Raw genomic sequence first — 66,558 nt, 5'->3', positions numbered from 1 at the left:
GTTACAGGCTGCTGTATGAAAAACTGGAAATATGACTCCTATAACGCTGAAGTCACATGACCCTCAAATCATCCCTGTTTGACACTAAAACATGTTGTTGTTGCTCTTAGTTGATTTCCTGTTCTGATTTGGAAAAGTCCCTAAGGCTTTGTGAATTTCTCAATTGCTCTGTAAATGTTAGCCTGTGGTCCTTTGAATGAAGGTCAATGTCAGCCGAACTAACCCCGAAACCTGAAAGGTAATAACAGAGGCTGGCCAGCAGGGAGCAGTCTGCTGCTGTTAGCTGCCACCTCAGACTGAAGCATCACACAGACTGAATATCTGGAGGTAATTTTATATGAGTACTGCAGGATTACGGGCCCTATCTTCCCAGTGGCCTTAGGCGCAAAAAATGACATTAAACGCAAAAAACGTGCCTTGCGCCTGCCTCGGGAAGATATACACATGGTTTTAGGCCCCGAAATGCGCTTTACGCCAAAGAGGCGTGGCGTAGTGCCAGAATAGGCCAGAATGGGCGTTTCAGCTTTAAATACGGCCTAACGATATCTTTCCCCCTGGCGTTAATTTAGCACTTTGCGCTTTTGAAAACCAGGCCTTATTCAGTGCGCCGCGGATATTCCAAGCACAGCTCTCCTCTGCCGATCTCACACTTTCTCCCCCTCTCTCTCTCCCTCTCTCTCGCGCTCAGACAGGCACAAAGACAGATGAACGTAGTATAACAACATGACAGTTTTTTATACCATGACAGTTTTGAGCCCCTGTCAGTCAGAGGCTGTTGCATCATCCTACCTGTGCAGTGGGGGAGAGCAGTGGGGGAGAAGAAACGGCGAGAGAAAACTATATGATTCTGTCCAAACAAATGTTCACTGCGCCGGCTCCCCTACCAAAGGCACACATGTACAATCTCCCAGCATGCATTGAGGCTAATACATTTCGACAATAAATAGCAACCAAATGAGCCTAAATAGATAGAAAGGTAGATAGAAATAATGTTTAATGTTAACACAACATGCAATTGTAGAACATTTCAATATTGGACCAAATAAAACATCGAAATCAAAACACAACCCTATGTGAAACTGTAGAAACTGCTAAGTGTGGTTAACTTTTAGCCTCAACAAGTGGGACATCGGTCAGAATGAAGAGGACCAGAGGAACAGCTTCAAGGGTGTTTATTAAAGGTTCGAATCCCTTGATGATGGTGACTCATGTAGGCAGATGTACTCAACAGATGGTAGATGCAGATGTACACAGATGATTTTTCCTAAACACAAAAGGTATTAACAAAAGATTCTATTAAGCAAGAAAACAACAGCTTTAAGTAGGTAATTAAATCAATCTAAGCCAAATAAGCATGAAATCATTACACAAAGGAAATAACTAACAAAACAGACTTACTTCAGATAATGCATCTGATTCTGGACATGATCGAACAAACACCAAGGGAATGAGAAATGCAGCCTCCTTTACTGCAGTCCAGGGCACACACTGAGTGTGGAGGCTCATTAGAGCCTCTTAAGTGCAGGTGTGGTGATCAGTCCAGAATTAGGGGCAGGTGTGTGCTTAGGAGAGGGAAAATGGCTGGAGGTGAGGGAGTGATGGGTTATGGGAATTTGAGTCAGTCACTTTTGTACAGAAACATATATGTCATCCTGGGGCTATATATATCCCTTGCAGATTTAGCATGATTTAGATGAGTGACAGCCGTAACGCGGTTCTACTGTCATGTCCTACTGTGATGTCGCTCCAATAAATTGGCCCTACTTCACATTTACTTTTACAATAAAAACACATTTATGCAATGACTTTGGCTATATTTATGTGCATCATCCTACCTGTGCAGCAGGGGAGAAGAAAAGGTAGCAAAACGATATCATTCTGGACAAACTTTCACCAATCTAATCTCATCATGACATAGGGATAGGCTATATTTTTCTAGCCGATGCGTTTAGAACATTCTTTTCACTTTGATCTTGCTATAGTCTAGCGTATTTACATGCTTGCAGTATTTAAACTGCAGTGAGATTGGTTTTTGAGAAGCATAATAATATGGAATAATATAGCCTACTGTATATGGAGACAGCCGGGGATGAAATAGGGAGGGGGGAGCTCAGAGCCCTTGGCTTTTCTGAAGCCGGACTGGATCGTTCCGTGGAATTGGAGCTTAAAAGGGAAGCTTATGATTAATTTACTGCACTTCTCCAATGAGCAGGTTGTGCATAATTTTATGTTTAAAAGGCGTGGTTATAATGCTTAAGGGCGCGTGTAGTGCCGATACCAAAATATCGAGTGCGCTGGACCACGCCCACTAATCTGCGCTGTGCCTGGCGTTGGGCGCAGTTCATAGGCCGATGCAACGATAGAGACCCATATGTTTTTGTAGGCATGACTTTTGAAGTATTTTCTGATAATTGTGATAAAAAATGCATTTACGCTTAAAAAATCATAAAAGTGGTCCTCATTTGTTAAGATTATCTTGATGAATACAAAGGTCGCTGTTTCATAAACTTTGATATTAACCACCGACCTTATTTCAAGCACCAGGGCAGGGCACGGTGGCGCAGAGTTAGTGCTGTTGCCTCACAGCTAGAAGGTCCTGGGTTCGATTCCTGCCTGGGACGCTGTGGGCGCTGAGGGTGTCTCCCCCCCCCCATGTTCTCAGTGCATACTGCCCAGGTGGGCTATCTTGTCGAAAGGGCCTTTCTGTGTGGCTTTTCAACCCATTCAATGTGCGTCGCACATTGATGCTTTGTCATGCCCCTTTGTGACAAATGAAACGACTTGTCTGACTGACTGACCGACCGACCGACACCACCAGCTACCCGCTGCCATCCACCTAGGCAATTTGATTATAGGATAATACATTCTTCTGCAAATTAATTCTAAGATGTTTCAAGACTTATAACATGTTAAAGGATGGCTTTACCGGTAATCAACCCACTTTGTATCATTAATAATCTTGGTAATATAAGCACATGTGCAGTGTTTACCTTCTCTCTCTGTTTTCCTCACAGAGATCTCCCATTTCCTCCTCTGGCAAATCTGTCCGTTGTGATGCCTTTTACATCACAACGCGTCACAACAGAGCTGCAGAAGTTGTGCTGGGGCCTGTACTACGAATGTTGTATAAGAAGATCCAGGATCTGTCCCTTGATCTGGTTTGTCTAAACCAGATCAGCTCGATTGTAGTTAACTTGTACTACGAACATCGATTGGCACTCGTTAACTCAAACCAGGTTTTTCTAATCAAGCTCACAGCTCGTGCACATGAAAATGCCCGTGCACTGGAGCTCATGCCCACAAAAGAGGCATGGTTTTTAACAACTGCCAATCACAATGCAATATGGACTGCTCCAACTCTGACAGCGCCAGACACGCCTATTTCCTCATTGAATGAAACCGCAAATACAAATCTGCGTTGGATATTATTACTGTTCCCGAATGACTGTCTAAAGTGACCACTTTTATCCACACCAGTAATTTCTTTGAAGAGCGGTTTCGTAGGCTATCTACAGCTCTCTATCTACAGTCTTTTGTGGAAGCAATGTGTAATCTATCTCAGTCCAAAATCCATATGTATAGACCATTTAGGCTCAATGAATAATAATGATCTCATGATGTGTTTAGTCGCACTGATTGAATAATTCCTATAGGCTAATCAATAAAAAAAGAATGATAATACAATTAAAAAATGCTTCTGAACTGAATTGACACGGTACGTGCGGGCATAGATTTCATTTATAAAAAATAGCCTATTTTGTGGCCAATCACATTATGAACAGCTGAGTTGACACGGCAGGCACACCCATTTCCTCATTCAATGAAAGCGCAGTGATCAGAGTTTTAGCGGATATTTAATGTAGCCTGTCAGAATGAAAATCTGCGTTGGATATAGTCTGCTGAAAGACTGTCTAAAGCTGACGCTTGTATTCACATCAGTCATTTGATTTACTTTGATCAGCGATTTCTGTCTCCTGCAGCAGCTTTTTGCGAGTGTAAAGATGTAGCTAAATGTGTAATCTCAGTCTATAAATTTCCACAATCTGTAAGCCTATTTAGACCATAGATTTAGAAACGCATGCTCAATGAATAATGATCTCTATCACTCATTATGTGTGTGGTTGCACTGATCGAATAATTCATATATAAAATAATGATATCCTAATAGCCTATAAAAGAGAAAACTGCTGAACTGAATTGAGACGATGCGGTCATAGTTTTAATTGATAAAAACTAGCCTATTTTGTGGTCACATGGCTATTGTAATGTTAGCAGAGTCGCATATCTCCATATTTCATATAATGATGCTGGAAATATGAAGTTCAATCACATCATACAGGCCAAAAGCAACACAGTTGCAGCTGCAAAATGCAGGAGTAGCCTAGATATGAATCATCTTAATATGGGATCGCCTGTGTGCAGGTGATCCCATATTAAATTGCTTAGATGTAGTAGGCTGTATGACCATTTCAATTCCAACCCAACGTCAGTCTCAGCTCCGTTGCGCACACGGCACCGTGCGCTTTGGAGACGTTTATGTAACCTTTTTATGCCAGTTTAGTGATATTTCTCCACTCACTATTCAGCTGCAATCGATCAGCGGGGTCAAACAACGTATCTAGGCTACTTGAGAGCACAAAAATGAATATATAAAAACATATTCCAAAGTGGTAAGTAGGGCTTAATTAAAATGTAGCCTGCAACAAGTGCAAGGCTTTAGTCCTTGGTTAATTCAACATTACAATTCGTGCTCCTTCCTCGTCCAGAAAGGGGTTGGCCATTTTTCCAAACTGCTGATTCGATTGGTTCGTGGGTGGTGTATTTAAGGTCTAATCTTATCCTTGCAACTTAACCTGCTGCGGACCAGGTTAAGTGTGAAGCATAAGTTGTTATGGAAATATATGTCGGTAAGAAGTTAACTTGCTTTGTAGTACGGCTAAACCAGGGTTAAACCAAAGTTACCTCGCTAAACCACTAATCTTGCTTTGTAGTACAGGCCTCTGGAGAGGCAGAATCTGCTCCGAGGGTGGGTGTTATTGTTTATTTTTTATTTTTCAAGTACCGTAAATTCCGGACTATAAGGCGCACCGGTGTATAAGCCGCACCTGCAAAGTTGACTGTTTTTTTTACATATATAAGCCGCACCGGACTATAAGCCGCGGGTGTTTTAATGGGGTTTTTTTTTTTTTTTTTTTGTGTTTTAATGTTTAATTACCATATGTAAGGGTTCATGCACAGAGGGGATTGTCGGGAAAGAGATGGCTGTTTGAGGAAGCTCCCATTTATTAACATTTCAACAAAACAACATAACACAACACCACCTGTGTTGTTTTTTACAGTGCACACAGTGTCCGCGGTGTGGTGAAAAGAGGGCAAGAGAGGAAATTAAAACAGAAGTGGATTTATAGTTAGAAAGAGTGCTAAAAAAGAGAGATTTTTTTTTTTTTTTTTTGAAAAAATCCATAGATAAGCCGCACCGTTATATAAGCCGCAGGGGCCAAAAAAGGCCAAAAAACGGGGAAAAAGCCGCGGCTTATAGTCCGGAATTTACGGTATGTGCACATCCATGGAGAATTGCATTGAGAGCCTTAACGAGCCTTAATGACTTGCAGCTGGTGGGGGCGGAGTTTCTGCAGGCATTTTTCTCGATGAGGTAAACAGAGAGAGGAGGTAAACACTGCCCATGATGTGCTTATATTACCGAGATTATATATGATACAAAGTACAGAGAGGCAGCAGGTCTGTGAGAGGCAGCAGGTCTGTGAGAAGACAACAGGTCTGTGAGAGGACAGCAGGTCTGTGAGAAGACAACAGGTCTGTGAGAGGCAGCAGGTCTGTGAGAAGACAACAGGTCTGTGAGAGGACAGCGGGTCTGTGAGAAGACAACAGGTCTGTGAGAGACAACAGGTCTGTGAGAGGACAGTAGGTCTGTGAGAGACAACAGGTCTGTGAAAAGACAACAGGTGTGTGAGAGACAACAGGTCTGTGAAAAGACAACAGGTTTGTGAGAGGACAGTAGGTCTGTGAGAGACAACAGGTCTGTGAGAAGACAACAGGTCTGTGAGAGACAACAGGTTTGTGAGAGGACAACAGGTTTGTGAGAGGACAGTAGGTCTGTGAGAGACAACAGGTCTGTGAGAAGACAACAGGTCTGTGAGAGACAACAGGTCTGTGAGAAGACAACAGGTCTGTGAGAAGACAACAGGTCTGTGAGAGGACAACAGGTCTGTGAGAGACAACAGGTCTGTGAGAAGACAACAGGTCTGTGAGAGGACAACAGGTTTGTGAGAAGACAACAGGTCTGTGAGAAGACAACAGGTCTGTGAGAGGACAGCAGGTCTGTGAGAAGACAACAGGTTTGTGAGAGGACAGTAGGTCTGTGAGAGACAACAGGTCTGCGAGAGGACAGTAGGTCTGTGGGCTGGGTATCGTTCAAAAAATTTCGATATCGATACCGTTTCGATACTTGGATTTCGATACCGGTTCCAGAACGATACTTTTTTCGATACCAATTTTTAGAAAAATCCATTTTAACAAAAATAAAACTGCATTACACATTGAAATTATTTTACAAATCTTTAGTTTTCCCCCCATCTTAAGTTTTACAGCAGAAAAAAATAAAACCTACTGTATTTAACATAACTTTAAGTTCTCTAAACGTATTGCCGTCCCTACAAAAAATATTGGAGTACTAACAAAGGAAAGAAATGGAAAACAAATAAATCAGTGGAATAGTTTTCAGTGCAAAACAGAGAGTTGCAAATAGGTGTTTAATGCTCACTGATGCAACAGAACTCTATTCTTGTCCAAACTGATGAGATGGCTCCACTTCATCCATGGAAGACAATAGTTGAGCATTGACTAGCCTATCAATAATGGCACAAAGTAAATTCCATTTATATTCAACAAACTATCATGACATCAGCGTTTATTAACGAGTTGCTAAAAATACATAATGGGCGATAACTGCCTGCTTGCACATAACGTTAACGCTAATTAATGAAACATCTAACGCTAGCGTTGCAGATCAGTGTTTCATGCTCACTGCTGCAACAGAACGTCATTCTTGTCAAATCTGACGAGACAGCTCCACTTCATGCATTCACTGACTAGCCTATGAATATAAATGAATCGCATTTACATTCAACAAACTATCATCAGCGTTTGTTAACGAGTTGCTAAAAATACACAATGCCCGCTTGCGCATAACGTTATGGCGGCAATTAATTAAACAATCTATTGATAGCTACAACTCACAGCCAGATGCATGGATTTGTCAGACTGAGGGATCTGATCTGATAACCGCTAACATCAACAACAACTTGCGGTAAGCGGACCCACCTCTCGATTATTTCTCTTGTCTGTGGAAACCAGTCCTTGTTGTTTCTGTTTCTTTTCCTGCTTTTCATCATCTTCGCCATATGGTACTCCAGGATAGGACTATAGCTTGAGTGGCTTCTTGTAATCCGCACCGCACGCCTGGCTCATAACAAACACGCACCGGCTAGAGTCGGCGTAATGTTTCCTGCATGCCTCTACATGACAGCCAATCACCAGCCGTATTAGAGCGTGGTGTGCAAGCATGTCGCATGCTTATAGGCTCAATGACGCTGTTTTGTTTTGGTATCGAAAATTGGTATCGTTTGACAAGGGAGGTTTAGATACCCCTTAGTATCGATGCTTTCATTTCGGTGCCAAGTAAGTATCGAAACTCGATACCAAGCCCTGAAACAACAGGTCTGTGAGAAGACAACAGGTCTGTGAGAGTACAGCAGGTCTGTGAGAAGAAAACAGGTCTGTGAGAGTACAGCAGGTCTGTGAGAAGACAACAGGTCTGTGAGAAGAAAACAGGTCTGTGAGAGTACAGCAGGTCTGTGAGAGGACAACAGGTCTGTGAGAAGACAACAGGTCTGTGAGAAGACAACAGGTCTGTGAGAAGACAACAGGTCTGTGAGAGGACAACAGGTCTGTGAGAGTACAGCAGGTCTGTGAGAAGACAACAGGTCTGTGAGAAGAAAACAAGTCTGTGAGAGTACAGCAGGTCTGTGAGAGGACAACAGGTCTGAGAAGACAACATGTCTGTGATAAGACAACAGGTCTGTGAGAGTACAACAGGTCTGTGAGAAGAAAACAGGTCTGTGAGAAGACAACCGGTCTGTGAGAAGAAAACAGGTCTGTGAGAGTACAACAGGTCTGTGAGAAAAAACAGGTCTGTGAGAAGACAACAGGTCTGTGAGAAGACAACAGGTCTGTGAGAGTACAGCAGGTCTGTGAGAAGACAACAGGTCTGTGAGAAGACAACAGGTCTGTGAGAAGAAAACAGGTCTGTGAGAGTACAACAGGTCTGTGAGAAGAAAACAGGTCTGTGAGAAGACAACAGGTCTGTGAGAAGAAAACAGGTCTGTGAGAGTACAACAGGTCTGTGAGAAGACAACAGGTCTGTGAGAAGACAACAGGTCTGTGAGAAGAAAACAGGTCTGTGAGAAGACAACAGGTCTGTGAGAAGAAAACAGGTCTGTGAGAAGACAACAGGTCTGTGAGAAGACAACAGGTCTGTGAGAGTACAGCAGGTCTGTGAGAAGACAACAGGTCTGTGAGAAGACAACAGGTCTGTGAGAAGAAAACAGGTCTGTGAGAGTACAACAGGTCTGTGAGAAGAAAACAGGTCTGTGAGAAGACAACAGGTCTGTGAGAAGACAACAGGTCTGTGAGAAGACAACAGGTCTGTGAGAGTACAGCAGGTCTGTGAGAAGACAACAGGTCTGTGAGAGTACAGCAGGTCTGTGAGAAGAAAACAGGTCTGTGAGAGTACAGCAGGTCTGTGAGAAGACAACAGGTCTGTGAGAAGACAACAGGTCTGTGAGAGGACAACAGGTCTGTGAGAGTACAGCAGGTCTGTGAGAAGACAACAGGTCTGTGAGAAGAAAACAGGTCTGTGAGAGTACAGCAGGTCTGTGAGAGGACAACAGGTCTGTGAGAAGACAACATGTCTGTGAGAAGACAACAGGTCTGTGAGAAGACAACAGGTCTGTGAGAGTACAACAGGTCTGTGAGAAGAAAACAGGTCTGTGAGAAGACAACAGGTCTGTGAGAAGAAAACAGGTCTGTGAGAGTACAACAGGTCTGTGAGAAGAAAACAGGTCTGTGAGAAGACAACAGGTCTGTGAGAGGACAACAGGTATGTGAGAAGACAACAGGTCTGTGAGAGGACAACAGGTATGTGAGAAGACAACAGGTCTGTGAGAGGACAACAGGTATGTGAGAAGACAACAGGTCTGTGAGAGGACAACAGGTATGTGAGAAGACAACAGGTCTGTGAGAGGACAACAGGTATGTGAGAAGACAACAGGTCTGTGAGAGGCAGCAGGTTTGTCAGAGGCAGGTCTGTGAGAGGCAGCAGGTCTGTGAGAGTACAGCTGGTCTGTGAGAAGACAACAGGTCTGTGAGAGGACAACAGGTATGTGAGAGGACAGTAGGTCTGTGAGAGGACAACAGGTATGTGAGAAGACAACAGGTCTGTGAGAGGCAGCAGGTTTGTCAGAGGCAGGTCTGTGCGAGGCAGCCATGAGGAGGCTGTAGGCTGAAGGTATGCAGGAACTCGAACAAGATGTCATTAAAGATTCATGAACATGTCAGGATGGACGTTTTTAATTTATATACAGTAAGCACGTAAGATATGTGAGATTTGTGATGGATATTTTTGTCTTCTGAAGGTTTTATACTTCAGTTGTGAAATTGTGGATGCCTGACATTTGGCAGAATAAAACTGAAAATTAAGACGCCAACACTTTTCTTGATTTTATTTGACTTGAAATGTAATGTAACAACTTACTAATCTTCTTTCAGTATGCTGGTCAAAGTGGCATTGGACTGTAAACAATTGAAGCAGCAAATAAATACGTCATCTCATAAGAATCATTCACATGTAAACACTGTGTGGTCGTGTAATGCACAGCGTCTTGCTGCACCATCAAGTTGATATTCTGTCCTGGATGGTTTACAGACAGCTGAGCAAACCTCACAGCGCCACCTTCAGACCTGAAACTCCCAGCTCAGACAGAGACAAGTCGGCCTAAAGCCCAATTTATTCTTGGTCTGGCAACACCTTTGAAACTGTCGCCGACAGAAATGAGGACTTGAGTCGAATGACTTCCTTGTTTTGGTTTTCGCTCGATTGAAATGAATGAACGTGTCCCCGCTATTTTTATCAGCCTGTCCTTGATGTATGACTTCGCGAAAATCACAAAGAACATCGTGACCAACTTGTCGTTATATGCGGCTGCAGCCAAGTAGCTACGTTACATCTGGCCTCCGACGTGGTTTCACTGTGCATTCCCTCTCTTCTCTTGGATGTCTGCACTTCGAGTGTTACGTGACCATTGAACCGAGGCAAACTCCTCCTCCTTCCCACTTACAAATCCCTTCACGCACTTGCCCCCCAATACCTGTCTGAGCTCCTTCACCAACACACTCTATCCCGGAACCTGCGGTCTTCAGACGCGGGTCTGCTATCCATCCCCCGTACCAGACTCAAAACCTTTGGGGACAGAGCCTTCAGCGTGGCTGCCCCCACCCTCTGGAACGCTCTCCCTGCCCCGACCCTGAACAGTTTCAAAACACACCTCAAGAGTCAAGACACACCTCTTTTCCATGGCCTTTCCACATTAGTTAGTTCAGTTTAGTTCAACCATCCCTGTTGTTTGTTTTGTTTGTTTTCCTCCCCCTCTCTCCCCTATCTGTATCCCACTCTTGTGAAGCGACCTTGGGTTTTATGAAAGGCGCTATATAAATTAAAGTTATTATTATTATTATTATTAACGTTCACTGAAGTATAAATACAACACCATGAGCGACACTTTCTTTTTCGTCTGCGACCATGTGCTGAGCGACACTTTCTAATAAGTATAAATTAAGCTTAAGAGCTGCTTAGGCCTGCACGAGGCAAATATAATTAGCTATTTACTGATTCTTAGGGATGCACCGATTGCAAAATTCTGGGCTGATACCGATGTTTAAAATATAAATTGAGCTGCTACTGATATATATATATATATATACACACACACACACGCACACACACACACACACATATATATACACACACACACATATACAATATATGAGCCCTTCATTGAGCCCTTCATCGCATTATCTTTGAATGAGCACAAATACAATCATACAAATTTAATTATGAAACAAACAACCTTCTTTCACATGACAAAAAGATTATTTTGTGAAAAATAACTGTTTCAAAAGCCTTTTTGGCCTGCTCGCTGTCTACTCAAGAATTGGAAGTGGCCGGGGCTAGGTGTGTGAGTATGGTAGCCAGGCAGAGATCATGTGACCCACTAAATGAGGTTGCAGTTGGTGAACGGCATCCTTTTTGCCGATAGGCCAATGTTGATGTGTAACCGTGTGACAATAAAGATGGGCTTGTCCGTCTGAAATCGTGAAGTCAACAAGGTCAATATCAGCTGATATTCTTCTCATTCTCCATGTGTTCATGCATTTCATCTGCAGATTGGAGTTTCAGTTCTACAAACATTTCTCAGAGGCAGAGCTCGAGTCAGAAATGATCAGATTGGTAGGGGGCACGGTGGCGCAGTGGTAAGCGCTGTCGCCTCACAGCTAGAAGGTCCTGGGTTCGAGTCCCACCTGGGACGCTGTGAGCGCTGAAGGAGTGCGTGCCCGCCCGCATGTCCTTGAGTGCCCACCGCCCGTGTGGGGTCGTCAAAAAGGGCCTTTCTGTGTGGAGTTTGCATGTTCTCCCCATGCCCCCTGGGGGTTTCCTTCATATAGGAACCCCACACCAAAACATGCAATATCCTGGTCGCTGAAGTGGTGCCTCCTCTGGTCGTTAGGGGTGCCTGTTCGGAGGGAGGCGAACTCGTTGGAATAGCGTGATCCTCCACGTGCTATGTCCTATCGGTGAAGCAGCTGGCTAACTGCCGATGTCTCGGAGGAAGCATGGAGCCAGTTTCGGCTCTCCCCAGATCAGCAGAGGGTGGAGCAGCAACCAGGATAAATAAATAAAAAAAATGGGATGGGGGTGGTTTTGGGGAATATATATATGTATATGTATATATATATGTATATATTGGGTCAGTTCAACTGCGGGGGGGGGGGGGGGGGGGGGGGGGTGCAAATTAACCACAAGTTTCCTAGCTAATTACGTTAAACTGAAGCCCAGTGAAAAAGAGGTAAGACAGGAGGAAGCTATGATATTATAAAGCACTAGCTGAGGTTAGCTAGCTGACCTTCGAAGTGCAAACTAGCTACACTAGCCTATAGCTAACCTGCCTTCCAACTTTTGAAAATCATGAATGAATGAAAAAAGAAGTAATTGATTTTTTTATATTTTTTATTAATACTAGGCCCGCAGCTCGGCTGTTGCGTGGCCTCGCCTGCCCTATTGGCGCGAACATGTGTGTGTGTGTGTGTGTGTCTGTGTGTGTGTGTGTGTGTGTGTGTGTGTGTGTGTGTGTGTCAGCCACAGGGAGGCACTAGTCAGACTGCTCTGCTGGGATCCTCTCTATGGACTCTGTGGAGGAGTTTTGGGAGCGCTGGGCCTGACAGGAGAGGTGCTGGGATGCTGGAGAACTGTCCATCGCAGAGTGCATCAGGGGTAGATAGATGTCATCCATGTTGGGCAGTACCAACACTTTCTGTAGGGGGGGGAAGCATTTTTGTGCTGCAACCTAGTCTATATATCCACCAATATTATTGTTAATTAATAATTAATTAATAATTATAATTAATATAATTGTTATTTAATGTTGGGCAGTACACACACTTTCTGTAGGGGGGGAAGCATTTTTGTGCTGCAACCTAGTCTATATAATTATCCACCAATATTATTGCAGCCACTAATGCCTGCTGCTGTATAAATAAGTACCAACAAGTCTCTTGCATAAATAAGGTCATGATGTGGGTCAGTGGGAGAGATACAGTAGAGATGGGTTTCCCTGAATGGGGTCACAGCTTATGAAAACCAGTGGAGAGGAGATCAGCAATGTCTGTGTGCAAGGATGCAGAAGAGAGATGAAAGAGGAAGGGACCGAGGAGGAGGAGAAGAGCAGGGAACAAGGACACCCAAGGGTGGGGGTCGGTTAGAGGGTTGGGGGAGGGGTAAGAGGGTGGGGGGAGGGGTAAGAGGTGACGGTTACCTGGAACTCGTCCTGTAGTTTCTTTTGGATCCACTCGGTCACATGACAGAAAGTCACCTCCCTCTCCCCTAGCTTGGGTCTGACACGCAGATCCAGCTTAGGGGGCACACAGAAGCTGTACCTGCACACACACACACACACACACACACGCACACGCACACGCACACGCACACGCACACGCACACACGCACGTGTGCACACACACACGCACACACACACACAGTCTTACTTAGGTCACTTTTGGGCTATTTACATAGACTGCATGCATTAGTATAACACTTTATAATAACAGTCAGTTATAAGTAATTAATAAGCCTTTAGTTAAAGGATGGCTTTACTGATAATCAACCCACTTTGTATCATATATAATCTGTGTAATATAAGCACATGTGCAGTGTTTAGCTTCTCTCTCTGTTTTCCTCACAGAGATCTCCCATGTCCTCCTCTGGCAAGTCGCTCCGTTCTGACACGTTTTACATCACAATGCGTCACAACGGGGCTGCGGAAGTTCTGCTGGAGAGGCAGAATCTGCTCAGAGGGCGGTGCTGTTATTGTTTATTTTCATTCTTTAAGTATGCGCACATCCAATCACATGGAGAGCCTTAACAAGGCTTAATGACTTGCAGCTGGTGGGGGCTGAGTTTCTGCAGGAGGATTTTTCTCCATGAGGTAAACAGAGAGAGAAGGTAAACACTGCCCATGTGCTTATATGACCAAGATTATATATGATACAAAGTGGTTTGATTATCGGTAAAGCCATCCTTTAATGATGAACTAATCATTTATAAAACTGTGGCGGCTGTGGCTCAGGAGGTAGAGCGCGTCGTTCGATCCCCGGCTCCTCCAGTCCGCATGTCGAAAGTGTCCTTGGGCAAGACACTGAACCCCAAATTTCTCCCGATGGCTGTGCCAGCACCCTGCGTGGAAGCTGGCTGCCTTCGGTGTGTGAATGAGTGAACGTAGGCACATTGTAAAGCGCTTTGGATAAAAGCGCTCTATAAATGCAGGCAGGGCCGGCTCGCCCTACAGGCGAAACAGTTTCCTGCCTGGGGCGCCAGTTCGGCTAGGGCGCTCTGTAGCCCTCACAAAACAACAAACAAACAAAAACTAAAATCGCTGGTGTGCGCCCAGGCGCCCCCTCCTTTTCTGCACAATCAGTGCTTGAAATTGGGCGCAGGATTGCGGGAATCCCGACAAGCCGCTTGTCACAGACAGCGTCAGTGCAGCAGCTGAGTAGCCTACTCACCTGGTGGTGAGTGTCACTTCACCTGCCTTAGGCCCAATTCCAATTCGCCCCCTTACTGACTCAAGCCCTTAGAGGCACGTTCATGTGAAGGGAGTGAGGGTTTAGGGATGTCCCACAGTGAAATCGCAAAGTGAATGAGGGCTCAGAGTGAGCCCTTTCTGCCCCCTTACCGTAAGGGAGCAGCTGTGGCCACTTACGGAAAGGGAATTGCCCACAATGCATAGCGTTGTGACGTATAAAACGGGGAAGGCTGCAAATATCTGTCAAAAAAATAAAACAACACGCGCGAAACGAACGCGGTGTTTGCGAGTGCGCTGGAATGCCTTAATTGACAATGAAACATTACATTAATAGGGATTTCAGATTAGACAAAAATATTATATCAGAGGAATGCAAGTAGTTATTTTACCCAATCCTAGAATAATCATCGATCATTTCTATTAGGTCTACAATTGCAATCCACAACTTTTTTGATGAATGAGAAATAGTTTTACCGAATCTGTATTGTACAGTATTGACATTGTGTATAATGTTGGGTGACATGTCATTATTATGCTTATTTTCATTATAATTACACATGTTGCAGATTGCAGATTTTGCAGTAGGCTACATTTATTTTTAAATAACCTGTTGTCCACTCGGAGCCAGAGCCTGGATGAGAACAGACTCATCTGGGAGTCTATTCCTCAAAGTGTCTTGACAATAAACAATATATAGCGAACCCCAAATGTGCCAGAGTCAACATCATCTTGTCAAGTGCAAAGGGCTCTGCTGTCCCAATCCTCTTATTTAGCCAATGTGGATCCCTTCCACACTTGATGACTCAACCATTTTCAGATGGCGGCCATTAGAGGGACTGGGGGTTCAGGGCTTGAGTGTTTAGGGGGCGGATTGGAATTGGGCCTTAAGGCCTAAACATGGTCGTCCGTCAGAGCCTCGCCCCGCCCTCCCCGTGTGACGGCGGGTGGAGCGCCGTCCTACGGGGAGGGGCCGCCGTCGGCTGACGGGGGCTGCTCGAAAATGTGACTTCACGGCGACAATACGTGCGTGACGACAGCTGCAGGAGAGTTGTGATTGGCCGTTGCCCTGGCTCTTCGTCGTAAAGTCACCTTTCAAAGCATGATGTTAGATTATAACAACTAGTTGTGTGGCTTAGCCTTCCCAAATGTTGAGGGTCGTTTTTTAGAATTTAATACATAGAATTGGGAACGTTACATTCAATTTCATTCAGACTGCCTGGCACACAATCTCCGCCATTTTCACACGGAGCTTCCGCGGGGGGGGGGGGGGGGGGGGGGGGGGGGGGGGGGGGCGGCGTAGTGGCGTCCGAGCATGTGGGGCTCGCTGGCGCCGCCAGACGGCGAGACGGCTCCAATTCGAGGGGGACGGACGACCATGTTTAGGCCTTTAGTGCCTTCTCCTCCCCATCAAAAGTGAACCAGGAAAATACATTTTAAAAGGCTGTAGGCTGCTTTAGTTTAGTTTCCCTCTTTTTTTGTTTTGTTTCTGTTTGACATCTACTAGACTATCGTTTAATCGTGGTTGCTTTCAGTAGTCTGGAGCCGTTTTGAAACATTTCTGCTGATTCAGTCGAACTCATTGACAAAGCACCCGGACGATTTTTATTGTGAAGAACCTACAGATACTCTGACTATTGACAGAGAAGGGGAGCGAGAGAGAGAGAGAGAGAGAGAGAGAGAGGGGGGGGGGGGTGGAAGAGAAAAGACGTGAGTGAAACAGCAGAGCAGATTGTGGGAGAAACCAACGTGCAAGTAAGTAACAAGCTGCTGCTGCTGCTCTCCAGAGATGTACACAGACAGTTTAGGGGCCTGGTGCGTGCATAAGTGAAAAAGGGGCACCCCCTCATAATTATTTATAAAAAAAATGAAGTATACAAGTCAGGCCTGGAGAAACAGAGTAACCAGTGACTCCTGCTACCGATTTACATGTAAAAAATAAATAAATGGATAAAAGAATCTCTTCATTTTGACACAATTTGAAATCACACAATTTATCAGTGAAATACTGTAATGTATAGATTCATTATGCTATAACATATTTTCTACTGATACTTATATTAACCCAGTGGCACTCATATTCTGGTTTATTTCAAGAAAAACATTTTGGCTAGTGGAAATTCTAATTGGCTAGTAACTTTAAAATCTAGCAGCTATATTGACTGGTGATCAAAAGTTAATTTCAAGCCCTGCAGGGAGAGCAGGTGGTGACATGGGAGTGAGAAAAGGAGTCAATCTAATCCTAATGTTAATTTAAAATGAGATTTTCCTATAAATCTGGCTTCAAACGACCAAAATCTTTATATGATAATAATAATAATAATAAATGCTGGTGATTCACAGATGTACGTGTGTGTGTGTGTGTGTGTGTGTGTGTGTGTGTGTGTGTGTGTGTGTGTGTGTGTGTGTGTGTGTGTGTGTGTGTGTGTGTGTGTGAAGGGGGAGGGGGAGGGGAGGAGGGGGGGCGCCAAATCAAGTCTCGCCTAGGGCTCCAATATGACTAGAGCCGGCCCTGAATTTAATTCGAATTTCGAAAATAAAATAAAAAATGTAAAAAAAAAAAAAAAAAAAAAAAAAAAAAAAAAAAAAATTGTGAGTGAAATGTTGCATTGTCTCCCCTGATTTTCCATAAACCTTGCTTAAAATGCTTATAAAAATTGTTTTACTTGCTCAAACCAAGCGATTTGACTATACTTAGAATCAGGGGAGACAATGCAACATTTCACTCAAAAAAAAAAATTGGGGGGATATTTTATTGTCCCTCCATTTCAAATCTCATTCCGGTGAGCCTGCAGAAGGCTTTGCTAGATGAGGGACAAGCACTGTTAAATGAGGAAATGGCATTTCCTCATTCCTCACAACAAGTATGTCAGCGGATATGTGCGCGGCACAAGGGAATGGTCAATCACAGCTCTCGTGCTGAAATGTTGCATTGTCTCCCCTGATTCTAAGTCTACGGCTTTATTAATTAATATAAAAAGCTTCTGCTGTGGATTTTTAGCTCAAACAAGCATTGCACCACTGAAGTAAAGAACATGTTACATGACATTGACATTTTCGAAAATAAAAAACAGTTTTGACAATCATGAGTGGTTCATTAAATATTTAGTAGGCTCAGGTCTGAGTGCCAAAGGGGTGCCAAAGTCACCCCCTCTCCCTCTTCATGGGATTTCATCTGCCATTAATTTTTCCATAAACCTTGCTTAAAATGCTTATAAAAATTGTTTTACTTGCTCAAACCAAGCGATTTGACTATACTTAGAATCAGGGGAGACAATGCAACATTTCACTCAAAAAAAAAAATTTTTTTTTTTTTTTTTTTTTTTTTCGAATTTCGAATTTCAATAATAAAAGTCGACCTTGATAATAACAACGATTATTCGAAAATTCGAAATTCGATGCCCATCCCTAGTATATACTGTATGTATGTATGTGTATATAGAGCATATTGAAGCATGTACATAACTAATATATAATATATATGGTGATGGTAATAGTTATATGTATAATTATATATATAAGATATGGTAATGGTATATATACATAATATGTGATGTAGTTTATGTATATTCTACACATCTGTAATGATATGTAGGTATTTCTGATGTATGCAATACCTTGAAAGGTACAGTATGTATGTATGTAATATCCAAAACTGTACCGTTTGTACAGAATGTATTTTTTACACAGAATGTAAATTTTGTATGTGATTGAAACTATGCAAATTGTTTGATGTCTTGAAACTATGCAAGTTGTTTGACCCCAGGAAGAATAGCTGCAGCTCTGCTGTAGCTAATGGGGATCTTAAATAAAGACAAAGACAAAGAAGCAGTCAGCTCTTACAACACTGCAGTTCAAACTACAAAGTGTTCCTCACCTCTTATAAATCATGTGTAAATCATTTACAGTTCATTCACAAGACTTTCTGCATCCGGTCATCTAAAGTGTCAACAATTCATCACATATAAATGGGTTACATACAAGGGAGTAGCTCCATTTGTGAAAATTGAAGCCAATGCGCAAGTGTCTTAAACCTGCATTCTTTCGAATGGCCTGCAGGGGGTGACTCCACTGGCTGCAAAAATAAGTCTGATTTAGGGTTGCCAACCGTCCCTTAAAATACGGAATTGTCCCGTATTTGTAAACAAAAAGACGTGTTCCGTATTGAACTGATACGGGACGCGCTTTGTCCCGTATTGGAGAAACAATGCAGTGCAAAGAGTGACGGGCTATTTGTATTGAGTGAGAAACTCCATAGCCGCTGCAGCTGCTCTGCCCCTCAGCCTGTGTGGTGTCATGTTACGTTCAACTACCCTGGAATGGCTTCTCATTGATTGTTGTGAGTCACGACCAATGAAGCGCTGTCAGCGTTGCTAGATTCAACTAAACTCTGACGACAGCACATTGAGTAAGCTTTTTTCTTAATACAGCTGTTTTAGCCTATTAAGAATAAGAAACTTCTGTTTTGTGACGCCCAAATACAATTCTTAAATGATAATCTAGGAAGAGGCTACGTGCAAAAATGCAAAAACTGATCAAATTCAGGTTTGCTTGTCTTAATAATAATGGGTAGGCTAAATGGTTGAAGTTGAAGCAATTGCAGTTATGTGATTGTTAATAATTCCACTACTGACTGCCCCCCCCCGGACCGCCCCCCGACCGTTCCTTATTTCCATTTCAAGAAGTTGGCAACCCTAGTCTGATTGTATGGAAGTGAATGGGAAAATGAACCTACTTCTCACTTGATTTATGGCCTCAGTAACCACTCAATCGCAAGAGATCATAGAACGGCGATCCTCAAAGTCTGGACTCCGGTCCGCATCCGGACCGAGACGCCGTCCTATCCGGACCGAGCCCTATAACCTACAAATCATTGATAACTTACATTTTCACGGACCGTTTCTATTTTAACCGGCACATGCTTTTATAGTCTTTACGGTACTACTGGTTTATCTGCCAGGAAGCTCACAGACCAATGCATGCGCAGTAAATCATCACACGTGATGCTACTCAGCCAATCAAATAATTTCTCTCTGTTGCTTCTCAGTGGTGCTGCAAGAGTGTGATACACGGACGGAGGGGAGGCGAGAGATAGTCATTTCACATCGTGTGCTCAAAAGAAACCACTCTTACATGTCCATTCATTGTTCTTACGGGCAATTCAAAACCAGTATGTCTTGTGTGAAGTGCGGTGCGATCCTGACCTGTCTATGGAAGCGCCACACATGAGCAAACACACACCAGGGCACACTCACTGCCCAACTCAAGGGCATGCGAGGTTTGCATTGCAATTGCATTGATCGACAGACAGACAGACAGACAGACAGACAGACAGAGAGACAGACAGGCAGACAGACAGACAGACAGACAGACAGGCAGACAGAGAGACAGACAGACAGACAGACAGACAGACAGGCAGACAGACAGACAGACAGAGAGACAGACAGACAGACAGTCAGTCAGACAGACAGACAGACAGACAGACAGACAGACAGAGAGACAGACAGACAGATAGACAGACAGACAGACAGACAGACAGACAGGCAGAGAGACAAACAGACAGGCAGACAGACAGACAGACAGACAGACAGACAGACAGGCAGGCAGACAGACAGACAGACAGACAGACAGACAGAGAGACAGACAGACAGACAGACAGACAGACAGACAGACAGATAGAGAGATGGATAGGGAGCTCACTTCTCTCAAGAGAAAAGGTTGTTTGTTGGCTGAGAGTGTTAAATGTGAAATGGAGTGAAGAAAGGGGGAAACTTATTTCTCTTAAATTAAAGCACTTCATTTTAAGATGCACATTTTTCCAAAGCACTCTGTTGTATGTTATTTTTAAATGCATTATTTTACTTGAAATGAGAAAAGAACATGTATTTATTATAGTAGGCTAGTTATGTATAATTAATCCAGTTAAATATGAAAACTGTAAATAAGCATTGTTGATGTTTATTTTGATTTAACAGTCAGTTGTTGACTACATACAGACGTTGTACCATTAGGCTACTGCAATCATGGAGTTCAATAGCCTGGGTAAACCCATCCCCCACGTGACCTGCTCTCAGACCTGTTCTCAGTCACTCACTAGTGACTGGGAACTGAGAGAGCAGGTCACGTGGGGGCTGGGTTTACCTAGGCTAGGAGTTCAATGGCACTAAATCATAGCGCAAGCTACGTTACAATGTTCCGGACCTTTGCTTGAGGAGATTTTCTCTAACTGGACCTCTTTGAATTTAGAACATGTCACTCAAACCAAAACTTAAAAAAGAAATTGCGGATTAAAAAAGTAGACATTTTGTTTTTAAGTTTTCGTCTGAATGAAATGTTCTATGCTCTCTCCTGATTAAAAATATAGCTGTATCACTTGGTTTGACCAAGTAAAAGTATTCTTTATAAGCATTTTTACGAAATGTCTATGGAAAAAAATATGGTGGATTAAATCCCTTGCATGGTTTGTATGCCAAAACCAGAAGTGGGTGTGACTTTGGCTCTCTATGGGGACAATGCGTTATTATGGAACCCACCGCGGTTTTGGGCAGACCACGCCCTGCGCCTAACCTTGCTTGCAAGATGGATAACCTCACGAGATCAAAGATTCTCTCGACGTAATCCATCTTGTCATGCACAGGCAGTTAAGATGATTGTGTCTTGGTACAGTGGCCTGTCCCGGCAGCTCAAAAGCAGAATGCAGGTGATGCAAAACAACATGGTCAGGTTCCTGTTAACACGTTCACTGCCATTGACGAGATATCTCGGCTTACAGAATCCAACGGTTGACTGCCAATGACGAGATATCTCGGCTTAAATTTTTTTTTTTTTTTTTTGACGGTGGGACGTGGATCAACGCTCTCCACGTCTCCTATAAAAAATATTGGAGCCACCGAACGTGTACAACCCATTCCACCGACCCACTAAGTGGCGACAGTGTTCTCCAGACTAGAGGAAGGCAAGCAAAAAGCAGTGTGAGGAAGCCATTCTCATGAAAATGGATTGGCGAAAACGCTTTCACTTTCGCGCTTGGGAGCTGGCGGTGGGGTTTTGCAAATTTGCATAATAGATTACGGGTGGAACACACTTTGAAACACGCAGCATAAATAAGACCAGAATCGCAAAAGCTTCATCAAAGCTCTCAACACAAACCCCAAGAAACGAGCGAGCCCATATCCAGACTTGCACAGCGGCCGCCAGCAGACAGGCACAGCAGCAGCAAAGCAGTGAGCCTGGTGACGCGAGGTTACAGCAGCAACAGAAACGAGCTTGTGACACGCCCGCTGCAGCCAAGAAGAACACACACGGAGGGAGGAGTTTGAAGGAGAGGGGTGTTTCCTGCTGTTATGGAGGAAATTACTGTTCAAAACTATTGTTTAGATGTCTGACGTCTTACTGATGCCAAAAATGAATGGTTAAAGTGACTGTTCTATCGAATTTCACAAAAAGCCGTTTATCTCAGAATAAATTTTCAGACGCTGAAACCATGCTGTATTCAACTGCTAATGCTTACATAACTACTAACTCTACAAACTAACTCTTTTAGACAGAGAAAGCACACATTCTATTAGTTCTTTTGAGATATTGTGTGTTCACAAAATCCTAACAGAAACGAATCCTCGGCTCTTGAAAGATGAGCCAGAATCCTCAAAAAAAAACCTTGGCAGAAGCTAACTACAGTATTGAAAAACGGCTGGCAGTGAATGTGTTAAATGCCCCGCCGAGGACTCATGTTGGCTCACATGAATTCCGGCGAGTTGGCCTGTTACCAGTAGAGGGCAGAGTCGAGCAGCTGAAACGAATGAAAATGTATGACATTATAAATGGACATGCACCAAGGTACCTGGATACTCATATAGAAATGGTACACAATCAGCACAGCCACAATACACGGGCAAGCGTAATGTCTTGCAAAATTCCCCGTGTGAATAATACTGGCAGAGTGACCTTTTTGTACACTGGCATTACCCTATGGAATAGCCTTCCCCTACAGATTAAACAGTGCCAGAGCAGAGGTGTGTATAGAAAGCATGTGAAGCAGCTCTTGTGGAGGTCAATTAATGATTAGAGCTATTATTAGAGTATATTCTCGTCTATGTTTTATGTTTTTTTGTGATTTTTGTAGATTTTACTGGCTGCATGTACTGTATGTCATTCAATGTACTGTCTTGACACCAAGGACCACATTACATTACATTACATTACGTCATTTGGCAGACGCTTTTATCCAAAGCGACTTACAATAACACACTTTTTGTCAGCAATAGAGCAATCAACTATGGAGCACAGTTTATGACAACTACAAATCCTGAAGGAACAGTGGTACGAGTTTAGTTTAGGATTTTTTTTTATTTTATTTTTAAGAAAGAGAGAGAAAGAAGTTAGATCAAGAAGGGCCCAGGTGGAGCCTGAAAAGGTGAGTCTTTAGTCTTTTCCGAAAGATCGGCAGTGATTCAGCAGTCCTGACCGAAGGTGGCAGCTCGTTCCACCATTGGGGTGCCAGGGACGAGAAGAGTCGAGATCGGGATGAGCGACTTTTGAGCGCCCGTAGCCCGTACATTGGAAACAAGTGTGTAAATACTTCGATGTGCTATCCTTTGGGCAATACCTGCATCCTGTGATGTTTGTATTTGTTTTTTTACCCAGAAATAAATCAAATCAAAAATCAAATTGGTCGAACCATGGCCGGCTCGACGAATCAGCGGCAGCCTTAGGCGGGCTTAGGCTCGTCTGGGCAAGTAGTGGGTACATGGTCTTTGTAGTTCTTTTCACTCGTCAACATGGCTGCCGCCGCGGAAGTGACAAACAACCCTCAACATTTGGGAAGGCTAAGCCACACAACTAGTTCGTTATAATCGAACGTCATGCTTCGAAGGCGACTTTACGACGATGAGGACGGTGAGGACTCAATCAATGATAGACTACCACGGAGATCAGGCACAGGCACCTTCCTCCGGTCGCAAACGTGACGTCAGAGGCATGGCGATCTGATTGGTTGAAGTTAACACGCACCAGCGGTGATAGACAGATGGGTCATCCAATCACCTGCCAAGTAGCTTGGAAAAAGTGCCCGCCTCCGTCAGCGGGTCGGGTTACTGCACTCCCAGATCGACTGGTTTAGTGAAACGTAATGTGGAGCTAAACCGTCCATCTGGCAGCGTCAGGTTACCCTGCGCCCGCCTACGCAGCAGTCAAGCACCAGGATTGGCCAGGAGCGAGGCTTCCCTTTTGACAGCTCGAATCTCCCACACCACACCAGATTTCATTAACCAACTGAATTGCTCTTGATAGCGGACATTGAAATAAATGATGGTCACGTACGTTCCTTAATGTATATGAACGCTAATGTGGCGTCATTGAATCAATACCGCTCAACCATGCAACCAATGTTAGTCTTTTATTTATTTTAGTAATTATGCTGCCCAACTTGTACCCAGCAATGGTATTTGTGCAGTGATCCCCACACCCCTGTATTCAAACATGAGTGGGATTATATCCATGCATATTGCATGGATATATTCAATGCAAACTTTTTTTCAGACTTCTAAGGGCTAATGTACACCGCCTCCGGAACAGATGCGGGATCCGACAAAAATAGAACAGGTGCGTAATTTTTCCGTACCGCATGTATCGCCCATCTATTAACATGGGCGAGAGTCGATCCGTCAGTTTTGCCGGATCTGCAACGCAGCCGTAACGTATCTGGTGTACATTGCCTGTAAGAGTCCATACAGAAAATTTAAATTATAGACTACTACGATACTATTGTAATAAAAGGAAACTCAGAGATAGGATATTACTCTTGGGCTTGATGCAGGTAAACGGCACATTTTTCTCATGGGGCTTTTGGCTTTTCATCCAGGCTGAGGCCTTGTCTGTCAACTTGTCACGGAATTGCAGCCAGAGCTTGTAAAAATAAATAGCCTACATGTCCAATCCCGTCGCTTGACTGCTGCGGTCGCAGGGTGTGGTCTGCCCAAAACTGTGGGGGTGGGTCCATTATAACGCAGGGACAACAGAATGTAAAGGTTGTACCATATCCTGTCTGTAGGGGGCGGTGGGACGTTGACGACCAGAGTCCCTGACAGCTCCTGGACCTCCACAGCGAGCAGGAGAGGAGTGTTGGACATCTCCTCCATCTTCTTCTTGATGTATTCGTTCTCCGTCGCCTTCTGGAAGTACTTAGATTTAGCGATTTTGTCCACAAATCTCCAAATCTTCCTTCCAGTCCTGCTACACCCTGTCCTGTAGAGGAGAGGGGAGAGGAGACATGAGGTGGGGGGAGAGGTGAGGAGAGGGGAGAGGAGAAAGGGTAGGATATTGGAGAGGGGAGGGGAGGGGAGGAAAATAGTATGATATGAATATGCATTTGTGAGTAGATTTAATGCACACAGATAAATGTCAAAATGTTTGCACAAATGACAGCTGCCATGTATTCTGAAATGTAATTGAAATGAAAGCTATATGATGTCAGCCGTCTATTTTATGTTGCTAAGGATGCAAACGTGGAAAGCTGAAAACCCCTGTGGATGAATATAGTAATATGGTGAAGGGTGAAGTAACAAATTACAATTACTACCGTTACTGTAATTCAGTAGGTTTTTAGGTACTTTTTTGTATTTCTGAAAGTATGTTTTGACTAACATATCGTACTTTGTTACATGATCAATTGCATCCATTAAAGAGGACACATTTCATACAGTGAAATTCAGTTAATTCTGGTTGAAGAGTACCTTAATTGGGAAAACCACATTCATCTTGTCTGTAATAAAATAATTAAATCAATTGGTATCATCAGAAATACATCCAGTTTGGTTCATCATTCACCATGTATCATGGAAAACCCATATTGATTATGTGTGTAACAAAATTATGAAGTCTTATGGCATTATCAGAAGGATTTCATCACTGGTAAATCGTTCCTGTCTTCTGTCACTATATTATAGTCTGATATATCCTTATTTATCATATTGCATATATTGTTTGGGCCAGTACATATCCTTATTCTCTTCAGAAAATCCTGCTAATTCAAAAGAAATTTATTAGACTGGCTACGTCATCAAATCGTTTTGAGCCATCGGCCCCTCTGTTCAGGCAACTAAACATATTGTCAATCTTCGATATAAACGTATATCAGACTACTGTTTTTATGTATAAATGTATGCACCAAGAATTATTTTTACCTACTGTCTTTTATAATTTCTTTGTACTGAACTCTAATGTTCACTCATATCCAACCAGACAATCACATAACATTCACCTTCCATTTTCCCGCACAAATTTAGGTCAATTTAACATTAGGTATAGAGGTCCATCCAATTCCACCCCCCCCTCAATCAGAACCTGTCAATCATTGCCTATGCTTAAATCGAGAATGAAAAAAACCCTGTTAAATCAATAACATCTCTTATCTGCATACATGTTTTTATCTCTTCTTCTTTACTTTCTTTTCTTTCTTTTTGTTCGTTAAATTTTAATTTTATTTCATACTTACTGATTTTATTTCTACTTATGATGTTATACAAGTAGAGGCCTCGTATAGGCCCTTGCGGGTCTCCTGCCTCTACTTTGCACATTTATTGTCGTGTTGTTAACTATCAGTATTTTTGTATGTTTGAATATGTGCTAAATAAAAAAAAAAAAAAAAAAAAATCATGTCGATTAACCCTCTATTACAGTTTGATTTACCCATATCTAGTGTACGACAATATCGTATGGGCAAGCACATACATTTCCAGTCTTCACAGAATTCACATCATACCAAAAAAATCAAAAATCAGTTGGCTACATTCCTTAACAGATTTGAACGATCAGCTGCTCTTAAAAAAATCAAAATACTCCCCATACATCATATCAACACACTTTTGTCTATAAATGTATATACTCACCTGCCTCTTATACTTCCAACAAAATGCTAATAAACATACTGGTAATACAAGACATTCACATCACCTTCACCTTCACCCCTATAGTGTCACACTACCAATAACCAATGTTCAATATAGGCTACAGAGGGGCCATACTATGGAACACTTATATCAATATTGCCAAACATGCACAATCTCTTAACTCATTGAAATTCAAGCTTAAATGATCTGTGATGAGTAACACATAGGGGTCTATCGTTGCATCGGCCTATAAACTGCGCTTAGTGCCAGGCGCAGCCCAGATTAGTGGGTGTGGACCAGCGCACTCGATATCTTGGTGTCGGCGCTACACGCGGCCTTAAGCATTATAACCACTCCTTTTAAGCGTAAAATTATGCACTATCTGCTCATTGGAGAAGTGCAGTAAACCAGTCCCCAGCTTGCCTTTTAAGCTCCAATTCCACGGAGCGATCCAGTCCGGTCAAAGCCAAGCGCTCTGCTCCCCCCCTCCCTTTCATCCCCCTCTGTCTGTCTCTATATATAGGCTATTATTCCATATTGTTATGCTTCTCAAACCAATCTAACTGCAGTTTAAATACTGCAAGCATGTAAATACGCTACACTATAGCAAGATCAAAGTGAAAAGAATGTTCTAAACGCATCGGCTAGAAAAAAATAGCGTATCCCTATGATGAGATTAGATTGGTGAAAGTTTGTCCAGAATGATATCGTTTTCTCTCCCCTGCTGCACAGGTAGGATGATGCACATAAATATAGCCTACATTATGTAAAGTCATTGCAGAAATGTGTTTTTATTGTAAAACTAAATGTGAAGTAGGGCCAATTTATTGGAGCAGACATCACAGTAGGCTATAGCACATGACAGTAGAACCACGTTACGCTGTCACTTATATAAATCACGTTAAATCTACGAGGGATATATATAGGCCCAGGATGACATATACTGTATGTTTCACATAGGGTTGTGTTTGGATTTTGCGATTTTATTTTGTCCAATATTGAAATGTTCTACAATTGCATGTTGTGGGAACATTACACATTATTTCGATCTATTTCGATGTACCTTTTGACGTGCTTCAGTCGCCTCTCTGTGCTCTATGTTTGGTAAAGTTGGAAATATATGACAGATTCACACTTCCAAAGCGACGCCTCCCTAGTCATTTTCACCTAAACCATCTCGGAGCCGGACAAAGAAGTAGCCTAATGAAAATGTGATTTTGCATTTTGCAACTTCTTTTGTTGTTTTATTGCGGAATTACCGCTGCCTTCTGGAGAGAAATCAGACTAATTGACTGAATCATGTAAACCCGGGTTTTTCCTATTGTCGGATTATTAAAGTGCATGTAAACGCAGAAATCAGATTATTGCCATAAACTGATTATTCTCAGTTATCCGTTTATTGTTTGCATGTAAACGCACTCAATCTACTGTGAAAGTCAGTGAGTGTCAAAAGATCTACGCTTTACTTTGCTTGTGCATTTTTATTCTGGAATATTGTATACTGTAATTTAGTTAGTTAGTTAATTTTATTTTCCAAAGTGTCATGCACCCAGGTGTCCAGCACGCATGGGCTTACAAGACACTACAATCATAACATACAGGAGCAATAAAAAAGAAAGAACAGAATATGATATATCTCCAAACATGTCAGACGATAAAGATTTTAACACCTCAAACATAAAGTACCATCCTACGCTGTTGGTAAGCATTTAACACAAACTGAGCTACCTGGAACACTCTCTCGTAACGGGACAAGCCGCGTCTTTTATTGTCACACGAACACCCCAACACATGCATGTGGCATGCATGCATAAACTGAGCTACCTGGAACACTTTTCGGTAGACAGGTACTGAAGTCTACAATCTAAAATAACTAACTCCATGTCCTCTCTTCCTTTTAGCACTGAATGGGAACAACCTTTTTTCAGTAACTATGTAACTTTTACACCAGCAATATTACTTCTATACTCAAGTAAAATTTCAGAACTACTTATAAACTTAACAGGCTCTATTTTCCCACAGGCCTTAGGCGCAGAAACTGGCGTTAAACGCAAAAAAACGCGCCTTGCGCCTGCCTCGGGAAGATAGCAACATGGTTTTAGGCCACAAAATGCACTTTACGCCAAACAGGCGTGGCGCAGTGCCAGAATAGGCCAGAATGGGCGTTTCGGCCTTAAATACTGGCCTAACGATATCTTCCCCTCTGGCGTTAATTTAGCACTTTGCGCTTTTGAAAACCAGGCCTTATTCAGTGCGCCGCGGATATTCCACGCACAGCTTCTCCTCTGCTGATCTCACAGTTTTGTCCCCCTCTCTCTCTCTCTCTCTCTCACTCCCTCTCTCGTGCGCTCAGACAGGCACAAAGTCCGATGGAAAAAAAAAGTTGTACCGTACGTAGTATAACAACATGACAGTTTTTTCTAACATGACAGTTTTGAGCCCGTGACATTCAGAGGCTGTTGCATCATCCTACCTGTGCAGTGGGGGAGAGCAGTGGGGGAGAAGAAAAGGCGAGAGAAAACGAGATCATTCTGCCCAAACAAATGTTCACTGCCTGGCTTCCCTACCAAAGCCACAAATGTGAAATCTCCCAGCATGCATTGGGCTAATACATTTCGATAATAAATAGCAACCAAATGAGCCGAAATAGATAGAAAGGTAGATAGAAATAATGTGTAATGTTAACACAACATGCAATTGTCAAACAATTCAATATTGGACCAAATAAAACATCGAAATCAAAACACAACCCTATGTGAAACATATATGTCATCCTGGGGCTATATATATCCCTCGCAGATTTAATGTGATTTAGATGAGTGACAGTGTAACGCGGTTCTACTGTCATGTCCTATACTGTGATATCCGTTCCAATAAATTGGCCCTACTTCACATTTAGTTTTACAATAAAAACACATTAATGACTTTACATAATGTAGGCTATATTTATGTGCATCATCCTACCTGTGCAGCCAACACGTTCTCACTCCGAGCACGTAGCATATTGACGCTTTGTCCCGTCCCTTATGCGCCACTTGTTACTAACATGGTACCCTTGAGCGACCCATGAAACGACTTGGGCTTTCCGACTAAACTCAATGCAAACCCATAGAAGTCATCTTTGACGCTTATGGCAACTGCTCCCCCATCAGCCTAACTGCTCGCCCATTAGTCAACTGCTCGCCCATTAGCGTCTGGGGGGAGGTTAGGTTTAGGCGTGGGGGGTGGGAGAGGTTAGGTTTAGGGTCTGAGGGAGGTTAGGTTTAGGCATGGGGGTGGGAGAGGTTAGGGTTAGGGTTAGGGTCTGGGGGAGGTTAGGTTTAGGCATGGGGGGTGGGAGAGGTTAGGTTTAGGGTTAGGGTCTGGGAGAGGTTAGCTCCTCCAGACCCTAATGGGGGAGCACTTGACTAACGGGGGAGCAGTTAGGCTAATGGGAGAGCAGTTAGGCTAATGGGGGAGCAGTTGCCATAAGCGTCAAAGATTACTTCCATGGGTTTGCATTGAGTTTAGTCGGAAAGCCCAAGTTGTTTCATGTGTCGCTCAAGGGTACCATGTTAGTAACAAGCGACGCACAAGGGACGGGACAAAGCGTCAATATGCTACGCGCTCGGAGCTTGGTGCAGCAGGGGAGAAGAAAAGGTAGCAAAACGATATCATTCTGGACAAACTTTCACCAATCTAATCTCATCATGACATAGGGATAGGCTATATTTTTCTAGCTGATGCCTTTAGAACATTCTTTTCACTTTGATCTTGCTATAGTGTAGCGTATTTACAGGCTTGCAGTATTTAAACTGCAGTTAGATTGGTTTGAGAAGCATAATAATATGGAACTAGAAGGTCTACATTTCCTAACGAAAATGTAATTGTGCTTGCTGTCCTCGCCATGCACCGCCTGGCTTGCAAGGTCCCTGCCCATGCAGCTAGGGGGACTAAGTAGTTATGGGTGTGCCTATGCGAGTAAAAGTACTTGGGAGTAGAAGTACTTGGTAGGTTGGGAAGTCAGACTGGTTGTAGCCTACTAGAGAGACACAAAAGGGTAAAGTTGGCTCAATCTCTGCAATCTAAAACTACATTACCTGCAAACTACAGCCTAAATAATTACCATGTATTGTAAATGTCTCCAACTGTCTCAAGGAAAATAGGACATGATAACCTCCAGAGAAGTAGTATTCATTGTAGTGCCATTCATGTTTATGGTTGCGACAACAACTGTTTACAAAACTAGCAGGCCTACCAGAGCTGCAAACACACAAGTGAAAAGCTAATCTAATCAGCCAGTAACTAATGTAGGCTATCTTCCATTATGTTAGTGTTAGATTAGAAGTCAAATGTACTGATAATAGTCCCTGGTCACCAAAGTAATGTTACCCTTTTAGTTTTGTTACAGAGTTGCTGATCACATCTAATCAGCCAGTAACTAATGTAGGCTATCTTCCATTATGTTAGTGTTAGAAGTCAAATATACTGATAATAGTCCCTGGTCACCAAAGTAATGTTACCCTTATAATGTTACCCTTTTAGTTTTGTTACAGAGTTGCTGATCGCATCTAATCAGCCAGTAACTAATGTAGGCTATCTTCCATTATGTTAGTGTAAGAAGTCAAATGTACTGATAATAGTCCCTGGTCACCAAAGTAATGTTACCCTTTTAGTTTTGTTACAGAGTTGCTGATCGGTTGTCATGTGTCCAGTCAGCCAGAGAAGCTGCTTGGGTAGCATGCTAACTAACGCCTAACGCTAGCATTAGCTCAATTAGCTTGTTGCAACTAGTCCCAAACATTGATGAACAGTGTGTCCTAACGCCAGGGGGACAAGGTGTTTGCTTTGGCTGGCTGAGGTTAGCCTATAAGGCACAGTTGTTGTGGCTAACAGCCTCCATTCACATTAGGCTATTCACACTAGGCTATCTCTTCCATTATGTTTTCAAACCCAGCTGGCTGTATATAATGAACAACCACAAAGTGGTGACACTTACCCATGGGTTCAGTTCATTGTTTTCTGGACATGTTTCCATGCTACAGTAACACAGCAGCTAACCGAACAGACAGGCCTCCCATGCCATGCATACATGAACACAACAGGTTTCCTGCAGGCAGCTGTCAGGGCTGTGAGGGGGCGGGCTCTGGGCGGCCCTGTGAATTTTTTTATTGGTTGGCGACAAGTGACGTCGAAAATCCAAGGAACTCTGATTCACTCTGATTTGCCCTCTCCTGGGGCTCCCACTTGCGCCAGGGAGGGAGAGGAATGACTGTAGTAAGTGATTTCATACTTTTACAGATGGAGGAATGACTGTAGTAAGTCATTTCATACTTTTTTTGTCTACATCATTCTCTCTACCCAACATGCAACACTGCTGCTCAGAGTTGCTCTTAAGCTCTATTTATCTGGTCAAATCTCACCGGATTCCTGTTTCCAGTACACTTTTTGCATGTGGTTTTTAACAGAGAAGAGTTGGAGCTGCTGAAAACATACAGTATGCAAATGAGAGGGAGACCATGAGTGATATACCCACTGTGATATAAGTATAGGTGTGTCTGTTGTCTGTACAATAGCGTGCGTGCGTCAAGTCAAGTCTTAAGTGTCAAGTGTCATACAAGAAGGAAGGCTGGCCATAATGACAATGAATCCGCACTTCCTGCCGCCCTTCAAAATAAAACAATTTCGAAGGGACAGGCACTGAATGCTGCTATAGCGCCCCCTAAAGGCTAAATGACAAAGTATTTGTGCTATAGGCTCAGAGTACATCCGTGCACACCTGTACCAAGTTTGGTTAGAATCGGACGATCTTTGTGAAATAGGCCCCACCCACAGAAGATTGGAAGTGGATTATATCGCAACGGTGCGTTTTTTTCAAAAACTTCCAAATCAGTGTTGTGCAGGACAGTCCCCACATGATGTGTGCGTTAGTTTGGTGACGATTGGACAAAATTTCAAGGAGAAATGGCAGAAAATCTAGTCAGACGGAAATGGGCGTGGCCTAGTTGAGTAGATGCGGGAGGACCCAAGGAATCCAGGGAAAAAATAATTTTGATGATAAACCCTACGGTTCAAAAGTTATGGACCAAAAGGTAAGGAGGGCTGTTATAGCGCCACCATATGGTCAATTGGTGCAATTTTTTCGGGGATAGTAAAAGACCCCTCCGTGCACCTCCCTACCAAGTTTGGTAGCTGTAGTGGTTATGGTTTCTGAATTACAGCTAATTTACTGCAAGATTTTTCCAAACCCCATGCAAGTCAATGGGAAAAAAAATGGCGCTTAATGGCGAATTGCGGCCAAACCGCTTTCACAAACCCTTAGAAAAGTCATAGCACACCTGTCCTCAATAAGCCGGTCATTTTGAGGTCTGGCATGTCTATGTGGCGCAAAAATTGTGGGAGTTATTACGCGGCTAACTTTTTGGCAGATATAAGAATAATAAGTATGTCGGACTTTAAGATTGTGCCTTGCTTGTCAGCAAGCACAATAATAATAGCCTATATATGGAGACAGACAGACGGGGATAAAAGGGAGGGGGGGAGATCAGAGCCCTCGGCTTTTCTGAAGCCGGACTGGATTGCTCCATGGAATTGGAGCTTAAAAGTGAAGCTTGTGATTTGTGTACTGCACTTCCGCAATGAGCAGATTGTGCATAATTTTACGATTAAAAGGCGTGGTTATAATGCTTAAGGCCACCTGTTGCGCCGATACCAAAATATCAAGTGTGCTGGTCCACACCCACTAATCTGAGCTGCGCCTGGCACTAAGTGCAGTTTTTAGGCCATTGCAACGATAGAGCCCAACATGTTATTACTCGTCCACACCCCTGGTTAGGCATACAGTAGATACAAACATCAGAGGGCTATACCACAAATGTTGGGTAAGCAGATCCAGGATCTGTCCCTTGATCTGGTTTGGCTTAACCAGATAATTGCCATCTAGTTAGATTCTAGTTAAGTCATACTGTACCACCAATGTACGGTAGTTATCAACTCGTTAAGTGGATCCAGGTTTTTCTAATCAAGTTGAGAGCGTGTGCACCTGAAAATGCCCGTGCACAGGAGCTGGTGCCTGCAAAAGAGGCGTAGTTTTTAACAATTAGCCAATCACAATGCAATATGGACTGCTCCAGCTCAGAGCCGTAGCTTTTACAGTACAGCCACGCCTATTTCCTCATTCATTCAAAGCCAAATCGTGAAGCTTTACTATGTATGTCAGAATCTAAATCTGCGTTAGATATTATTAGTGTGTTCCCGAATGACTGTCTAAAGTTACCACTTTTATTCACATCAGTCATTTCTTTGAAGATTTCTGCCTCCACGTATCCTACAGCAGCTTAATTCACCCTCTCAATAAACTCAATAAAACCTGCATGTCTTTTTTGTGAGTGGAAGTGATGTGTAATCTAAATTAGTCCAAAATCCGTAGGCGTTTTTAGACCATTTAGGCTCAATGAATAATAATGATCTCATGATGTGTTTGGTCGCACTGATGGAATAATTCTTATAGGCTAATAGGCTATCAATAAAAAAATAATGATAATAAAATTAAAAAAGGCTGCTGAACTGAATCGACACGGTACGTGCAGACATAGATTTCATCTATAAAAAATAGCCTATTTTGTGGTCACATATACAGTAAGCTATTGGCAGCAGAGTCGCATATCTCCATATTTCATACAAGGACTATGCTGGAAATAATATGAAGTTCACTCACATCATAAAGGCCAAAAGCAACACAGTTGCAGCTGCAAAATGCAGGAGTAGCCTAGATTATGAATAATCTGTGTGCAGCATCGTGGTACGGCAAACCTAGGGTTAAACCTGAAGTTACCTCACTAATCTTTCTTCGTGGTACAGGCCTCCTGTCAGGCAAAACCGTGTTTTGATCAGCAGTTTTATCTTGTAATACACATGACCTTCTTTAACTTTTACCCTTCAGTTCCTGGAGCGGATCCCTTCTCCCCTATTGGCCCCTGAGCGGATCCCTTCTCCCCTATTGGCCCCTGAGCAGATCCCTTCTCCCCTATTGGCCCCTGAGGCTCAGACAGAAGCACTTCCTCCTCATCGGATGACCCGGCGCTGGAAGACTCCTCATCACTGTCTGCCAACACGCTGAGGACCGGCCTGCAGCTGGGGGAGGCACAGGAAGAGGAATTAGCCATGGATGATGGATGGATGTTGCATGCGTAATATATCAGACATTCATAAACGTCTCTGCAATACTCAATTCTTAATGGATTTATTATATTTAAATGGCCCTGTAATCTATGGATTGAGGCAGTATAATAATATTATATAGCCTAGTAGCCTAAATGTTTACATTTTTCTTAGTTTTTTATAATGAAACAAAATCAAAGACATGTATGTTGGGTTGATACTCCTGTCAGTGCCCATGAGCAAGGCCCATGCTCCTAGAGTTGTGTATACTATAGAATGGCTCAAATGCAGAATTTCATTGTACAATGACAACAAAAATCTTAATCTAAACAAAATGGTGTAACTTTAGTCATTTTTTATTTATTTAGTCATTAACAAATCTATACTATAATTGGAGGATTGTCTGTCTCTCTCTCTTGTCCTTCGCGTATCTCGAGAACCGTTGGTCAGATCGACTTCAAACTTGGGCAGTGCGCTCAGGGGGACCTGACGGAGTGCAGTGCGATTCGGACGCGAAACACGTTCAATATTGGAACATTTGTGTTCAATTCTGCGCTCCTTCAAGTATCTGGGCGGGTTGCTCTGTGACAGGAGGTGAGAAAAGTAAATATAGGGTCGTTAAGTAAGTGAGAAAAGTAAACATGGGTCCTTGAGAGTGAATGGGGTGGGTGGGTAAAGTAAACATTGGAGAGAGGGCAGCATGAAAGGAGCAGAGAATGGTAGAACATGTATTTGTAAGCTGAATAAGCAGCATTCATATTCAAGTCTGTCCTGAATAAAATCAAGGGGAAATAATCAGTAGAGCTCAGTGATCTTAGTTAAGTGAGATTTCTAAGAGATTTTTACGTGGCTATAATGGTAGGCTATAATGAGTCACGCATTCAGAAATAATATCGTCGCTGTCGCGGCAGGACCTCGAATGTCACTTTTTTCACTTTTTTTCTTTTTGTCATAAATCAATGAAATTGGTCACCCTTCACGTCTCTGTGTGGTTTTTACCAAATGCAACCAATGGAAAAGCATTAAAACAAGCTTGTGAGTAATTCTCGTAACGCCATTCGGCCTCAATCTGTCAGTCAAACCTCGAATTTCCTCCCCTACCTCCGTCTGTACCCCCCCACGCAGGACAGTAAACCCGGAAAAGTCACACGGCAGACATGCTGTGTATTTCTGATATCATTTTGACTAATCCTGGCTTCCTCTGACGTGAATAGATCAATAAAATGTTTTCCAGTTATTCCTAGGCTGCAAACTTGTTTTAACATGCAAATCGGAGTGGTTTCTGACGAGAATAAAGTAACGTTAACGATACGTTATGTCAGACTGTTCTCATCCCCATGCCAAAGCCCCCGCCTCAGCCATGAGAGGCTCAGAGCACTGCTGCAGGGCTGCACGCGCCCCCGCGGCCCGGAGCTTGCGGCTCGTGCATGTGCATAGCAGAGGGGAGGCGGCCATCAGCGCCTGACTGGCCGGGAGAGAGTGCTTCCAATTCGGACTGATAAACAACATCATTTGAGCTTATCCAGGTAAGATATTAATAAAGTAATGACAAATTCAGCGGGAAACTAACTATAATTAAGACATGTGCCAACTTTGACGACGTTTGGTTCAGTATTTTAAGAGCAAACAGGTTTTTTTAACTCCCTGAAAAGTTGCTGTTTTGGAGATTCGAGGTCCTGCCGCGACAGCGATGATATCCTCTAGGGCAGGGGCACTCAATTAAAATTCAAAGAGGTCCAGTTAGAGAAAATGTCCTCAAGCAAAGGTCCAGAACATTGTAACGTAGCTTGCGCTATGATTCAGTGCCATTGAACTCCATGATTGAAGTAGCCTAATGGTACAACGTCTGTATGTAGTCAACAACTGACTGTTAAATCAAAATAAACATCAACAATGCTTATTTACAGTTTTCATATTTAACTGGATTAATTATACATAACTAGCCTACTATAATAAATACATGTTCTTTTCTCATTTCAAGTAAAATAATGCATTTAAAAATAACATACAACAGAGTGCTTTGGAAAAATGTGCATCTTAAAATGAAGTGCTTTAATTTAAGAGAAATAAGTTTCCCCTTTTCTTCACTCCATTTAACACTTTCAGCCAACAAACAACCTTTTCTCTTGAGAGAAGTGACCTCGCTATCTCTCTATCTATCTGTCTGTCTGTCTGTCTGTCTGTCTGTCGATCAATGCAATTGCAATGCAAACCATGCCGTTGCGTTGGGCAGTGAGTGTGCCCTGTAAAGGTAAAGTTAAAGTCCCACTGATTGTCACACAATGTGTGAAATTTGTTCTCCGCATTTGACCCATCCCCTGGGGGAGCGCGGTGAGCGGCAGCAGCGCCGCGCTCGGGAATCATATGGTGATCTAACACCCCAATTCCAACCCTTTGATGCTGAGTGCCAAGCAGGGAGGCAATGGGTCCCATTTTTATAGTCTTTGGTATGACTCGGCCGGGGATCGAACTCACGACCTCCCAATCTCAGGGCGGACACTCAGACCACAAGGCCACTGAGCTGGTGTGTGTATGTGTGTTTGCTCATGTGTGGCGCTTCCATAGAGAGGTCAGGATCGCACCGCACTTCACACGAGACATACTGGTTTTGAATTGCCCGTAAGAACAATGAATGGACATGTAAGAGTGGTTTCTTTTGAGCACACCATGTGAAATGACTATCTCTCGCCTCGCCTCCGTCCGTGTATCACACTCTCGCAGCACCACTGAGAAGCAACAGAGAGAAACGATTCGCTTATTTGATTGGCTGAGTAGCATCACGTGTGATGATTTACTGCGCATGCATTGGTCTGTGAGCTTCCTGGCAGATAAACCAGTAGTACCGTAAAGACTATAAAAGCATGTGCCGGTTAAAATAGAAATGGTCCGTGAAAATGTAAGTTATCAATGATTTGTAGGTTATAGGGCTCGGTCCGGATAGGACGGCGTTCTCGGTCCGGATGCGGACCGGAGTCCGGACTTTGAGGATCGCCGCTCTAGGGCAACACCACTTCCGAAAACCCCCGTCCTGTGTAAGTAGGGTTACCAGAGTAAAACCTGGCCATTTCCACCACAAAAAGTTTATCTCGAGAAACATTTGTCCAATTGACTTCAACCTTGGGGAGTGCGCTGCTCGGACCCCAATGGAGTGCGGTGCCGCATTTCATGCAATTTGGACTTATTCCAGGACTGTTTGTATGTCTGTCCTTCGCGTATCTCGAGAAACGTTTGTCGGATCGACTTCAAACTTGCGCTTAGGGGGACCTGACAGAGTGCAGTGTGTGTGCGGGGGGGAAGCGCCCACGGGGTGGTGCATGGGGGAACAGGCACTGCACTAGTAATTAAAAAATAACAATAATAATAATAATGTGAAAAAATACTACTGTTGTACTACTACTACTACTAAGTTATCCTTTATTTATCCCCATGGGGAAATTCATCCTCTGCATTTGACCCATCCTCTACTAGGAACCTTCCTAGAGCTGGGAGCGGTGGGCAGCCGCAGTGCAGCGCCCGGGGACCAACTCCAGTTCTTTTGCCAGTGCCTTAGTCCGGGGCACTGACAGGAGTATTAACCCTAACATACATGTCTTTTGGTGGTAGGTGGAAACCAGAGCACCCGGAGAAAACCCACACGAACACGGGGAGAACATGCAAACTCCACACAGAAAGGACCTGGGACGGACTGGGGTTCAAACCCGGGACCTTCTTGCTGTGAGGCAACAGTACTAACCACTGAGCCACCGTGCCGTCCCGACTACTACTACTTCTAAGTAGTACTACTATTGTTGAGAGAGCAACACACAACACAAGTAAAAGTGGACAGCCTGTGTACAGTGTGTGCATGTATGTGTATGTAGTCTGTAGTCTACTCTGTGTGTGTGTGTGTGTGTGTGTGTGTGTGTGCGTGTGTGTGTGCGCGTGTGTGTGTGTGTGTGTGTGTGTGTGTGTGTGCATGCCTGAATGTGTGTGTGTGTGTGTGTGTGTGTGTGTGTGTGTGTGTGTGTGTGTGTGTGTGTGTGTGTGTGTGTGTGTGTGTGTGTGCGTGTGTGTGTGTGTTTCACTGACCGGGGGCTGTCTGTGTCAGTGGGACAGTCTGTGTCATAGCTGCCCTCCTTTCCCAGCTTGGACAGGTTGAACTTGGTCTGCAGAGTCATCTGCAGGGCGCCGCTGTAGACCAGCTGCAGCTGCTGCCACAGGCCTGCAGGGAGTGCCGCAGAGGAACAGCAGCCTACTATGTTTCTCATATACAATACATACATGATATAACATCTGTTTAGGCCAAAGCACTGTGATTGGACGAGATGTGTTCCATGGGAGCTTATAACTGCAATATACAGTACAAACTTATACCTTATAACTCAAACCTGTTTACATGAAGCAATAGGCTTGCTTTGCTTAGCAATGGGGAACTAACTTTGTGTTGGTAGAGGGCAACAACAACAACAACAACAACAACATAACAACAACCAAACTAAAGCCTCCACAGGTGATTAAGAAGCAAAAATACCACTGCTGATGTTCAAGACAAGGTTAAAGGTCCTTGCACACAGAGTCCGAATTGTTTGCTGCGTTTTTTTAATCCGTCATCCGGAAAAAAACGTCACGCACAGATACCTTGCACACTGAGTCCGATGCGAATTATCCAATATTCGTTGCGAAAATTCGCAGTAGCTACAGGTCAAAATGAAGTCATCAAGCAGTGATGATGATTTTGTGGTCGTCGCTCTTCTTGAAAGAAACAGAAAAAGAAGAAGAAGGTATTGGGTCCATCCAATCCTCACCAGGAGTGTTGAGTATGGAGAATTTAACCTGCTGATTAGGGAGCTGCAGGATTTCAAGGTCTATTTCAGGATGTCAGTGGACCAGTTTGATGTGCTGTTAGCAATACTGGAACCACACATTAAAAAATATACCACCAACTACCGCGATCCTATTGATCCAGAACAGCGGCTGGCAGTGTGTCTGAGGTAAGCTCTCTCCCTCTCTCTCTCTCTCTCTCACACACACACACACACACACACACACACACACACACACAAATACACACACAAATGATGCTGGACAGGTTGGTGTGGCATAAGGGCTCCCCGCTCAAGTCACTACAATGGGATAACAACGTTTGAGCTGGTGTGTGTGTGTGTGTGTGTGTGCGTGCGCGCGCGCGTCAGAGTGGGAATTATATTGCCCCTCCCTCTGGCCATGATGCGCTGAGGCCACCTTGGCGGTGCCCTGCTACCAGCCTGCTACTGTCAGTTGCTTTAAAAACCTCAGTGATTTCAGTTTGATGTAGCTGCACTACGCAAAGGATGTGTCATTGAATCATTTTAACACACATTTCAGAAAAATCGTTCTTTACGATGTCAATATAGAGCAATTGCCTTTGTGCCGTGACATGTGGCCTTGTGCCCTCATTTTTTGTGTGATGATGGCCTTGCTCCTAAAATGATGACATTCCCACCCTGGTGTGTGTGTGCGTGTGCATGTGCGTGTGTGTGTGTGTGTGTGTGTGTGTGTGTGTGTGTGTGCGTGCGCGCGTGTGTGCGTGCGCGCGTGTGTTCACCTCGGTGGTTGACCTGGGGTCTGAAGGTGGCAGTAATTTGCGGCGTGCAGGAGCCCATGTCCAGCTCGGTCAGGGTCAGCTCGTTCATAAAGTAAGGCAGCTGGGAAACAGAAAGAGACACACTGATAAATATTTCATTACATTTATATATTTCTACTGTAAATACTCACATATCAGAGTGGGGGGGGGGGGGGGGGGGGGCTCAACTCATACATACACCACCATGTCGTACCCACCTGGGTGATGCACGGCAGCCAGTTTGTGCCAGAACGCTCACCACATCAGATGATTATTTATTTTAATTTCATAGTAACAATACAAAACCCAATAGCCTACACGGCAACAAGGTAGGCCTGTTTGACTTCGTTTTGAACTTCGGATTCTCACATATTTATTTATTTATTTTATTTTTTATTTAACCTTTATTTATACAGGGAAGAGCCCTTGAGAGCAAGCTCTCATTTTCAAGGGAGCCCTGTTACAGTGAGAACATTTACAATAGTTACAATATTACAGACAACTTACAAATACAAATATTACACTATATAGAAAACATTCAAGATTCCAGATATAAATAAACAAAATAGAAAAACAAGGTAAGAGCAAATCAAATAAAACAAGAGCATTGATTATGCAGAGTACCGTCAAGAAGCACTCTGAAGGATTCCAGGGGAATCAGCTGATTCAATTTCAGAATGTTTTGCAACAAATTCCATTTATCAGCAGCATAATAAGAAAAGGCACTCTTTCCTAGTTCAGTCCTTGCTCGTGGGAACAGACAACCTGATATGTGAATGCGATCGGGTTTGATAATTTGTGTTCACTTGACTAATGAGTGAGGACATGTACAGGGGGAGTTTCCCAATACAACATATGCCTTAGTTGCTCCAAGCAACGCTACTGGATGCTGTCCTTTTTCTCTGAAAAATACCTTTTTTCTATCAAACCAACAAGGACGCCCCTGAAGGCATCTTGGCACAGCTTGGATATGATTGGCGCAGCCACCCACATCCTCTCACCACGTGACGGACATTACGTCTGTTACAATCTGCCAAGGAACTGACTCTTCCTGCATTCAGACCTACTGCTGCATGCATCTCCTTACTCTGTGAGACCTACGTTAGCTCTTAGCTCTTAGCTTCAGTGACCAACTCTGTCTTAACTGCTCACCTAAAACAACGAGAACAGCAGACGGGACAGCTGACCGTCGAGGTTACTCCGGCCAGCGCCTTCCTTCGCTCGAGCGGTGGAACCAGCTCCACGACAAAGTTAAGTGCTTTTTCTCATTTTCTCTTATTACAGAAGAAAGCTGCTAGCCCCGGCTAGCCGGTTGTTAAGGTCACTAGCCTTCCCTCTTGGTCTAGGTTAGCTCCGGCTTATGCTAGCTACCAGTTAGCTTAGCTCTGACTATACTCAGCCCGCTAGCTATCATTACCTTCCCGAGTGAGGGGAGAGGGAAATATTGGTTACATGCTGCCACTCCGACGTGCTGCCACTCCGACGTTCTGCCACTCCGAAATATCGGCACTCAGAAAGGGTTCTATATTCCCCGTTTTTCACTAACCTCTCCCAGCCCCCACGCCAAACCTAACCTCCCCCCATGCCTAAACCTAACCTCCCCCAGACCCTAACCCAAAACCTAACCTCTCCCACCCCCACGCCTAAACCTAAGGTTGGCATTGCGGCTTCTAAGGTGAACGACCGCCAGTCCGAATAATGGAAGTTAATGTTCGGAGTGGCAGGGCTTCGGAAAGGCAGAGGAACCCCGGAAATATTAGGGGTACCCCTTGCTATGGCTCGGCCAGCCTGACAAGACGGCCTGCTTACAATAGCTACTACAGTTAGCTTAGCTCTTAGCGGACTCCCTTGTTTTGCTAACTGTGCATGCCTTCCCGCTGGTGCTTGGCTGTTATATCGGGCTGAACTGGTAACCCTAACCCCGTTGAGTTAGATAAGCTTCTGCTAGCTGCGTTGCTATCTTAGCTGTCTGTACGTGGGGGTTCAGACTAGTATCTTGGATGGCTTGATAGTTAGCTTTCATGCCAGGTCGAGTTGCGCTGCACCTCACTGGTTGTTATGCTATGCTGGGACCCGCTAGTTGGTCTAGCTGTTCTGGTTCTTAACAGGGTATTGCTTTACTCTTAAAGGAGAATTTCGTTTTTTTTTAACCTGGATCCATCTCCTGGCATTAATTATGATTTGGCCACTCACCAGGCGATCTCCGCGGCGTTTCTGGCCGTCCTAGCATTGTTTTGACATCAATAGCGTCCAAGTCAGTTGTAAAATGGAGCTGACTTGGGGCCAAGTGTGAGCCTGTCTTTCCTGCATCTAAATAGCTATTTTTATTCCCGTTTTCGCCAAATATCGTCAGAATCGGATCCCTCAAGAAGCACCACAGTGATATTTCGCCAAAGGCTGTTTCCTGGAGTCCCACAGGGATCAAATTACCTCAAACGTGATCTCGGTCACCAAGTCTCGTGAAGTCCCGCGATACTTTCATGCCGACTGACCAAGTACAGGAGGACGCTTTGCAGTGGTGGTTTCAGCGCAACCTATGTGGGGTTTGGCGTAACCTATGTGGGATTCGAAATAACGAAGGTTATGCCAAACCCCACATAAGTTGCGCTAAAACCACCACCGCAAAGCGTCGCTGGTCAGGTGACGATCATATATGCATTGTCACTTATGTGTGTGGGAGTTGGAGAATAAAGTGCTGATATAGAGTGTTGTTACAAAGACTGAACTCGCTAGTTATCATTCTCAGATAAACATACAAGTTTATCACACGCCTGCTATGAATCAACCTTAACTCTCAGTAAAGTTCACTCACTCTGTCACACGCCCTGCTATGAATCAACCTCAACTCTCAGTAAAGTTCACTCACTCTGATTTTGCTCAGCTTCTTCTGGATCTTGTGGGACACAAGGTCGGCCCAGTGCTTCTCTCGCAGGAAGTCCCAGAAGATTCGACCAATCAGAGCGTTTGCCCACGCTGTCTGGCCCTCCCCAGGGCATTCTGGGATATCACAGGTACACTGTGGGATAAGACGCCTGAGTCAGGCTGAGTAAGGACTACAGATGTCAAAATGCAACCTAAAACTGCTGAATACATTTAGAGCTCAAATTAGAGGTAGGCATGATCGGACTGAGACAAAAAAAATACTTATTTTGCCATTGACGAATAATAAATGGAAAATAAAAATAAATTCTACTTATTCTCAATAAAGACAAGATTAAATAAATCTCAGAGTGTGACATATTCTGACTGAAAACAAACATTGCCCTGACTGAAACAGGGTAGAGAGAGGCGGGACATAATGTGTGGATGATTTGATTTGACCATTCTAGGGACTGGAGTTGACATTGGCCAATCCTGGCGGAATACTGTGAATCCCACTTGATGGATCGATGAATCCCACCGGAAAACAATGTAAATCAAACCCACCGGTCATGTTTCAATAACAGTCTATGTATACAACACAATATAATGTAAATACAGCGCTGTGCAATGAACATATATATAACAATACACACATATATATATATATAACACACAGAGGTTGCAGGCACAAGTCGAGAGAAAACCAGTCACCATTGACTTCAGTTGTACTGTACTGAAGTCAATGGTGACTGGTGAAACAAAAGGATCTGGAGCACACGGTCAAAGTTAGGCAATTTAATAGGTGCAAACAAAGACTGATGTTTTGACAGACACAGGTGTCTTCTTCAGAGTCAAAGCGGTTTTGACTAGTTTAACTCAGTCCCATTGTCTGAGAGGCACCGGTTTGGCGTTGTCAGCTGAAGCGCGTTTTTTCTCTCAATGGTGACTGGTCTTCTCTCAGAATTATTCTCATTTTTGGGCGAACTGTTTCTTTAAAACATGTGACACTGAAGACTAAATTTAATCTGTAGCAGCTCTCAAACAATTCGAAACAATAAAGAAATACAAAATGTTTTTATAAAGAAAAAAATCACTGTCTGGTTTTATTCAATGGTTTGTTCAGTCTCTGGTATACATTTTTAAATTCCAGGTTGCTTTTTTGACAGAGACTGTTCCACTCATAACATGTGATATTTGACTAACACCATGTCACACTGCACTGCTACTGGATAACTAGAACGTGGAATGTTGCTACAGCTTCATCCCATTTGCTTCGCTTAATGTTAGTGGCATGCGTGACTCACAGCCCCTCTGCCGGTGGGGCTATTCCCTGCGCTGCTGGCCTCGGGGCTGGAGAGGGGGCTCGGCACCTCCGCGGCCAGGAGACGAGCCATGTATCTGGGGTAGTCGAGCAGGGAGAGGCCCCTAGTGCCACCGGACGGAGCCGAGGGGAGAGATGGGGTAGAGGGGGACTCGTCTCCAGGACTGCCCACTCTGCTGGAGCCACGGCTACCTGGGAAATTAATGTATATATATATATATATATATATATATATATATATATATATATATATATATATATATATATACACACACACAACAGAGGCAACTGAGAGAATATGTGACCATCAGTTTGTGGGTGCAGCTAAAACTAATGCAACACGCAGTCCAATGAATTACTGCTCCCTGGCACCCATAATATTAAAGTATTAATGTTACTTTTGACATGAGAAATGAGCTTTCACCAACAATACCCAAGTGTGCAAATTCACATACTGTTTTCATATAATGTCCCTAATAGCTCTCCCTGTTTAAGTAAAGCAGTAAATACAAACTTTCTGATCGAAAGAGGAAGTGTCTGCTTCCAATCCATAAATTATTAATATCACTGCCCAGTGTTTCTTCCAAAAAAGAGTAAAAACCTCAACTGCATAGTTAATATATAGTATAGTATATATAGTTCATGGCTGTGCTGTCAAAAATACTCAGGTCATTTTACAGTGAGGGTAAGGTGAGGTCAAAGTGCTGTAAGAGCATCCCACTGCTGTCCTGTTTCTCCCTGTTTCCTCCAAAAAGGGATTGAGTCTGGAATGTAAAGAATTGGAGCATATAATCCATAATCCACACATAATACACACACACACACACACACACACACACACACACACACACACACAGACACACACAGACACACACAGACACACACACACACACACACACACACACACACACACACACACACACACACACACACACACATATACAGCATTCATATATAGTCCATAATCCACACATATACAGCATTTATATCGAGGCTTGATCTCTCCCCCTCTCTTGACGTATGGCTAATGCATTACGAGCATTTGTCCTACCCGATCTGGACATGGCACATCGGCCTGGCCTCTGTTTGTCCCTCTCCTCTCCCCTCTCCATATCTGCGGTGGACGCAATCAGGAATTGCCGAAACCACTCTTCCTTCTCTCGTCCTGTGCGACCGAAGAGGTAGAGAGCGGTGGAGCAAAGGTCACGAGTTGCCGGTTGGACTCCCGGCTCCTCTCCTCGACTCTCGTCCCCCCCCTCTTCCCCCCTGGCCAGCTGAATGCAGATGGGATACTTTGGGTTCCACAGCCTCTTACGGGCCAACACAGATGGCAGCAGGAACACCTTTAGAGGACAGTTGTACAATTTGGTTCTGGCAAAACAAAAGCCTAGTCTAGTTTATTTATATCACCCTTTATCAAAGTTGAGCATCAAAGGGCTTTACATAGCATCATATACTGTACATGTCATATACCATGAATACTAACACTGTATATCTGCATCATCCTATATCCTAAACATCCTATTCTAGGGTAATATACATCCTATACATTGTTTACTTCATCATCTGTCTGCTGGAAAGAATCAGAATCAGAATTATTTTATTCTGCCATAGTATGTTTGCACATACACGGGCCAACACAGATGGATAGCTGCCTGATAGCCCAATATCCGCTACTTCTTTCGTTTCTTTTTTAAAGATTATTTTTGGGGCAATTCTCCTTTATTTTTTTTATATAGGACAGTAGGCAGACAGGAAAGGCGGGGAGAGAGAGAGGGGATGACATGCGGCAAAGGACCGCAGGCCGGATTCAAACCCGGGTCGGCTGCGCGAAGGGCCGAGCCTTCGTGGTATGCGTGCTACAAGGTGAGCTACCAGGACGCACAATACTCACTACTTCTTGTCTCCTCCCCCCCCCCTCCCCTCATCATCACCACCACTGATCCCTATCCTCCGCCCCTCTCTTCTCGGTCGATGCCACCAGTGCGGACTTGTGGAACTCTCAGATCATTAGAGACTAATGTTTCCCTTTTTCACCTAGCTAACGATCCCTTCCCTGAATTTATGAACATTCAAAGACTCAATCTTCTTTTTATTTTTTGGACTCTTATTTACATTTTCAACTTTCTTTTTGTTTTTGTAAATTCCATTCCTGTATCTGAAATTCTACCGCCATTAGTTAATTCTTGAGTCCAAATCGCCATTTGAGGCAAATTGGAAGAAATTCCCTCAAGGCGCTCCTGAGATGTTGCGTTACAGAGCTTGGAAATTGGGTGTGTGAGTTCACAGTGACCTTGAACTTTGACCACCAAAATGTAATCAGTTCATCCTTGAGTCCAAGTGGACGTTTGAGGCAAATTCGAAGAAATTCCATCAAGACATTCCTGAGATATCGCGTTGATAAGCTTGAAAATGGCATTCGAGAGGTCACAGTGACCTTGACCTTTGATAACCAAAATGGAATCAGTTCATCCTTGCGTCCAAGTCGATGTTTGAGCCAAATCAGAAGAAATTCTATCAAGCCGTTCTTGAGATATTGTGTTAACCAACTTGGGAATGGTGTTCGTGAGGTCACAGTGACCTTGAAGTTTGACCACGAAAATCTAATCAGTTCATCCTTGAGTCCAAGTCGATGTTTGAGGCAAATTTGATGAAACTCCGTCAAGGCACTTCTGAGATGTTGCGCTAACAAGCTTGAAAATTACGATCGAGAGGTCACAGTGACCTTGGCCTTTGACCTTTGACCACCAAAATCTAATCAGTTCATCCTTGAGTCCAAGTCGATGTTTGACGCAAATTTGATGAAATTCCGTCAAGGCATTCGTGAGATATCGTGTTAACAAGCTGGAAAATGGCGTTCAAGAGGTCACAGTGACCTTGACCTTTGACCTTTGACCACCAAAATCTAATCAGATCATCCTTGAGTCTAAGTCGACGTTTGAGGCAAATTTGATGAAATTCCGTCAAGGCGTTCCTCAGATATCGCGTTAACGAACATCGGACGGACGGATGGACGTACGGACGGACAACCCGGATCCATATGCCTCCGGCCTGGCTATCGCCGGCGGAGGCATAATAAACAAAAGAACGAGGTGAACAGACTTTGCTGTGAGGAGCTGTCAGAAAGTTTCACCTGTCTCTCCTAACTATCCACACACCTCTCCTGTGCTGCTGACATATCCCCAGTCTCGCTCCCTTCAGTACTTTACTTTACTTTATTGTCATTTAGCAGACCCTTCAGTAACCATCCAAACACAATTGGAACGATACAGGTAACGCTAACAGCGGCTAGCTTCCTATAAACGCTGCTCCACATAGGCTGTCACTTGAGAGCTGCTGCGTTATGTCGACAATATGGCGGCGGTGAGAAGTAAAACCAAAAACATGCCTCTGTACAAACGCTTCACAGCTAACTTTATTTAAGAAAGAGTGATCAGATCGTGCATAGGCTACTGCGTTATTCTCCACAGGCTTAAGAACTACACGTCATAACAATAATAATAAACATTGACATATTCTCAGTTTCATTAAACATCTTCCTGTTTAAGCAAGCCCCTAACATTAAAGACATGGTAGTGTGTTCTGCTCAAGCCCCAACCTTTGTTTCTGAAAAATTAGGCCAACAATGGTTTTAGTCTCTATAGCCTATAGACCTTATTCGCTAACCCTGGACGGCGCCATATTGTTGACATACCGTACTGCGCGCACACAGCGCTGCAGCTGACAACTAGTAACAGCCTTATTGTCGTTTCTGTTCCATTACAAAATAGCGATGCTAATGACACCAATAAAAACCCCACAGTTGTTAACACGTTCACTGCCATTGACGAGATATCTCGTCTTACAAAATCCAACGGTTGACTACTAGGGGTGTCACGATACACTCAGTTCACGATACGATACGTATCACGATACTGGGTTCACGATAACGATACGATACGATACGATTTTAACAATATTTTTTTAAACTTGAATAATGACAATATATGACTGGAAAAGTAGTATTTTATTTGAAATGCACAAATACAAAACATGCTGTTGTGGGAAATTGTTATTACAATAACAACTAGAAAAAACATGAGATTGGAGATAAGGCTTATCTTGAAATAGAATGAGTTACACCGTCACTTAGATTTACTTTGAACTAAAAGGTTTCTCAGCAGTATAAATTCTCATTATGCATCTTCAGTTTTTCTTCAAACTCAAACAACAAGACTTTTCTTAGTCTATTTTTTATGCATCTTCAGTTTTTCCTGTCAAGTAAACAGTTTTGCCAGAAACTCAATTGAATGGTTTCTCTCCTGTATAACTTCTCATGTGTCTCTTCAGAGACTTGTTCAACTGAACTACTTTCCACACATTGAACTTCAACAAACAAAGACGTTTCTTTGTCTACTTTTGGAAAAAAAAAAAAATTTTTTTTTTTTTTTTTTTTTTCACGATATGAGATTTCATCTCAACGATACATATCGTGACGTTTTACTATCGCGAAATTTCGTGGGACGATATATTGTGACACCCCTATTGACTACCAATGACGAGATATCTCGTCTTAAAAAAAAAAAAAAAAAATTGACGGTGGGACGTGGATCAACGCCCCCCACGTCTCCTATAAAAATATTGGAGCCACCGAACGTGTACAACCCATTCCACCGACCCACTAAGTGGCGACAGTGCTCTCCAGACTAGAAAAAGCCGAGCCAAAACTGCAGGGGAACGCGCGAGGAAACCATTCTCTCATACTGTAAAATGGATTGGCGAAAACGCTTTCGCTTTCGCGCATTATCGCGCTGGGAGCTGGCGGTGGGGGATTGCAAATTTGCATAATAGATTATGGGTGAAACACAATTTGAAACACGGCAGAAAGCCCACAATCGCACGCAGGCAGCTTCATTGCAGCTGAGCTCAACCGAAAACCCAGAAACGAACGAGCCTCATTCTCATACTGTAGGCGAAAACGCTTTCACGCTGGTGCACACGGGCGCACAACGGTGGGGGGTTCCAAAAATAGACTGGGTGGAAAACACACTTTGAAACACGCAGCATAAAGCCTAGAATCGCACAAAGCTTCATCAAAGCTCTCAAACCCAAGAAACGAGTGAGCCCCATCCTAGGGATCGACCGATATGGGTTTTTCAGGGCCGATATCGATATCGATTATCGGCAATGAAAGACACCGATAACCGATATTTTGGAACCGATATATGTTTGCAGTAAAAATTTAAATCTTGGTGTCAAAATTTAGAATAACACGACCCGTTGTTGAAATTCATTTTCTTCAGTTTATCCAACTACAATATTATTTGAAAATATTCACTCTATTAATATTGATATGAACAAAGTGTGTGTGTGTGTGTGTGTGTGTGTGTGTGTGTGTGTGTGTGTGTGTGTGCTCAATCTAGTGGAGACTTGGGCATATTATCAAGATAAAGCTGTGGACTTATACTTTTAACAAACTAACACCGACTCACTACAGTAACAAGATAATAGAGGGTTTCCCTCCGCTTACACCTGATAACCTCACCCCCAGGCTCTCAAAGGAGAATACTGAAACAAACATGTTCATCCGTGCATCCTCCAAACAAACAGAGTCTGCTGACGAAATGTCTCATCCTCGTTTATTCGGTTCCTTGTTTCATTCCAAACAAACAGAGTCCGCTCCGCTGACGAAATGTCTCGTCCTGGTTTATTCGGTTCCTTGTTCCAGGCAGAGAACAGAAAAAAAGTCCGCTTTGCAGCTTGCCCAGACATGCCTGCCAATTTCGGACACGCAGCGCGACTGGATCAATAAAACAGCTTCGCTACTGACAACAATGGCCATTTGATTCAAAAAGAGCGACGCTACACCGTGGACACGCTACTATGGTTTATGGAATTAAAAACTAGTGCCCCAATGCTTTTTGAGGTTACTGTAGGCTACTAGGCTATTGCCTTTTCAACAGCGGTGGTGATAAGTTTGAGTTGCACTTCTGCAGGCACCAACGTTACTCAAAGATATATTATGCTATCAGTACACAAATAATCTCTGTTATCTTGTTATCGTTATCACTGCAACAAAGTGCATGCGCGCATTTTCAATTAAACTGCTTCATCTCTCTCACTGATAGACAGACCTCTCCACACTCCACACTTTGCGAGGCAGCGCTTCATACGAATCGCTCATAAGATCGTGGTGTTTTTGCAATGTCAGCGTAGGTAATTATTATGTATATTCACTTTATTACAACTTTGGCATGGCAATATCTGCTGCTTTTCCTTAACACAAGTGACTGTTACAGTCACAACAGCCAACTAGTCCGCTGCTCTCGCTTCAGGCAGCCTCGCACTGTCCCCCTCTCCAGTGCACAGGCTGCGCTGAACAGGGAGCACTGAGGTGAGGTGTCAGATTTCATCTCTGAGCGCTCTGATAGGCTATTGCTTGATGTGTAACCAATCAGATAGCGCTGTGGGCGGGACATTCCTCCAGATCACACACAGAGGGAATTACTGTAGGAGAGGATTCTTCCAGGTGCAGCAGCCGCAAATTAGCGCATTTTTTTATTAAATTATGATATCGGCAAACAGCCAATGAAAATGCCGATACAGATAATCGGCAAAATGATGAATATCGGCCATAATAATCGGCCAAACCGATAATCGGTCGACCCCTACCCCATCCACACTCGCCGACGAGGGGGCCGCCAGGGAGGGAGGCTGCTCACTGCTCAGACAGGCAGTAGAAACTCGCTTGTGACAAACGCTGCTGAAAGCCACCAGACATGCCCACGGAGGGAGGAGTTTGAAGGAGAGGGCGTTCAGAACTATATTGTTTAGATGTCTGATCTCTCACTGATGCCAAAAATAAATGGTTAAAGTGACTGTTCTGCCTGTTTGATTGAATTTCACAAAACTGCGATTATCTCAGCTTTCAGTCTCAGACGCTGAAACCATGCTGTACTCAACGGCTAATATCTACATAACTACTAACTCTACAAACTAACTCTTTTAGACAGAGAAAGCACACATTCTATTAGTACTTTTGTGAACTTTGTGTTCACAAAGTCCAAGCAGAAAATAATCCTCGGCTCTTGTAAAATGAGCCAGAATCCTCAAAAAAAACCTCTGGCAGAAGCTACCTACAGTAAAAAAAAAACGGCTGGCAGTGAATGTGTTAATGGTATGCTGCCGACGGCAGCCGTTAATGCCTGTAATAATAAACAAAAGAAAAAACGAGGTGAACAGACTTTGCTGTGAGGAGCTGCCAGAAAGTTTCACCTGTCTAAACTAACTATCCACACAACTCTCCTGTGCTGCTGACGTATCCCCAGTCTCGCTCCCTTCATGCCTGTGGATGGTAGAGATAGAAACAAACCACGGGGACTTTATTGCTGTCATTACTACAGCCATGTCCATGCAGGTCACCATCCGAACACAATTGGAACGATACAGGTAACGCTAACAGCGACTAGCTTCCTATAAACGCTGCTCCACATAGGCTGTGACTTGAGAGCTGCTGCGTTATGTCAACAATATGGCGGCGGTGGGCGTGCCACTACGTGAGTGACGTCAATCGAATAAGGTCTATAGCCAAGTGTTGAGCAATGCAAAACTCAAGGCTCCAACACAAGAGTCCAGAAATGAATGAGTGACATCACGGTGGCTCTGTCCATATTTTCATACCATCTATGGTTCCGAGCTTCTGAGTCCAATTTTACAATGAGATGCACCCACTTTAACCCTGAGGTGTAATTATTACTTCAGACTAACTAATAAAGTAATAAAACCACTAGTAACCAGTAGGTGGCACTTGGCCTGCTGTTCAGTGAGTGGCCTGACTGCGGGCACACAAAAAAAAAAAAAAAAAAAAAATTGCAGGCCAGGCCAGCCCAGGCCACCGGGCATTTGCCCGACGTGCCCTATTATGCAGTCCGCGCCTGCATCAGTGATGCGAAGAGCAATCTGCAATGCGCATGCATGCCAATAGAGCAGGCGAGGCCACGCAGCAGACGAGCTGCAGGCGAGGCCACGCAGCAGACGAGCTGCAGGCGAGGCCGTGTAGCAGACGAGCTGCAGGCGAGGCCACGCAGCAGACGAGCTGCAGGCGAGGCCACGCAGCAGACGAGCTGCAGGCGAGGCCGCGTAGCGGACGAGCTACAAGGTGGGGGAAGGCCGCTCAGTGGCCGAGCTAGCGAGTCTGGGCAGGGGCCGAGCCTAGAATCGAGCGCGCAAGATTTCTAGTTTTTTTTTAAATCACAAAAAAATCCACAAAAAATCACAAAAAGTAATAAAATTGATGCTCATTAAATTTTGTGAAGATTATCTTGCTGAACCACAAAGTTCACAGTTTCATAAACTTTTGTTAACCCCAGACCTTATTTCAGACATTTAATGGAAATTCCCATACAAAAATCCCATTGAGTTTTAGGGCGCTTTCACACCTACCTCGTTTGGTCCGGACTTTCGGACTTTCCAGTTTGATCCGAACCAAATGACAGGTGTGAAACCTCCCACGGATCATGGTGCGGACCAAAGACCGAGTCTTTGATCCGACCAAAAGAGGTGGTCTCGGTCCAGACCAAGCTGGACTAAGGTTTGCTTATGTGCAGTGTGAAAGCATTTTATTGGAAGGTTCGCACTATCGGACCAATTACAGGAAGCTACAGCTGACTCGTCACTGGTCACGTTGCCAGAACAGGAAAACAGTGGGGAAAATGATGGCTTGCAGTCTTCGCCTCCTTGCCTGTCTGCGTTGGTACAATTTGCGCACAACAAGGGTGTTCATTTGGCGAATTCGAACTAATCTCGAGTATTGCGAGTAGGGTTGTGCGATATACCCGAAATACCCATCGTGAATGTTTCACAGTCAAACATCGTGATTAACGCCATCCGCTGCTGCAATGCACGTTAAAAGCAGGACAGCTGAGCTCTTCATGAGACCAACAGGCAGGCTACTACTCCTGCACAGAGCCAGGCGACTCAAGCAGTGGCAGCAGCAGCAGCTACTGCTGTAACAGCTAGCAGTAGCTGCTGCTGCTGCTGCTGCTGCTGTATTTCTCTCTCAACTCTCTCCAGTCTCCTCAACTCTCTCTTATTAGGTTCAAAAGCCCACGCGAATCTAACGTTATATCCGCCAGTAATTCTGTCACTTTTCTGCCAGCTAGTTAAATTCAACACTCACGCACATGTTGTTGGTCAGGATCTGTAACGTTAACGTTAGCCTATTTGTTTTTCGCCGTTCAATATTGATAGTGCTGTATCAACTTCAACTTTCACTTTGGAAACAGGCGAGTTAAATTCACAGTTGAAGACTTGTACTCACTTTGGGTTGAAAACAGGAAAGAACGTGAAGTTTCTTCTTTGTCTTAAAAGTTTTCACAACAAAATAACTGACTTCTCATGCGCGGGGGATGCCCCGGCGCCATTAAACAAGCACACCCCAGTGCAGAGAAGCACTAAGTAGGTGATAACAACAGGACATAGGTCTGTCATGTTAAAGTCAGCTGGTCCGCTGGGATCACTGCAGTGTGAAAGCAAACCTTACTGGACCAAATGTATACAATGTAACAACAACATGAGTTTGGTTCGGACCTTGGTCCAGACTTTTAGGTGTGAAAGGGCCCTTAGACACACGGACCAACAAGTGCAAGAAGGGACTTATGGTAAGCATACAAAAATACTCTATTGTGCAGAAAGATAAGCATCATACTTGTCATACTTGGCTGTTTGCCAGCTCGACGGAGCGTGACTTCAGGAAGGCAAGGTCGGGGAGCCTCTCATCGTACATAGCCCGGCGGGCGATGTTAGCCTGGGGCGAGTCCAGACGCAGACACGAGCCCTCCAGGGTGACGAACACCGACTGGGTCAGAGACGGGTGGTAGGTCTCCGGGTCATATTCATGTATCTCATTCATCCAGCCCTAAAAAGACAGAGCAACATTGTCAGTGTTCATTTGAACTCCGAACATGTTAAAGAATTAAAAAATATATATTTAAACACTGGAAAACTTACAGTGGATTCCTAAACTGTAATCAGCCTGAAAGTCATATGCACAGCATATTTTCCAGTGATCAAAAGTATCCTTCAGTAACAGTTAGGCCTATTTGTAGTTGGCAAGTGTACAGTAGAGTGGAATGTTTCTCCACTTATTATTACTAGTGGACCCGTGGGAGTTAGACCCCCCTGGGGGTAGTTAGACCTCCCTGGGGAGAGGTAGACCCCACTGGGGAGAGTTAGACTCCCCTGGGGGGAGTTCGATCCCCCTGGGGGTTATGCTGCCTTCCAGACAACTGGGTGCTTCCCAGTGGAAAAGTACGAGCCCCCACCTTCAAAGCTTTCCAGTGCACAAAGGCAAAACGCAAGCTAGAAACATGGCAGACCACGACAAACTTTTTTTTTGGCAAGTAGCAAGACAGCTTAACAACGAGCAGAGCACCCTCCTTGCATATTTAGGTCCCTTTCACATATAAGCTGTTTGGTCCGCTTTTAGGGGAGGAATATGGTAGTCCTACGGTTGGGAGGAAATGTAGTGCCGGATGAGAGGGCTGTTTGACGGTAAAGTAAATAATATGGACGTAGGTATCCCATTACATTTCTTCTCCCTGGCGGAGTTCAAACGTTGGCCGTCACCATCTTGATTTTTTGTCAGCAGAGTGGGAGGGAATCATGGAGGGAATGGGTTGAGTAGGATGCCACCTGGGCGCCTACCTAGGGAGGTGTTCCGGGCACATCCAGCTGGGAGGAGACCACAGGGCAGACTGAGGGCTAAGTGGAGAGATTATATCTCCACGCTGGCCTGGGAACGCCTCGGGATCGCCCTGTCAGAGCTGGCTAATGTGGCCAGAGACAGGACCGTTTGGGGTTCCCTGCTGGAACTGCTACCTCCGCGACCCGATCCGGGATAAGCGGTTGAAGATGAATGGACATTATGGAGCATGCACTCATTGGCAAGAAAAAAAAGTTGTTTATTGCATCACAATTCTTACACATAGGGCCGTTAAGTGGCTTAAGTGGCCATAAAGAAAGTACAGAAGATTAGACACAACCTACAGATAAGTCATTGTGAATCCTCTGGCAATTACAATTGCTGTAAAAACCATGAGGATGTTTTGAAACAGGTGAAATATTCTAAAGTGTTCATTAAGAAGCTGATATGTGAGCATAATGCTGTCAAATAAACAATGGGTCTTTATTTGGATATCCCCTCTAAAACTTTATTTTAATACATGACATAAGATTGAGTGATAATCTTGAAGATTGAGTGATAATCTTGAAGATTTTAGTTTCGTTCTCTTTGGCGATGAGCGGGAATTGCAGGTGAGATCCAAACAGTGTGATGTGACGTTAATCATGTGTTGTTCAGCCATAGTAACCATCCGTAACCAAAAATCCGCATTCTCGCATTCCGCATTCTCACCCGGCGCCAAAGCCTTCACAAACCCCCAGGCTCAGATTGAAAAACCAAACTGCTAATTACTACACAAGACTGCCCACCCCCACCGATTCCACCAGCGTTGATTGGTCTGCCTCGCACCCTGACAAATTACAGCCTCCTTACTGCCTCCATCTCCCCGCTAATTGCCTATGGAACTGAAAGTTTCTTGAGGAAAATAGTTCTTCTCCTCCTTCCCCTCTGCAGAGCTCAGCCAGCAAGAGAGTGATCATTGCCACTGTGGCTCTAGTAATTTTGTATGATTGCAGATTGTCATTGTATTGTATTGTATTGTATTGTATTGTATTGTAAGCACCGTATGTATACTTGCATTATGCTTTGAGCTGTGAGTGTGAAGGAGAGTCATCAGAAGTGTTTGCACAGCAGTTCAAATTTGAGTGACTTGCTGACTTGCCACTGTTCTGTATTTCAGTTGCTGAAAGTACCGTCTTGCGACATTTGCTAAATTAGAACCCGTAAACAGGATGGGATTTGGTGGAATAATTAAATGAGACATGTGTAAAGAGTCTTTACAAAACCTGAAAGTGTCTATTTTTCAGATCTGCGTGAGATATTAGCATGTTGAGAAAGAGGTGAGAATTGGAGTGTGAACTGGAGGTGAGAACACCATGTGAGGTTTTCCACCTGCAGGAGTCATCCATTTACCTTGAGGACTTGGGGCAGGGAGCTGACAGCGCCCCCTACCAACGTCCCCTGTCCCAGCAGGACCTGTCCCAGCGGGGCCGGCGCTGGACTGCACGTGGGAGCCGGACAGTGAGACCTGGAGGCAGTGGTGGGTAGAGTAAACAAAACCGTATAAGTAGAAGTCAAAAGTACTGTAACCGAGCGTTTTGGGTAATGATGAGTCAGAGACCGCTTCTTGTTGGGAGCTGCTGCCATTCATTTACTTGGTCAGGGGTGAGAGAGATAGACACCGAGAGTGAACCACACTAATTACTTGAGAGTAAAAAAGTATCTAGTAAAAAACTGAAATTTATTACAGTAATGTTGTACACGGTCCCTTTCTTAACCCTGGAGCATGTGGTGCAAACTAGGGATGGGCGGATCGATACCAAAGTATCGATACTTCGATACTCACACGCTGAAAATTTGGTATCGATTCTCTTGGAAAAGATACAATTCCCAGTTTTCTTGTTTTTCTCCCTTCTCCTCACTCCTGACCTGTGTCTGATCTGCACTGTTTTTTTTTTTTTTTTTTTATCCCATTTTTATCCCCCGTTTAGTGCTCATTTGAATTACTCAATCCTGGTTGCTACTCCATCCTCTGCCGATCTGGGGAGAGCCGAGACTGATTCCATGCATCCTCCGAGACATGGGCAGTCAAGTCAGCCGCTTCTTTTCACCTGCCCGAGGAAGCTTCACCGGTAGGACATAGCACGTGGGAGGTTCACGCTATTCCAACCAGTTCCCCTCCCTCTGAACAGGCGCCCTTAACGATCAGAGGAGGAACCATATAAGCAACCAGGATGTTGCATGTTTTTGTGAAGGGGGTTCCTATATGAAGGAGACCCCCGGGAGGCACGGGGAGAACATGCAAACTCCACACAGAAAGGCCATTTTGCCAACCCCCACCCGGGTGGTGGGCACTCGAGGACATGCGGACGGGCACGCATTCCTTCAGTGTTCACATCGGCCCAGGTGGGAATCGAACCCACGACCTTCGAGCTGTGAGGCGATAGTGCTTACCACTGCACCACCGTACCTCCCCTGATCTGCACTGTTGTAGCCTGCTGTCGTAGCGCATCCGCAGGTGCAACTTACTGGGCTCAGCCTGTTTAGATCTCTGTTTAGATAATTTAGATAGTGGAAATATCTTTAGCTGAGAGACCTACTGGCGCACGTCAGTGACGTCAATCAACAAAACGCTGCACCACGCACAGGAGACGCTGCAAGTCTGTTCTCAGAGAGGCGGATCCAGGGGTTACATGCTGCCACTCCGACGTGCTGCCACTCCGACGTTCTGCCACTCCGAAATATCGGCACTCAGAAAGGGGGTCTATATTCCCCGTTTTTCACTAACCTCTCCCAGCCCCCACGCCAAACCTAACCTCCCCCCATGCCTAACCCTAACCTCCCCCAGACCCTAACCCAAAACCTAACCTCTCCCACCCCCACGCCTAAACCTAAGGTCGGCATTGCGGCTTCTAAGGTGAACGACCGCCAGTCCGAATAATGGAAGTTAACGTTCGGAGTGGCAGCATGTCGGAAAGGCAGAGGAACCCCGGATCCAGGTTGCCCCGTCATTCAGACTATCTTTTAATTAAGACTTTTTAGTCAAGTTAAACATTTCACCATTTATCACTGATATGAAACATCCAGCTCTTTGCACCATAGCGCCTTTTCTAATTTCACTCAGCTGTCAGGTTTTGTATTTTGAAAGCTTGCCAAGACAGGAACTAGGAAGAATCTGTTTTGTTGCCATGTCATAAACTGAAGTAAGGAGAAGCCCTGAATTCCCTTGCAATGTATATTTGGTACAAATTAATTTATCAACTGCCATGGGTTTAATAAAATTGTAATTGCTAACCAATTAATAACAATAATTACAAAATTAGGCCTATATATATAATATATACATATATAAAATATCGGTATCAAATCAAAAATGTTGGTATCGCCCAGGTTAAGAGATGGGTTTGGATTAACTCCAGTAGAAAGACCCTCCATCATTCTGTTAACTTGTTTAATATGTAGGCTCTATGAAGCCCCTTGCAGACATAAATGATAGGCTAGTTCCCAGTGAATTACTGGGATAACCTTTCAGGGACCACTAGTGATTTTCACTATTCACACATATACTACTATCAGGGACCATCTTGCACCTTTTCACACATGCCATGGCAATGCAGGGATAGCTGGGACAAGGGCTTTTTATATTCAAGGTCAGTCAAGGGAAGGAGAGGGGGTTTCTGAGGTGGGCAGCTGTGGAGAGGTGCCAGGACATCCCATTGTCTTTCATTATCCACTCATTCAAGTTGCAGAGTGGTGTACTGTGTACACACTTCTCGCTACTCTACCTGTTACCGGTCCAATCCGCAAGTTCTATTACTGACACGGTGGCCGTTAGAGTAACTGCAGGCAGCGTGTGCACGAGCTGGCGCGCGTGCAAGTATACAACCCGTTCTCACTCCGAGCGCGTAGCATATTGACACTTTGTCCCGTCCCTTGTGCGTCGCTTGTTACTAACATGGTACCCTTGACCTTAATGGGGGAGCAGTTGACTAATGGGGGAGCAGTTAGGCTAATGGGGGAGAAGTTGCCATAAGCGTCAAAGATGACTTCCATGGGTTTGCATTGAGTTTAGTCGGAAAGCCCAAGTCGTTTCATGGGTCGCTCAAGGGTACCATGTTAGTAACAAGCGACGCACAAGGGACGGGACAAAGCGTCAATATGCTACGTGCTCAGAGTGAGAACGTGTTGAACTATACTCACACGCGCCCAAGCACAAGCAGCTGCCTGGCGACAGCAGAGGTGTTGGTTGCTTTGTAATGTTCGCTGATAAAAGTCACTTGAAAACGGCAACCTGGACAATGTATCAGCCAGATCAGCCTCGAGACGGCCAGGAAGGATTCTGGATCAATTAGCGCACATTATTGTGGCATGTTTGGTCGTGCTTTGGCTTGCATTGGCTGCGGAGAAGTGGATACTCATGTTAGCATGAGCCAGGAAATAGCCTGCTCCCCCTATATTATACGGTACAGTCTAATGCAGTCAAACAGTCAAACAATGTTCGATAAGCATAACAGTAGTAACGTTAGGCATATTTACATTCATTATCTACACAAGACGGTAACGTTATTTGTGGAGCTGGGTGGTAATTGATTATATTAGTTAGCCGCGTTTAGCATCAAGCTAACGTTATAATAGGCACACACAGCCTAACCCTAACCACACAGCAGCTAACTGCAGTCAGTCAAACAATGTTCCATGACCATAAGCATAACGGTAGAAACGTTAGGCATCATTGCAACTGTTGCATTATCCACACAAGACAGTAATGTTATTAGCGGAGCTTATGACCAGGGTGGTAAATCCATTAGCTAACGTTATCTATACCCGGCCAAAACCACATTACAGCAGCTACAAGCAACAAGGTCCAAGGTCCTCCATCAACTGAAAACACAGCCCTGATTATTTCTGCCCTGACGTCGGTCACATTGCTGCTGTTTGGCCAGACGGGCTTCACTAGATAAATATTTCTTTCTTTTTCTGTGTGGAGTTTTTACTGGACTCTGTGTTGTTGGTTGTTTGGTGACATTCATGACTGCATTAGCTGCGAACATAACGTTAACCTAGTCTTCTTCTTCGTTGGTGTATTTCCAGCCGGAGCCAGTAGAAGAGGCAGGCTCGTGAACGCGCAGAACATCACATCCGCCAGATTTGCCGGGAAATTGTGAACCGAGAGGAGCAGAATCACACAGACATAGCTTTGGAATGGCTGAACGCAGAAAGACGCGGCTGGGTTCACTTTTTCAAGTTACATAACGGAGCATTCACTCATTGGTAATAAAAAACACTTTGTGAACATTTATTAACATTTAGGAACAATTAACATATTTGTTAACATATATTGCAAATGTACTTGAGTAAGAGTAAAAAGTATTCAGTAAAAAAATCTACTCTTAGAAGTACAATTTATTAAGAAATACTCAAGTACATGTAACTGAGTAAATGTACTTGAGTGCTACCCACCTCTGCCTGGACGAGCCCAGTCTAATGAGCAGCAGTCCAAGCATGAAGCCCAGAGCCAGGCCCAGAGCCAGGCCAGACATGTAGGGGCCAAGCGGGAGGGTCAAGTAGCCGTAGGACAACAAGCCCACACAGAAGAGGCTCATGTGGGGTAGAGGGTGAGGGGGGTGGGGGGTAGGACCAAGATGAGGCGTCCTGACCAGAGAGCCCACAGGCAGTCTGCAAGTCTCAATGGCGACTACTTGCATCACGTCTCCGTCAGTGCATATTTCCAGTTCCTCGTCCTACGGATGTAACAATACATACAATACTAGGGATGTAACAATACATCGTGAGACAGTGAAAAATCTATACAAATGTGACGATTAAAAACAGTGAGATGACAAATCTGTCACAATGCTTTCCGGGGACTGCCCACTGTTCCGACCTCCCATTAGTTCAAAATACCCTTAGTTCGACCACTCAATGTTCCGACATCCCATTATTCCGACCGGGGTCCTCTCGCCATTCCGAAGTGTTGGCATTCCGATCATTGACTTCTATGTTTTCGGAGAGGCGGCCCTTTTTATCTCCAAAAAAGGTTTCGCCATTGCGAAAGATATTAGGTCCGCCATTCCGACATAGCATCTTGAGTTATTTAGCCTACAGGGGTGGGAGAGGTTAGGTATAGGGTTAGGTTCTGGGGGAGGTTAGGTTTAGGCATGGGGGGTGGGAGAGGTTAGGTTTAGGGTTAGGGTCTGCAGGAGGTTAGGTTTAGGCGTAGGGGGTGGGAGAGGTTAGGTTTAGACGTGGGGGCTGGGAGAGGTTAGCTCCAGCCGGTCCCCCGGGTTAGGGTTAGGGTTCTTTCGCAATGGCGAGACAGATCTCCATTCCGGAGTGCCGACATTTCGGAATGCCGGGGTGTCCCCATTCCGACCGACCACTTAATAGTCCGACAAATGCATCATTGAACCGACATCCCAATCCTAGTCAGGCCCTGTAATCTCTGGATTTGTGGCCATAAATTCGGCTATGTCAACCAAGCTTCAATCACCTGTAAATTAAAGGCCAGGACTGAAAGTGTCTGCTTTAGTGTCAGTCTCCTGTCTAACGAAAGAGTGTCTATCCCACACCCGTTGACAGTGGACACATGGGAAGATAATGTGTAAATGGCCGAACGTAACTACAGGCAGGATCAGGCGTGGACTGCATAATCGGGCACGTCGGGCAAATGCCCGGTGGCCTGGCCTGGCCTGGCCTGCAAAAAAAAAAAAAAAAAAAATTTGGTGGCCGCAGTCAGGCCACTCACTGAACAGCTGGCCAGGCGCCGCCTACTGGTTTACTAGTGGTTTTATTACTTTATTCAGGGTTAAAGTGGGTGCATCTCATTATAAAATTGGACTCGGCCCAAATTGGGCTTCAATTGGGCTTCAAACGGCCCAAATTTTTCGCCGCCGCCCTTCGGACGCCGGCACGCGCATCGGCCCATATCGGCCTGACCTGCTTGGTATCTAATGCCCGGCCTGAATTACTTTCCCAGTCCGTCCCTGGGCAGGATTATAGCGTATTTTGAGGAATCAATGGCAGTGGACGGCAACGCGATGAACAATCTCAAAAGCTCCGAAGAGTCAGCCAGACTAACGTTAGGCTACAGTCCTCTCCTCTGTCACAGTTAGTCAGACTAACGTTAGGTTACAGTCCTCTCCTCTGTCACAGTCAGTCAGACTAATGTTAGCTTACAGTGACAGTACTCTCCTCTCTCATGGTCAGACTAACGTTAGGTTACAGTCCTCTCCTCTCTCACAGTCAGCCAGACTAACGTTAGGTTACAGTCCTCTCCTCTGTCACAGTCAGCCAGACTAACGTTAGGTGTCTCTCCATTCAAAAACAACACAGTTTGCCTTGATCACTGCAAAACATGACATGCCGTGTGTAGCCTCCACACAATGGGGCTACACGGTAAATCATGGTATATATGCAGCACAATACCCGCCGTGGTAAACAGAAGAAGACTGGGATATTAACTTTAAGGCGACTCACTTCTAGACTTGAATGAAATTGTATTCACTTACTATCTGCTCCGTGGATTACCATTTTACAATTTCGGAGCCGAAATTGTAACATAGCAACGTTGGTCCACAAACGTCGCTATTTTACAATTTTTTGGGAGATCGGGTTGGGATTATAACGTTAGTTTGCCGAGTCGCACCTGGTAATCCAGAAATGGCGTTATGGTACCTTTGTCTACTTGTAGATCATCAATAAACTTTAAATTAATAACGTTAGATGTGTTTAACACATTCACTGCCAGCCGTTTTTTTTTTACTGTAGGTAGCTTCTGCCAGAGGTTTTTTTTGAGGATTCTGGCTCATCTTTCAAGACCCGAGGATTCTTTTCTGCTAAGATTTTGTGAACACAAAATATCTCAAAAGAACTAATAGAATGTGTGCTTTCTCTGTCTAAAAGAGTTAGTTTGTAGAGTTAGTAGTTATGTAGGCATTAGCACTTGAATACAGCATGGTTTCAGCGTCTGAATATTTAAGCTGAGATAAATAGCTTTTTGTGAAATTCGATAGAACAGTCACTTTAACCATTCATTTTTGGCATCAGTAAGACGTCAGACATCTAAACAATAGTTTTGAACAGTAATTTCCTCCATAACAGCAGGAAACACCCCTCTACTTCAAACTCCTCCCTCCGTGTGTGTTCTTCTTGGCTGCAGCGGGCGTGTCACAAGCTCGTTTCTGCTGCTGCTACTGCTGCTGCTCCTGTCTGCTGGCGGCCGCTGGGCGAGGATGGGCTCGCTCGTTTCTTTTGCGATTCTGGTCTTATTTATGCTGCGTGTTTCAAAGTGTGTTGCACCCATAATCTATTATGCAAATTTGCAATCGACCACCACCAGCAATCAGCGCGAAAGAGAAAGCGTTTTCGCCAATCCATTTTACAGTAGGAGAATGGTTTCATCGCGCGTTCCCCTGCAGTTTTGGCTCGGCTTTTTCTAGTGTGGAGAGCACTGTCGCCACTTAGTGGGTCGGTGGAATGGGTTGTACACGTTCGGCGGCTCCAATATTTATATAAGAGATGTAAAAGGGTTAGATCAACGTCCCACCGTCAATTTTTTTTTTTTTTTTTTTGACGTATCAACACGTCATTGGCAGTCAACCGTTGGATTTTTTTTGACGTATCAACACGTCATTGGCAGTGAACGTGTTAACAGAGCTGTATATTGGGTCTAGCAGCTGATCAGCAGCTCAGACAGCCTCAAACACGAGGTGATTGACAGCTCTATAATTCACAAAATAGCAGTGGATGGAAACGCGCATTGTTTTGCATTTTATTTTGCAGACTTTCTGAGAATTTGATTAAAAGTTGCGATAGGCCTACATTTGGATGGAAACCCAGTCACACAATCTAGTTGCTGCAACTTGAGATGGTATTGGATATGTATCATGTGTGCTGATGCTCAAAACACTGTCGATCCAACCACTCGTTTAGGCGTTTCTGTGTATTGTGACAGCCCAATGTGACAGCCCATTGTGACTGCACAATGTGTTCCAGAATAACCCATTGTTAATAACGTCTGCTAACGTTAGCGTAGCTGATGTTAGCGAACGTTGTAAAAAAGTTTGGATATTTCGGCTGCTGCCTTCTGATGTGCTCGCTGCTGTGGACGCAATGTGGACTTAACCGGAAGCTGGGGACATATAAGGCTGCTATGGCACCGCCCTAGGCCAGCGCTGGGAAACTTGTCTATACGCGCTGCGTGTTTTCTACTGCTCTTCTCCTATGTCTCTCGCGGGTGGGGCTTTTGGCACAGCATACACACACACACAGCCCAACTCAGCCCAGCTGACAACGATATGTTCCTCTCCCACCCTCCTACCCAGCGCACAGACAGTGATGGACACGCACGCAGACACACATACATTTGCATATTATGTCCCAACATGCCTTGGGGCCTTCATAACTTGACAAGAAGTAACCAAATCAAGCTAAATAAGTGGTAGATAGTAATGATATTTATTTTTACCACACCGTGCAATTCTGGAAAAGTTTCAATGTTGAACAAAATACAAAATAAAAATATACTATCAACCTAAAGCCATTTTTTTAGAAGGAGGTACAGTATATATATAGATCCCACAACTAGAACGACTGGGAACTTTGGAGACTGTGTTGCGGCAAGCTTGTGCATAATATTATAAAATCCCGGGGCAACGCCAATGTGTGGGATGTGATTATTTGCATAAGTTGTCGTTTACTTTTAAACTGTTTTGTTGTTTTGTTTTTTACATCACTACGTCTGTGTGGGATACCTTTGGTGGGAAACACGGATTGGATCGAGTAGATAAACGCGGCCACGTCCTGCTGGCGGGACGTATGACATGTAGTTGCTGCTGTTCATTCATCATTAACAAGGTGAATTCTCAACGATTCTGTCCATGTCTCATACATGCCACATACCGTTAGCCCAAGATATCTGCGTGTTTATGTGCAAAGAGAGCACAGAGCACCGATGCATGCATGGTCGGAATAACAGGATGTCGGAACATTGAGTGGTCGAACTAAGGGGAGGCCGGACCAGCGATGCACCCCCCCCCCCCCCGTTCTTCTTTTACAAAGAAAAGGAAATATGGATTAATTGCAATTTGTGTTTACCTACCTCAGAAATAAAAGGGGATTCTTTAATTTGATAAAGAAGAGATAAGAAAAGACACATAATTCTGTGATTTTTGTTTCAGAAATAATTAAAGGAATCCTTTTCAGTCATAATTTGTCTCATTTGTTTTGCAATCTCATTTTGAAAAAGACATTATGAGGAAAAAATGTATTGTGAACTCAGTATCATGAATCATATCAAATCGTGAGTTGAGTGTATGATTAAATCCCTACCTCGTCCCGGTGAGGTGGTCTGCCATGATGCACGGGGCAGCGGTTGCTGGGGTGGCTTCTTCTGGGATGTCTGGCGCACGGCAAGTCAAACACAGGCAGAGGATTAGTGTCTGTCCTCTTATCGCTCCTCACAGGAGACTCCCAAGCCCCCACGTCCATGCTCCCCTCCTGCCCCAAACCTCTGGCCTGGGGGGGCACCTGGCTACCCTCCTGCTCCAAGCTTCTGGCCTGGAGGGGCAACTGGGTCCGACCCTGCTGCTGCTTGGGGCTGCTCTCCTCTCTCATAATCTTGCTGAACATGCTGCTCAGAGGCTCCTGTATGGCCTCGGAGAGCTTCCTCTTGGTGTCTTCCATTTTGAAGAACCCCCCCTTCAGACCCTCTCCGCTCGGGGAGAGAGAGCTGGGAGACGGGGGCGCAGTGCGGGAGTCCCTATCGCTGCATGTTTTTGGCTGGGTCAGCTGCTTCCACAGGTGGAGGTTGAGGCGGGAGTCCGATTTGGACTGCGACACCTCGGGCACCGAATGGGAGATCTCAGTGGAAATCGATTTCACCAGGCTGAGCAGCGGCCTGGGTCTCAGGGTAGAGTCTTCTTTCAGCTCCAGCTCGGTGGAGAGAGACTTGACCAGGCTGGCCAGGGGGTGGTGGGTGGGTGAAGGTGGGCCCGAGGAGAGGAAGCTGGTGGCGGAGCAGTTCCCCAGAGAATCGGGGGACGAAGGGGAGAGCGGGACGTGGAAAGCTGGGGATCGCAGCCCTCTGTCATCCTGGACAGAAAGCTGCTTGGAGGGGTAGTCTTCATCGTGGTCCAGGGCAAACATGAGCTCGCTGTCATCCAGGCTGTCCCACTCTCCCTCTGTCCCGGTCAGCTGTATCACAATGCCCTGAGGGAGGTGCCTGTCGGTCCCATGGGAGGTGGCATCCAGCGGGGCAGCAGGGGAGAGGAGAGGTCTGAGACCTCCTCCACCTTGATCCTCTCCTCTGGCTCTCTCCACATTTTTTTCACTCTCTGCCATTTCTTATCTTTACATTGCACAGCCCAGGCACCCTAACCCGGCACCTAGCAGTCACTGAAATAGAGAAAAAAATAATGCAGTCAACTACAATATGAAGCCTCGGAGGCAGAACAAATAAAAGGGGGAGGGGAAGAGGGAGAGAGAGCATCTTTCCCTGTTTATGCCTCATTTTCAGCAATTTATTATCACTGGTAGAGAAACTGCTTGCTGGTGCCAATGACATATTAAAGTGTGAATGTGATGCAGTTTAGCTGATAAAGAAACATTAGTAATCTGTGGTTTGTGGACTAGTGAGCCTGGATCACAACCAAGTCAGCACCTCCCCCATAGCTTTCGCTCCA

The 66,558-nt window shown here is 44.4% G+C and overlaps 1 protein-coding gene across 1 annotated transcript; it reads right to left on the bottom strand.

Moving 5' to 3' along the window:
• Window positions 1–12,503: 12,503 nt before the first annotated feature.
• Window positions 12,504–66,217, bottom strand: tex2l (testis expressed 2, like; the record flags this gene model as incomplete). Its single annotated transcript, XM_083649315.1, has 13 exons — window positions 12,504–12,665; window positions 13,167–13,287; window positions 24,462–24,671; window positions 34,229–34,426; window positions 38,522–38,654; window positions 40,017–40,116; window positions 42,901–43,050; window positions 44,201–44,409; window positions 45,269–45,560; window positions 53,912–54,112; window positions 56,291–56,405; window positions 60,338–60,618; window positions 65,207–66,217. The coding sequence occupies 13 exons, from the start codon at window positions 66,215–66,217 to the stop codon at window positions 12,504–12,506; spliced, it is 3,183 nt and encodes a 1,060-aa protein (XP_083505441.1).
• Window positions 66,218–66,558: the final 341 nt, after the last annotated feature.

The sequence above is a fragment of the Poromitra crassiceps genome, assembly GCF_964638095.1.
Source record: "Poromitra crassiceps genome assembly, chromosome: 13".
Taxonomy (NCBI): Eukaryota; Metazoa; Chordata; class Actinopteri; order Beryciformes; family Melamphaidae; genus Poromitra; species Poromitra crassiceps.
Note: the sequence above shows the minus strand (reverse complement) of the source record. Positions and strands in the feature narration are given on the sequence as shown.